The sequence below is a fragment of the Alosa alosa genome, chromosome 10 (assembly GCF_017589495.1).
Source record: "Alosa alosa isolate M-15738 ecotype Scorff River chromosome 10, AALO_Geno_1.1, whole genome shotgun sequence".
Lineage (NCBI taxonomy): Eukaryota > Metazoa > Chordata > Actinopteri > Clupeiformes > Clupeidae > Alosa > Alosa alosa.
In genome coordinates this window covers 24,453,794-24,525,161 of record NC_063198.1, presented here as the reverse complement: position 1 = coordinate 24,525,161, position 71,368 = coordinate 24,453,794, and the positions used below count along the sequence as shown (strand labels likewise).

General features: G+C 43.7%; 4 protein-coding genes across 16 annotated transcripts in view; 3 read left to right on the top strand and 1 right to left on the bottom strand.

Moving 5' to 3' along the window:
* Positions 1–72, top strand: part of LOC125302152 (major histocompatibility complex class I-related gene protein-like) — an 11,036-nt gene extending 10,964 nt beyond the window's left edge. For both annotated transcript variants that reach the window (XM_048255188.1, XM_048255187.1), the window contains exon 8: positions 1–72. This exon is cut by the window's left edge and continues 1,392 nt beyond it. The gene's annotated coding sequence lies outside the window, so the exon portion shown is untranslated.
* Positions 73–2,949: 2,877 nt separating this feature from the next.
* On the top strand, positions 2,950–8,597 carry card19 (caspase recruitment domain family, member 19). Of its 2 annotated transcripts, none has more exons than XM_048254823.1 (6): positions 2,950–3,775; positions 4,548–4,687; positions 4,920–5,076; positions 5,196–5,261; positions 6,500–6,565; positions 6,911–8,597. In XM_048254823.1, the coding sequence occupies exons 1-6, from the start codon at positions 3,718–3,720 to the stop codon at positions 7,021–7,023; spliced, it is 600 nt and encodes a 199-aa protein (XP_048110780.1). In that variant the 5' UTR covers positions 2,950–3,717; the 3' UTR covers positions 7,024–8,597. The 2 variants fall into 2 exon arrangements, with proteins under 2 accessions (XP_048110780.1, XP_048110782.1); XM_048254825.1 differs by having other exon boundaries at positions 2,958–3,724.
* A 1,822-nt stretch (positions 8,598–10,419) lies between these two features.
* ninj1 (ninjurin 1) lies at positions 10,420–22,359 on the bottom strand. Its single transcript, XM_048254822.1, has 3 exons — positions 22,022–22,359; positions 16,957–17,194; positions 10,420–10,576 (listed from the first exon to the last, which is right to left on the bottom strand). Exons 1-3 carry the CDS (start codon positions 22,070–22,072, stop codon positions 10,434–10,436), a joined length of 432 nt encoding a protein of 143 aa, XP_048110779.1. The 5' UTR covers positions 22,073–22,359; the 3' UTR covers positions 10,420–10,433.
* A 3,335-nt stretch (positions 22,360–25,694) lies between these two features.
* On the top strand, positions 25,695–65,374 carry wnk2 (WNK lysine deficient protein kinase 2). Of its 11 annotated transcripts, none has more exons than XM_048254623.1 (29): positions 25,695–27,328; positions 35,618–35,790; positions 36,040–36,260; positions 38,905–39,062; positions 40,202–40,290; positions 40,769–40,988; positions 42,064–42,334; positions 43,534–43,949; positions 45,885–46,037; positions 46,303–46,341; positions 46,836–47,003; positions 47,468–47,896; positions 48,298–48,585; positions 49,019–49,068; positions 50,484–50,646; positions 51,106–51,222; positions 52,343–52,513; positions 53,014–53,062; positions 53,508–53,696; positions 54,168–55,024; positions 55,213–55,270; positions 55,388–55,449; positions 56,525–57,138; positions 57,508–57,755; positions 58,576–58,782; positions 61,184–61,258; positions 62,051–62,089; positions 62,613–62,908; positions 63,224–65,374. In XM_048254623.1, exons 1-29 carry the CDS (start codon positions 26,663–26,665, stop codon positions 63,518–63,520), a joined length of 6,783 nt encoding a protein of 2,260 aa, XP_048110580.1. In that variant the 5' UTR covers positions 25,695–26,662; the 3' UTR covers positions 63,521–65,374. The 11 variants fall into 11 exon arrangements, 10 of the variants coding, with proteins under 10 accessions (XP_048110580.1, XP_048110579.1, XP_048110578.1 ...); XM_048254622.1 differs by having other exon boundaries at positions 62,051–62,092; XM_048254621.1 differs by having other exon boundaries at positions 61,184–61,282; positions 62,051–62,086.
* The last annotated feature ends 5,994 nt before the right edge of the window (positions 65,375–71,368 follow it).

The following is a 71,368-nucleotide window of genomic DNA, read 5'->3' as shown; positions in this document are numbered from 1 at the left end:
GTATTACCTGGGAAATACAGACATATATTCATAGCCTATATTTAAATAGTTTCATCACCAGTCATGATATATTACCTGGCAGTGTATTTCAATTTGTATGTTTATCTCATTTGTACTGTAAAGTTGCAAATAAAATATTAATATTTTAAATAGAAATGGGTGTATCTGGCTTTGTTGATTCTAAAAAAATATATAACATTATAAATATAAATTATGATACCACTTCAGAATAAAATATCACTGAATAAAGAATTCAAAGAAAAACGTCTGTCTCTGTGTCTGATAACTTGGGAGAAAAACAGTCTGCCCTCTAGTGTCCTATTCTGGTCACTGCACTGACATAAGCTCTGTTTGCAATCACAAAATAAAGTCATAGGGCCCTATCATGACATTCTAAAGTGCATCGTCACTCGTCAAAAGATTGGTGCTGAAAGCGTGAGTGTCACGCCAGATGCGTGAGAGTTGGCAACCCTGATAAACCACAGAATCTTTCTGTGAAGAGCAATGAGGAAATACTGCAGGGTGCTCTACATTCCACTAATAGCCATCTGCTTCTGCCATCTGCCAGCATGATTTACACTAGAAATAGAAATTCCCTCCAAGGCTAAAGTAACACAATAGGAAGCAAAGTGCAATACCAGGTGTTTAGGGCATGCAAACTGTAAACCCAAACATGTCAAATAACTCAAAATAATGATTTAACACAACTTCATTGTCATTAATTCACTTCAAAATCATTGAGAAAGGAAACTCATAGCGATCATGTGAAATAATCAAATATAGTTGTCAGGGGAGCACTTTATATTAACATTGCATTTATTAATTTAGCATTTATTAATTTAGCAGATATATGTATCCAAAGCGACTTACAGAACAGTTGACTGTGTGGGCTGACTGTACTAAAATGTTGATTCAATGGCCATGGATTGTGTCCTTAGTGAACTTTGACATGTACTAGGAGGGATGCATGTGAATGAAGTATGATAACCCTTATGGAGAGGTCAGTTGACCTACTTGACTATAATTTGTCTGTGCTCTCAATGTGAAACAGAATATTTAACAAAGTAGCATTGATTAGGACACCTGTAGATGTCAACAATTTAGGCTTTATTGTCCACTGTTGTGCAGTATGTCCTCCCAGCTGATGGCAGTTCAATGAACTACTATGTTGCTGTTCTTTGTTCATTTATGAGAAATTAAATATATGTGTGACCGACTTTCACTTCACTTGTGTAGACACTGTACACAACAGAAGAAAGACCCTGACTTTCAGTTCACTGCTGTGTAGACACTATACACAACAGAAGAAAGACCCTGACTTTCACTTCACTGCTGTGTAGACACTGTACACAACAGAAGAAAGACCCTGACTTTCACTTCATTTCTGTCTAGCTAGCCCTATACACAACAGAAGAAGGGCCACCACTGACTTTCATGTGGCAATTAATGGTTTGGTGATGTGAGATAGTTCTGACCTTTTTCTTTCAGGCCTCCAAAATAAGTTCAGAGATTAAAGCTCAAGAGATCGATTATATGATATGGTTGCAGAGCTGAGGTAAAGATGCACAGATCTAGAAAGAGGGCTACAGTAACTTGATTAAAGTGCATTAGTCAAAAGCACTGAAAGCAATTAAGCACTTGAGCAATAGCAATTATTACATCAGTGCACTACTACACTCCGGGGGCATGTTCATGAGCCCATGTTCATGTTCATGAGCCCCTAGCAACTCTAGTTGTTGGCTGCAGCAACACTAAGTAGAACTGATTGTTTTCCCGTACCAACAGTAGGCTACTCAGTGACTTTGAGAAACAGAGATTCTCCTTTAAGTTGATCTAAATGCCTGAGAGTGTTGTTGAGACATTGATCAGTGTTAATGTAATGGAGTACAGCATATTTCGGACAAATAAAGCAAAATGTTGTTTCCTGTTTTGGTTGATTTGGCCTCTGCACACTAGCCTGGAAAATCCAGACCCTGATAATCTAGAAAGATTAAGGGTCTGGCAAAGAGCAATGCAATGGCCCAACTTGAGGGGCGGCAACAAGCATGCATTTAAAAATCTCACTGCACGCAATTGGATAACACTACCATGTTTACTTTGAATGATTTCGGACTTAAACGCAATGGGATAACACTACCAGACATCCCAACCTGCAAAAAGTCATTTCAGGGAGGTATCACGACCAAAAAAAAAAAAAAAAAAAAAAAAACTTTAGCCTAGTCAGTCGGCCTACACGAAATAAGGAAGGCCTATAGATATATAAAAATATTTAGATTTTGGTAGTTTGGTGTTTTCATGTAGCCTTGGCAACTAGCCATCTAGGCTATTGGCCTGAATAATATGCACTTAAACTCACCTCAACATGTCTTTTGCAATCATTTCACCTGGCATGGGCAATGCTAAAGTCACTGTTACAAACAGGGCAGCGTGCAAGACTAGGCCTATCATTATTTTTTACTCTTATGAGACAAGGGTAGCCTACATTTTCGTTTTTTTTGAGGCACTGACTCTGCTATGACGCTCTTATTCATACACTGAACTGATTAATTAAGTTCGGGAGAAAAGAGATCAATTAAAGCCCGCCTACACTGAAAACTGATTGGTTGATTTAGCGAAAGAGGCCAATCAGGATGCTCTCTCTCTCTCTTGGATGCGCTCAGGCACCCCCCCCCCCCCCCCTCTCTCTCTCTCTCTCTCTCTCTGTCTCCCGTCGTGTGCGCGCTACACTCAGATGCACACGCGGTCTCGAATGCTCGCTCTTGATCGCTCACTCTAGATTCCGGGAGATTTTATCTAATTTGCGGGCGTCAGGGAGCCGCTATCAATATACGGGAGACTCCCGGAACTTCTGGGAGACTTGGGATGTCTGCACTACGACCAATGAACCTCCAACGTTGCAGCGCTGTCTTCATCAGTTTAGCTGGTTTCCAGGAATGTTGGGGATAAAGTAACGTGCATCATTGCTCTTTGCCAGAGTGTCTCGCAGAGACAATTCCATTGTGTTCTCGCGGGAACTCTGGATTTCCAGGGTATCTGCACACTGCCACAGAAACGCATTTGTTGGAACAACCTCTGATGTGTGTGTTGTGTATGTTCTGTGTGAGTGTTTTGTGGTTGTGGTGGTGCTGTGTATGAGTGTGTGGGAATGATGTTGTGTATTATAATTTAGATTTTAGCACTTTACAGAACCGAGGGAATCCTGAGACAAGGGCTCTAGGCAAGTTTGAATATGTTGAGGCATTATCTGATTATGTGCTCATTTTCATACATTTTAAGTATGGAAATCTGAAGCATTGGCAGGGCAGCCAACATCAACTGAGGGAAGTGGACAGTAGGCCTAGGCTAAATATTTTTTTAACAAACCTAACTTGGGTGGGCAGCCTCGCTAATATTTCATTAGGCTTATTTGCTTCTGTTGCTTGCTGGTGTGTTTATTTATTTATGAATGCATTTAAATCCAAACTCTTAAACTTGTCAACAGAAAACAATTCTATTTTGTCCCAATGTCCCGGAAGTTTGACTGAAGGACCTGAACGCATTTCTGGACTTGAACCATGAACCGATTCGACTGGACAGTCACTCACTTCGAAGACTCGAATCAGCAGCACGACTCTTATTTGCCATCTTGCCGTCTTTGCGTTACTTCCTGTTCGACCCTCCAGGCAGCTTACCATAATGGGAGTGTCAGAACAAAGGGCAGGGTAGAAGGAATCTGCAATGGGAGGTTTGTTTCGAATTTGGTCTCTACGAAAAACAGCGCTTATATTTACTTTGGGTCAGTGTTTATATGGCGACGATATTGGTAGGCTACATTGTGTTACATTTGTATCCTTTGTGCGTGATGTAAGCGTCAGCTAGTTACCCTTGAGCTCTCCTCCCTGCCCCTGTATACTTCAATAGTGTCAGTAGCCTAGCTCAATTTACAGTAAAGGTTAGTTAGGCTAGTAATTGAGTTAGTGGTACTTGTTTGACCAAAGTAGTTTATTGTACGTTGATCTTAAAGAGAAGCGAGAATGTCGACTCTCTTGATGTTTATCAGCCCAGCTGCATTTATGTCTTGCAAAGCAACTAAGCTTTACGTCTCTCCGTTTACGTGGACAACTTGGTCTTGTGGAAGGCAGAGCCTCACAAGGGGCGTTTAGTTTGAACAGTTGTCGAGTGAAAGTCTGCGTGTCCGGAACGACCACCTACCTACCTAGCCATGCTATAATTTAGTTGGTTGCTAGTAGAAGCAATAATATCAACACAAAGATGTGTCGCCAGATTCTGCGCTCCGAGTCTGCCCTTATTGCCCATATTATTGGATTTAAAAACTGTTGCCATCATTCTTTTGTAGTCTCCTGCTTATGTTATTGTTTATTTTTCATTTTAGAATTGTTAAATTAATTTCTTTTCAAGCCAGACAGGCAGTGTCAAAATATTTTGCTGTCTCTGGTGATGTTTTATCATAGGTAGCCTACATTACTCACCCAATTAATGATTATTCCAATGTCTGTTCCTGCTGCTATGATATAGCCTAATGTTATTGCATGGATTATTTGTGTCAGAAACCTTCCTGGAACAGCTGCAAGCTGACAGCCGGTTCTTGAAGGCTGATCGGCGTCTAGATACAGAGGTAGTAGACAGACTCATCCTTCAACTGAACAGGATCTACCCCCAGGTTCTCACCGACAATGAGGCCAAAAAGGTATCACTCATAATCCTGTGAAGGACGTTTTTTTTCTTTCAGGAAGATGTAGCACATCATCAGCAGGTGTTCTTTCGAATTAATGAATGAGCCAGTTACACTGGGGAATGATTAGGGCCCAGACATGAGCCAGGTTGAGATTTTAGATACAGTACATCTGTTATTTCTTTGAGTATAGAATTAAGAGTGTGGCTGGCTGTGGGTCATTGTAACCTTTTCCAAACTGCTGCAGTTCAGGGATCTGGACGTCCCCACCTGCATTCGGCTGGCCGAACTCCTGACACACTTGCAAGTGAAGGGTGAGGAGGCGTGCCGTGAGTTCTACCGAGCGCTACATCTTCACGTGGAGGAGGTGTACTTTGGCCTGCCTACACGCCTCCGCCGTAGAGGTTAGACACTATCATTCTTAACAGGCCTAGTAGTTTGCTTTGTCTGTGTTTGTGTCTTGTATGCTTGTATCAGCTGAGTAACTTGCTTTGATGTAACTATTTGTCTTTGTTTTGTACAGAATCTATAGACCTAGTCATTAGTCCAGCATCCACCCCTAGACAGAGATTTGTGCTAAATGACAGAGGTAAGTACGAGTCATGTTTATTTTTGTATTTATCCTTTTACTACATTGATCTTTTTAAAATCCTAACTGCCTCTCTACATCTTTCTAGCTACCATACCATACCATACCAACACTTATTCAGTTGTCTATTTAGTATTTATTTGATCACTCCTTCAGTCTAAGCTACTGTGTTCAATGCATAGACTGTGTGTGCATAACCTGTGTATGTAAACATCTTTCCCCAAGTCTGACACCTGGGTATTCCAAATATGTGGTTTTGTGATAAACCTGGGTAAAGTTAACTCAAATGAACGTTTTTGATAAAATAAACCCTGGGGTTTCTTTCTCTTGTAAGTCATAGGGCTCTTCTATTAGGAGATGCACCACTTAAAGCCCCCCCTGGTAGGATTAGCTATTTTTTGCGCTCCGCTGGAGAAGTTGTGCATTTCGCTATTTCAAATTGGTGAAAAAACTAACCATAAACCAAATGTGGATTTGTTTACAAGCTAGCGAAACAGTTAGCATAAGTTCGGCAGAACAATGTGGACGTTACAAGGGAAGAAACACAATTTAAAATGAGTTTCTTGTTTCTCACTTCTTTTACCGGGACGTCAGTCCCAATGTTGCAAGGTTGGTTATCCGTCTGGGGACGCTAAGGGGAGCGGGGAAAGTCACCATTTTTACCAGAACAGGTTATTTAACCATCCAAATGATTTCTAAATGGTTTTATTGCTGTTGAAAAATAGTTAAAATAGTTACCAAGGTCCCCTTTAAATTAGCCTGGGTGTTCCCATGCTGCCTTGCGCGCGATTTGATTCACGCTGCTAAGGCAGCCTGGAAACTACCGCCCTAATTTTTGCCTCAGATAGGGAACCAATCACAGAACAGGGGGGAAAGCAAGACGATGATGAGCTATGCACAGACGCATTTGATAGACATCCGTGGCACCCAATAAACGGATCTGGGCATTTTTTTTTCAAATACGAGAAAATGAACGTTTGGTTCCCAGACCACGTCTCATTGAGAAGTGGTGGCGCTAACCAGGCTACCTTTAAATATGAATGACCCAGGTTTATCCCTGAACTACATAAACATCCTGCAATGCCTTACTGTCTACTTCAGACATTGAAAGTGGATTAGTAAGGACGAGGCTACAGTCTAGTAGCCATCTTCCGTTGGCCTTTTAAGAGTGATGTTAACACGGCTTGAGCTGGCTTGAAGCTCATGAATCGCTGAGCATTTGTTTTGATCCTTTCCAGGTCCTTTGTTTTTCCTAAGCTGCTTCAGCGTGGCAGTAGGTGTAGCGCTTCTGTATTACTGTGGAGGTGAGTCATGGCTTTGTGTGATCAATCAATTATGAGGTTTGTTTGGAAACACCCTGTCCAGTCAGTTTTGATTACGCAGAAAGCTGATCGATAAACTCGTGACACACCATATAGTTACCATGCTTTGTAGGTGCTGGCTAGATAAAAAAGCTGATCCCATTCATGGTAGTTGAGGCTGTTCGAGACATCTTAACAGCAGATAGCTTTGACTTCTTGCTTTTTTTTCATGACTCCATATAAAAAAAGTAATATTTTATGCACAGGTTTTTCATACTGGTCTGCCCATGTATGAGCGCAAGGTCCGGTTCGTGCAAAATGAAATCTTTACATCTCTCCCTTCTGCAGAGTCCAAAGGGGCAGGTGGCACCAGCAGGGCTCTGGGCCTGGCGGCTCTCGGTCTGGGGCGCCGAGTCCGGGAGGTTTTGATATGGTACACAGAGGACCCTATTCCAAAGTAGTCCAACTTCACGTTAACCAACAAAACATCCGATTGCACACAGGACACTTCCAAAACATCTCATGGTGTCAAATTTGTACCGAAATCAGGGGATTCACAATTTTTATGTCATATTTGCAATGCATTATTTGTACACATGCAATACATAGTATACTTTTTTTATGCATGCCTTGGCATTGGCTCCTATGATGGAGGCTCTTGTAGATTAGCACATTTCTGTAAGGTGTATGCCTTTTTCAATGCATAAGGGCTGTATGCATTCTTGGGGCAATTGACCTTTGTTTGCTCGGTTTACATAACTAATTGTAACAGAGAAAATGAATCATAGATTGTCTGCCTCATTATATTTTCCACTACATATCCTTAGTGGGAAGTGTGCTCTTGGGTTTGTTTAATTAGATATCTTTGACATGAAGGGAATGTATTTATTTAGAAATCCTATGGGTTGCATACCTGTTACTTAAACTTGTCTCGGAAAATCATTGGAGCAACAGTCTAACTAGAGAATATATCTCTGCATAACATGCTGCGTATTAAGATGGACTTTAATCTACAGTCCACTAAGTAGCTTAATCCGTCTTCTGCCATTTTGGACACATCAGAGAGAAACCTGAAGATGCCTTTTTATTTTAAATGTAACTTACAACCTTCTTGTACTAGTCTCACAAAGAAATGATCAAGGTCCAGAAAAAAATCTACTTTTTCATACTGTCATAATCCAAACAAATGCATCAACAATGACTGTTCAAGTGCAAACCTAGCCATACAAAAATCTTGCAGTGGAGTTTACTTATGTCAGTATAGCGGCAGGGACATGTCTTCAGTACAAGTTGAAGGCTTCCTTAATTTTCGCAATCAAAGTAGTTGATTCTTATTTATACAGTCTGTACTTCCATAACAGTCCTCTTGACCGGCAGGTGATTGCTCTTCATGGATTACATGCTCCTTGTGGCCTTAACCTTTTTCAGCTCTGGGCTGTCAAATATATATTTTTTATGTGTTTTCTAATATTTTGTTTTCTTGCTGACATTCAGTAAAACTACACACTACGCCTGGCTGGTATTCACATAATCATTATGTTACACCCCCTGTTCTTACAGTAAACTTGTATCCGCATGTCTGGAAGCTGGAGTATTCCAAGAACAAGAAGTAGTCACAAGCCTGGCTGAATTAACTCAAGAGCATGTGGTAAAGCATCTAATAGAAGAGCACCATGGTCCAATTCTACCTGCAAAACAAACCTATAATACTGCTCTACTAGGTTTTCCCACAGCAGGCGAGCAACTCACGTTTAGTTCACAGAGCATAAAAATAGTTTAAGAAGACTGATCTTATTTTTTTTTTTTCAAATGTGTGCATTGCTTTAACGCCTGGTGTAGCCAGTTTCATTGTCTGTAGTGGAAGCTTAACTGTTTCAGCCTACACTCTGCGAATGGAATGGAAGGCTTGTGACTAATCAACGTTCTGGAATACCCGCCAGCTCTTCTCTGGGCTGTTCTTCATTGTGGGACTTTTCTTTTTCTGCCTTTTGCCAGTGTGACTTCAGAGACAATAAAACACAAATGCTTATATACATATAGTTTTGAACATGATTGCTTTTTTTACAAACTGTTTTTAACAAGGATAAATAGCCATACAAAAAGAATTTCAAACAATCACAAACATATTGGTGAGGCTGAATAATTTGGTCCATAGTAAAAAATAACTATACAGAAAATGTTATACTGTAAACTGTACAATAGAAAAAAATGACTGCATGATTTGCTTAGATTTGTAACCGGTGGTCTGTTTAAGGACTGTAACTCTGTGTTGCTTGCATGTACCTGGCATACGGTCTTAAAGGTGCAGGAGTACACACACACAGAATGGACAGCAAGGACTATGATGAGCGAAAATTTAAAGGAACCGTATGTAAGTTTGTGGCCAAAACTGGTACTGCAATCACTTTCAAATTACTGTAGAGCGGTGTATCCCCTCCCCCTCCCCTCTGACTGGCAGAACTGGCAACCCCCGGATGCCGAAACAGTACTGACTTTGTGATCAGTAGATAGGTGGAGGGTAGCGCATCAGGCCAAAACACAACATGACAACATCAACATCAGTTGATGGCTGCAACTTCACTTTTTAAATGACAAAATCCTGGCTGGACTACTGTTGTCAGTGATATAAGTATTTGAAATAAACATATTTTCTTAATGTCTTGTGGCATATCAGGGCCATTTTATGATTAATTAAAATACATTTCTTACATATGGTTCCTTTAACAAACTTTGACAAACATTTTAGAATCGCAGTCTAAACAGTAGGCACACACTATATACACCGTAGGCTACATCTTTTCCAACAAATATTAATGCACAAATGTACTTGGTAACAGCACCTTAGGCAGTAGTAGTAGTAGAGAAGTCAAAATAAAACAACGTACATAAAAAGAAGGCAGCATTAAAAACTTCATATCTCCAATAGAAAATAAATATTTTCCTTAAAATGTATGTAATCTCAGTCATGCATAGAGGGTAGGGTTGGTAAGTGACAGGAGTTACAGTGTCCATGTAATGGCTATGATGCGGTATGGGACAGGGGTATCTTAGGCTCTTCATTGCATTGATGAGTTTTTGCTGTGAGTCTTTGGTCTACAAAATGTTCAGTAAGTGTCCTTCATTCTGTCCGTTTATAGCTTTGTGTTCGTTTTTGTTTTTCCTGTGAGAGATAAATGTGATGGTTAATGTAAATTCTTAGTATATTTTGTATGTCCACCTAAAAACTGCTAATTACATCTATCAGCAAATATGTATAGTAAATTAATCTAAAAGAAATAAGCAGATAAGTGATATAAGATGAAGTGATATATTTAGGAACACATCAACCTTTTGGGGGAAAAGCTTATTAATAGTCTACTCCAGATACAGATAAGAGAATACATAGGCTCCCCTTCTCGCCTCCCGTTCTCATGTTCCTTTAAATAAATTATTTAAGATTGGAGGCTTTTAAGTAGTATACAACAGTATACATAAAACAAAAATGAATCAATGTCTAAATGCATATTTATTATCCCTCTTTACATGACATACCGAAGACAAACAAGTGTCATGTAGGCTGTTGTGTTTACCTATTCGAACCTATTGGAAGAACAGCCGTGGGAATATCCATGACCAATCCCACGATCACGAGTGCTATATTGCTTTTACACAACAATTCTACCACAAACTAAATAATCTGAAAACACCCCATTATTGTTTAAAAATGTTAATTTCGACATCGTTCTTACGCATCAAAAAATAGTTCCCTTTTCAATAGACAGCGTCTTGGTTGCTAGGTAATCAACATTCCAGACCCCTCGTTACGGGTCATGTGGTTTACATGTCTTCTTGAAAGAAATGTGGAAATCACATTCATACCTAGGGATATGCTTCATGCACTGACGTTAGGGCGCTGGACACCAAATGCCGTTATGAAGACGTTGACTACCACTATGATGAAGACCATTGCTGTGGTGATGTTCTCCAGTATGTTGAGCTTATAGTGCTTGCTCTCATCGTTAAGATTCCACTTCACTGTACGGAAAGACAAAAGGGACATTTCTTGAGGTAAGTGTTCTAGGCAAACACAAATCATGGTATGTGGTCTTGTGAACGTCAAATACAGTGGTCATTCCCACCAGTCATGCAAGCAATGCACTGTGTAGTTCTGTAAAATGGAACACCACTCCAAAATAAGCTTTTACAGCATATTTCCAACCATATCATCAAGAAAAAAGAAAACACTTGTCAGCAAGCTTTTTCAGTGCCAACAGCACTTTACTTGTTAAGTTCCCTTTTTTTAACCAAAAACTCCTTACTGTTGTTTTAACAATGTCTTTATACAGTAGTAGATGTGAATTCAAATGTGGGATTTGGGAATTGATTTGAGATACATTTGGGCAAAAAAATGTTTCATCTTGAGCATGGAGTTGGAAATCAGGCTTCCCCTAAAGTCAAGTTTGGTGACATACTGTAAATGTGTTATTGAGCACCGGACTGACACACAGTAACCCGTCTGGTAGCTAACTGTAGATGGTCATCTATGGACCCTTTCAACAATCAAAACAAAAACAATGCTTGAACGTTCTATTTGGGCCCCAATCTACTTCCTCTGCATTAAGATAACATATGGAATGTTAAAAAGGAAGTCTTGTGGGGCCAACTATGATGCTGATAATGGAACTCTCTTGAAAGGGTCTATTGGCCTCAGGCCCTCCCATTGGTGGTACACTTTCTGAATGTTCCCCTACCCCCCTGTGGTTCCCACATTTTGAGAGAGAAGAGAGGCCGGTTCTTTTCAGTCAGAAAGTGGTCCTCGCTGTCTGCCCTGAACCCTTCTGTGTGATTGTGTGTGATTGGGGCGGTGGTAGTGTAGTGATTAAGGAGCTGTGCCAACATATAGTAGGTAGTAGCCTAAAAAGTTGTGGGTTCTATTCCCAACTTCCACCGTTGTGCCCTTTCAGCAAGGCACTTAACCCCAAGTTTTACTGGGGACAATGTAATCCCTTGCAATGTAGTTCACATAGGTAAGTTTGGACGACAGTGTCTGCTAAATGAACACATGTAAATGCACATGTGAAAGACAACTCAAAACTAAAATGCCCGCTCTGCCACCTCAAAAGCTCCAATTGCCCGCTTTGCACTCCTACTTCTCATTGAAAATGAATTGAATACTAGAGGGTGTCGCTTCTCATGTGAAAGGCCCTACAGGATTCCCACACATTTTCCAGGACATTTCCAGGAAATGGTCAGTGACAATTTAGCTGGTGGTGGGACAGACAGGAATTGCGCTATGCACTAATGTGTTTCTCTTTGTGGCATGCCTCTGCTCCGACATCCCCATTGCATGCCATCCCGTTTCTTAGACAAAGGAAGGGCTTAGTCATTCCACTAAATCGGAGCCCAGGTCTCCGAGGTGAAAAAACTACAGCCGGGACTGCTGATTCTATCCACTACACAAGTCAGTGTCTTTCTCCTCAATGCTGCTGACGAGCTCATCCTCATGTTCTCTAGCGGCAGAACACAGCTCTTTTCTCTGTGCTTCTCCCATACTGAAAGGATGCAAGGATCCTCTGGGGACCATAAATCATGTCTAAGATGTAAATGATAACACAGAATACATCTTACAGTTCCAATTACAATATTATCAGAACCTTATTTCATTCACAGATTATTAACTGGTAAACATTTACAGTAGCCTATATAAGGCCACTTGACATACCGTGATGTCATCCAATCAGCATGTCTTGTGCCATCATATGATGTGAGCTTGGATGTGTTCACAGCCTTGTTACATAACCGAGAGCAGCCTATTCAAAATTGTCTCATCCATAAACGGCCATTTCGATGTTAAAGAGAAACTATGCAGTTTTGCCAATTTCTTTGCTGTTTTCTTGCTTTTTTCCTCACAGGTTTCTCTGCAGAGCTCCCCCTACAGCTTCAGAGTATATATTTTACGACACTCCTCAATCAGTCTGCCGGGTTGTCTTTCCCTGTTCCTCCGACAATGGTTTACTTGCTTTCTGCTTTTTTTCGCTGGCTCTGCCATGACGAATCTATGAGAAACTCCATCGCTACCTTGTTCTAGCCTGTGCCTATGGTGTATGTGTGTAGTGCAGTAAAGCAATTTGTTACATCACAAGGCTGCGAGACTTTCTGTCCGTCAGCCCGCCGGCCCAAAGTTGCAAGGGTGTTTTTTTCTGCTCACAGGCGCTAGGGGGAAGCGAAACGGCCACCATTCGCCCCAGAAAAACTCATAAAACCATTCCAATGACTCCGAAGCTGTGAAGTTTATATTAAGCTAAACAAACTGCATAGTTCTTCCCCTTTAACATAATGCTGAGCATAATTTACCCTTTCAAATAACATTGTTTTCTGTTTTTGTTGTTTTCTGTTTTTGGGAGCTCTGATGGATAGCCTTGTAGAGTATTCTCAGTGAAAGAAAAAACAAGTGCAAGTACAGTAAGGATTGTTTTCCAGGTTTTGTAGGATGCGTGGGAACCGTGTAATTTAAAGTCATGTCATACAGTACATGCTAGGCATGCCACATAAATCAAGGTACTGCCGTAGTGTGTAAGTTAGATGCACACATTGCATGCTCTTATCTGCTGTGCATTATAGAAGTAGTAGTGTCCTTTTACATTATCGGGTCATAGATCATTTAATTGTAATTTGAATAAATTTGTGAAAAATGGATCTAGCAACGGCTTTGGAAACAAGATTGAAATGTGAATTTTTGTATACCATACTTGGATTGATTAAATAAATGTTGGAAATAAAAAGATAACATCAAAAAGGTATTCTGACTAAAAGTATACCTTGCTTGTTGCTTGCTTGCTGTGCTATTCCTTGCTATTTTTATACATTATACAAAATTCCTTGCTATTTGTATACATTTCAAAAAATATTACCTTGCTGAGCATAAAATGTATTCTTGATATGAAAATGTTCATGCTATAAAAATGAAAATGTGTAAACTATAATCATGTTTAAAAGTATAACTCTGCTTAAAGTATAATCATGTTTGAATATAAGAAATATAATCATCCTTGTGCAAAAGAAAGTGCTTGTGTGAACATTTGTGGGTAGACCGTTTGACAAGCTAAATGTCAAACAAACCACAGAAAAACATACTCAGAAATAATGTAGGGGAAATCGTACACAGAAAAAGCAGAACTGTGGCAGACATCAGGGAAACTGTCGGGTCATAGCACGGTCAAATCACCTCACTGTCTGAAAGCTTTGTAAAGAAAAAGGACTGTATAACATACAGTCTTGTGTATCTTATATTTTTGTACTCTTTTTTTTATTCTTGAAAAATAAAGTAAGAGCTCATGTTTTTCCCTCCTTCTGTCTGACAGAAGGGGGAGCTCCCAGACTGCATTGACAAAAGGGCATTATTGTAACATGTTGGCTGAGGTGTTTTAGCCGTAGGAAATAAACATTTTATTATTCCAACTGGTAGATTAGGTGAATAATAGGCAAATGTTTCTAGGCTAGCCTGTAAGAGTTTTGACGGTTTTATAATTCTAAAACCTTTTGGTGAATAATAACACAGAACCGAAAAAACAAGCATGGGGGCTAACTTTTTAAAAATGGAGTCATTAAGTAGTTGATTTCCCAGCCCTAAACATTTTGTGCATGCCATGTGCATTTTTAGTATATTTTTTTGACCTTTTTTGTCTTTTCTCAAAAACATTAAATAACCCCTCTGCATGAAATTAGCTATAGTTATAAATAAACTTGGCTTGACTTTGTTCAGATAGCCAAGAAACAAGTGTGTGAGACAGAGAGATGGGGTGGGATCGGAAAATGACCACGGGTCAGGTTCGAACCTGGGTCCCCTAGCACGCTTGGACTCGAATGGTACTGTAGCCACTTGCACCTCAGCTTTGAAATATGAAAGCATGGCATTCGATTCAATCGGGATCGATTCGGAGATTTTGTTTTTAGGCCATATCACCCAGCCCTAATCCAGGGCTGGGAAATCAACAATCAATTGGCTTCACAAAATGTCAAATTTTGAAATCCCATAAAAAATGTACTCCAGATGTGATGGAATTTAAAGAGAAAATAGATTTTCATAAAAACAAATTGATTTTAATAATAAAAATTAATCTCAGATACTGCATTGCAATTAATCTCAGATACTGATGCAATGCAAATCCTCTGGACAGTGATGAAAATATTTTGGTGAAGCCAGGCTAATCTGTTAGCAAAGTGCGTGTCAGTCTGGAAAAGAAATGTATTGACCTTGATCTGTTTCCGAAACACTTAAAACCTGTAACAACGTGTTATTTCTTTGAAATTGAGTAAACTACTGCATTTAAAATCATCGTTTATAAGAAAGATGTGATTGCTGCTTTTCTGAAACAATTCTGTTAGTTTAATGCACTAATTTCATGCACCTTTTAACTGCACTGCTGCTTATGTCCCTGGAGGTTGGAAAACGGGTGTCAATGGGATCCTTTCCAGACTTGCAGAGCAAATTCAAATTTGATTATACTGTAGAAACTAGGTGCGTCTGGTACACCCAGGCTACTGAGTAGAGCTTGAACTTTTAATAATACAAGATATGTTGCGTAGTGTGAGTGCAGGAAAATGTCTTTGTGCAAGCAGTCTGTTGAGGCCAATGATGACAAACTGACTTTGAGTGACTATTGTTAGTTTGGTGGATCTTCCTGACTTCAAAAGAAAAGAGCAGTCAAAGTTCACTCAGGGTCTAACAATGGACCCCTCTGCCTGTGCACTGAGGTGGAACAGGACAGAAAGGGAGACCTGGGCAAAAAAGGAGGTTAGATTTATGGCCTTAAACAATGAGGACTAGTTTCCTAAGCAGTCCAGACGTGTTAAATTCTAAAAGTTGAAATGGACAACTCTATTTAATTCAATCCAAAGTTGCCTCAATCCTTTACATAGAAGGTATTTGACATGATTACAAACAAAACTCATTGATGTGATTTTGACCCAATCCCAAAGTGAGCCCTGAGGACTAAGGACTAAAGACTCACAGACTTAATTGATCTCAGGTGCTAAGTGAGTGAGTGTGTGAGGCCACATGGGCTCAGATTGGTATAAATGGAATTGGGACAGCACTTCACAAGATCACATGTTACCATGGTGACGTTTAATAACAAAGATGTTGCTGATACTTGCACCATGCACGTGTCGTGCTGTTCTTTACCTTTGTAATTTATGGATTTCCCTATGGTCTCCGCGGTAAACGTCAAAACGCTTTGAACTGTGGGTAATTCCCTTTGGTGAAGTCTGCACTGATGCCGACTCAAGGAAAGGGCTCGGTAAGTGTGTACTCAAACCCTCACGCCCTTTGAAATGCGACACTGGAACAGACCTAAGCCCTTACAAATTTCGCGAGAATGCACAGCAAAGTCTGAGTCTGTAAGTTCGGACTTTGGGATTGGGCCATTGGGTATTCTTAATTTTGTAACCCCTCCCATCACTGTAGGAGTCTTTTCCTCTAGGACATAGCTCATTCCATTAACTGTAAACAGCTGAAAAGTACACACCACTATTGTTCAGGCCAAATCTGTGCCTGTTCCCTCCCCCTCACATTTCAAATATCCACTTATTTTAATCAGAACAGATTCAAGAAGACATTTTCTGTTCTCAGACAGCACCAGTAGGCACAGCCTTATATTGCCACTTTTCCCTAGAAGTCAAAGGGGTTGGTCTGCAGTGAGATGGATGAGACTCTACTGTTTTCTATTGGCTGTACTTGTGCACACAATGACCATCATGTTTACAAAACCAGATGGTGAGCGGGGCACATTAAACAAATGCGGTGAGAGGACTTGTGTACACACAGTTTACTTCTGGGACAGAAAAACCACATTCCAAAGCTCCACAGACCTTTCTCACAGTAGCCATTTTAACTACTCGAAATAGTAAGGCAAGCACAGGTGTTACTAATCACACTAATGAAGACTCTCTGATCATTTAAAGTGCTCCGCAAATAGGCACCGACATGAGTGCCATGTCACTTCAACACACATCAACGCCAAAATATGTGCGACACTGGTGTGTGGGGTTGTATTGAAAGCAATCTAATATAGCCGCATGTCGAAAGGGGACTGTGCCGCATTCATGTCGGTGCCAATGTGCAGAGCGCTTAAGCGTAGCAAGATCAGAACCTTAATTAATGTCATTAGTAACACCCATAGACAGTAAAAGACACCTGGGCCTGCCATTATCGTACATTTCATGTCAAAAATGGCCGCTGTGAAAACACTCCATCCATGCTGATGATGGCCTAGGGCCGAAATACCCATGTTTGCTGAAGACAGCAGAAGGTCCGAAAAAGACTTAAGAGTTAACGTTTGAGAATGCGGTTTTCCACTTTGTTGAACATTAACCCAGTCCCATCCCGGAACCCACCCGCCCACTCACTGACTGACCAATGAAGATGAGTAGCACGCCCACGAAGACCTGTAGGATGAGAGAGATGCTGATGAGGGTGATGAGGGGGACGTAGAAGGTGAAGTCGGGCCCCTGCTCCAGTACGGCCTTGAGCTGGGACGCGTTGGCCATCAGCAGCGCCACGTCCAGCATGCTCTCCGCCGCACTCTTCTTATTTGCGTAGTGGTTCATGTTCAGAGGAGCAGCAGAGCGTGGCCAGCGCCCTGGACGAGGAGGCTGAAAGAGAGAGAGAGAGAGAGAGAGATACACAGAGAGAGAGGGAAAGGGAGAGAGAATTACACAGAGAGAGAAACAGAGGGGGTATTTCGCTTATTGTAGTTATATTTCTATAACAAGTTTATTATTGATTACCAAAAGTTCTCTACTGTATGAATCAGACATAGAGAGGGCTAATAGTCTGTCAGTAAAACAGCAGTTGTGTTTAACAGTTCTCTACTAGAGCACGATCGATAAATATAGATATTATCTATATTACTGTAGTTATTTGCTGATCTATCGGTATCTGCGTTTATAATGGCCAATTATTATTTTTAAATTACAAAGCTTAATTTAGCGTCTGCCAAATCCCATAACCATAACCATAACCATTAAGTAAAGGAAAGCCAAGTACTGATCGGACATCTAAATTTCCAGTATTGTCTTTCCATTGCCATGCTGCGAAATTGTGGCAGCTAGAAATAGAAACAGTGCCTATTTTCCACGCGACACGCAAGCATGTTGGAAGTGTTTCCTGCAGCAGTGCCGCATCAGAGATATTTCTGGTATGAATGCTCACATGAAACGTGACGCAGCAGTGTCACATTGTTTAATGCTACTAACGGTAAAAAAAACCCATCATAAAGCATCGATTACATACCTTGAAAGTTATCATGGCATTGGTCTTTATCAGATTAGACCTGATGCTATTATTCATAATCATTATTTCATAATTTAGCCTTTCATTAGGATACCAGATACTTAGGCCTATTTTAAACACAATGTCCCACCTTGATCAGAACTTTTCAATATTGTAAATATTCAAAATATCTATCATCGTGCTGAATGAGTACAGTAGATGATTTATTGTTTATTGTTTTTTCAAATATCGAAATCGGTATCCGTCTTTAAAATCCCATATTGGTCGGGCTCTATTCTCCACTGTTTGAATCAGACATAGACAGGACTAAGATTGTAAAACAGCAGTTGTGTTGTATGCTGGGATCTGCAATAGATCGTAATGCTTCAGAGGAATAAGCTTAGTCATTATAATAATTTACATGGGGATATTAACATTCATATTCGTAAATTTGCAATTTAGAATTTTTTTTTAATTTGTACTGAAATATACCAAATGTTATCTCAGCCAATCTTAGTCAATAGCACTAATTTACTAGGCGGAACAAAATTAATCTGGCGAGAGTCAGGTTACTAATTTACACCCCAACAACTACTGCCAATGCATCTGTATCAGTGGCAGAAGCTCGTCTTTGAAAAAGGGGAAGCTGTAAAAAAAAATTGTCAATGATTAATTATTTTACAGTATGCTATGTACAAAGACAAATAGAAACTAGCTGCAGGCTATTGCTGACAAATATATCAGAATTTGAGCTGCAGCTTGCCTCTCAATTTCACCTGCCAACGCACCGCAAAGCACTGAACTTGAAAACTCTCCCTCCGATCGAGACATAGTTTTAAGGCTGTCAATCAAAAAGAGTCCAGCCACTTTGACAGTTCCTCCTATCATCACCCAGAGGCGCAGCGTCCGGACCATCCTGCCTCATTCACTCCCAGAGACACCGGGCTTCCCTGGAAGTGATGATTTTGGGGTGTTTGTCCAATAAACGCAATGTAATCAGCCCATTCTGAAGTACCATTGAAAGTCCAGTGAAGCTGAGCCTCTATGGGTTTTTAAATGGATCGTGTCGTCTGAGCAATGTATGAGAAAAAATTGCTATAGACTACCGATGTATACTTATTGCTGAACAAGCTAGACATGAACACATTCTAGCATAACCTACACTAGTTGGATTAGTAATATAAATACAGTAGGTTAGTTATTGACAAAAATGTCTGTGATATCTTAGAGCAGGCAGAGCCCTTGTATCTGTATTATAAATATGGTCCTCAAAAGGGCCACAAAGTGATTTGATCTAGTGTGAAAAGTCCACTGAAATAGCTTGCAAGGTCCAAAGAACTGTGGTCTGTCACTTGAGCTTTGACATTATGGGTTTTGTCATCATGTTATTCCCACTGTGATTTCAGTTGTGTTATTATGTTATGGCCAAAAGGGAAGTTTGTACTCTATGAATTCCACTGGAAACTTCACTGGGTATTTTTAGAGGAATTAAGAAAGCGCTGAAGACATCTTTCGCAGGAAGTAGAAGAGCCCCATGACCTAAGAGGAAAAGGGAGGGGTGGGTGTGAAAACCTGAGCCTAACTTATTTCCTTCCTTTCTCTGAGAGAAAGGGTTATGGTGGTACCAACCCTTTTTGGTTTACTTTGAGCTTTACATTACATCTGGAAACTACCATCTCATGACATGCATTCTCAAATGTCCCCAAACAGATAACAGACATCTCATGTAACTAGTTAGCTATTCACTTCAGAGTCATGTTTCATTAATTAGACCTACTCGGGTGCATTTCACTCTACAAAGCAGCTTAAGTCTGCTAATACAAACTGAGGTATACAATTTTATGACACAACCATGCATGTGCAAAGATGTCTGTGACCTTACATAAAATGTCCATGACCTTATAAATACAGCCAACGCAATACATACCAAAAGGAGACCATCAGGTGCTTCATTAGCAGTGAGGCTAAGAGGCTAAACCCACGGTAGGACAAAAATTCTGGTGATGGTGTCACCATTTAAACATTCCTTCAGATCGCTCTCATGTGTTTTTCCTGTTTTTTTCTGTTTCCTCAGAGAGAAGTTGAATGTGCAGACCTAACAACAGGGGCCTTGTGTCAGCCTTGGTAGCAGCAAAAAAAAAAAAAAAACGTGGACAGACGGTCCCTCATAATCTCCACAAACACAGGTCCACTCCCTTAGACACTGTCTGTTATCTTGGTCTGGCTCTCCACTTTCTCTCGCTTTCAGCCCTACACTCTTCCTCTCTGTGGTAATTCAACCGCTTGACTTATGCCTCTCTCTCTCTCTCTCTCTCTCACACACACACACACACACACACACTCTCTCTCTCTCTCTCTCTCACACATACTCTCTTTTATTTAGTCTGTTGTAAAGTTGTTTCTTTTGTTTGACTTGTGTTAGTCAAGTCTATATTACACTACAGCATTTCGCTCCAACACTCCTTCCAAACCACTGCTGATTCTTAACTTAAACAACTAAAATGAAATATTCACAGACTGATAGATTACAAAGGAGTGTGAGTCAAGGGGATTTTCTTTCCGCCACTCAGACCCCCTCTATTATTAACTGAGACGCTGACCTTTTCTCAGTGAGTGAACAATCCATGTTATTTAAAAGGCCACTATGTTCAAACATTGAATGCTTTCTTTAAAATGAATAAAATGGTCTATTACTGTATGAATGCTACATATAATATGTGCATACTGCATAATATTACAACTTTCCTGGAACATTTATAAAGTAGGACACAGTTGACTTGTGAGCAGCCATCCAATGACTGGCCTCTAATAACAGTCTGACTACTTATGATTCATTTTCTACTCATGGATGTTGGTTTACAGCATGCCCCACCACATCCATGTGTTAATTTAAAAAAGTAAGAATAATTTGTATTTATTTGCCTTAACCAAGGCTCAGAGCAACCTCTAGTTGGGCAGCCGTGGCCTACTAGTTAGCACTTCGGACCTGTAACCGGAGGGTTGCCGGTTCGAAACCCGACCAGTAGGCACGGCTGAAGTGCCCTTGAGTAAGGCACCTAACCCCTCACTGCTCCCCGAGCGCCGCTGTTGATGCAGACAGCTCACTGCGCCGGGATTAGTGTGTGCTTCACCTCACTGTGTGTTCACTGTGTGCTGTGTCTAATTCACGGATTGGGATAAATGCAGAGACCAAATTTCCCTCACGGGATCAAAAGAGTATATATACTTATAGACTTAGTTTATTTACTCTTTTAATGCTTTGTCTAGTGAATAAGTTCATATGCATTTGGGCTGCTTAACCCTCCGTTGGTATTAATGTAAAGCCAAAGGGAAAGACCCAACAGATAAAAAACTAGGCAGCTTGTCTGCTCATGGGTGCACCCGATGGGTTTGGGATTTTCCTGCAGTAGTAACACGTGGTTATGACCTCATCACGATTCTGAAACAGGTGGGCTTTGAAAGTAATGAATGCCAACAATGTAACCTCAACGGATCTGAAGTGATTGACCTATTTAATTTCACCTTTAGACCTAGGTGACTATGGCATGGGCCTATGAAATGACATGCCACTGGTATACTTCGTAAACGTGTAAAAATAATACACGAACACAAAATAAAGTTAACATTAGCCTTAACAGAGCAAGCTGAATAACTGTCCGTCCTAATGCCAACGAATGAAGTGTAAACTCACTGCAGCTATTTAAGAATCTAAACATTTTCAACAGAAGGGATGCTGTTTACGCAGGAATGCGTCGCGATGGGATGAGGCAAATCATTCACAGTCACTCCCATAACCATTAAACAATCCGCCGACTTTTCAGATATGCTGTAGACTAGGTCATTCCAGGCACCTGTGCCAGTCTGGCTTAAATAACTATACTAAATTCCGATTCCGAGTGTAGGCCTGTTTCACATGTATCTTTCTTAGCCCGGGGTCCACACTGCGCCCTGGTTCAAGAACTAGAAATCCCGTTCCATAGCGCAATAAAGGGAATAAACGTATGGTAGCCTATGTACGTAGATTGGGCTGTTTTTTTATCTACTTATCTGGCTAAATAGCTATAGCTCAAACACTTGCCGGACCCTGAACCGTAGGTTACGATTCCGAAAATCGGGTTACCATGCCGCGGTCGCGCTGCTATACGAGGACATTTCGTCCAAAGTCCCTACGTCCAGATAGCGCTTACAATGCCCAGCTCTTGGCTTACCTCTCCTCCACTGTCATGGTCCGCTCCTCCATTCATTTCCATAGTTTCCATTGTCAGCTTTCGCTGTGGTGTGATTTCTTCTTTGAGGAAAGGTCCTTAGTTTTTCGCCAGATAGCCGCTTTGTTGTTGTGCGTCGTCAGAAGGAGGCGGGGGAAATTAGCCTACTAACTCGCCCGCCAATCCTTGTTAAAAAGCTTCAGTGAGTGAGGGGTGGGTTAGCAAAACGAAAGTAAGCGCAGGTTATCAAGAACTCACGGACCAAGAATGTAAAACTAATTTTGAAGTCTCCTCCTATTAAGATTATAATCTATTCTACAATATTGTTTGCGCTTGCGAGCATGAAGCATGGCCAGCAGCCAGCAACCTCCAAAGTGGTTTTAGTGAAAGGCTAATACCACACTCCACACTCACTTCTCAGTTTCGTAAGGTCATGGCGCACAGGGAAACAGAGTTGATGATGGACATGTTCTTAATGTAGACCTACTTTCACATTAATATTGGGCAACATTTTTCATCCGGATATCTTTAATTAACAGTGGGAGACTTTTCACGAGCATCCAATCAGAACACTGGGAACTAGTCATGTGATATGTGCCCGTTACTTATGTTTTCCTAGGTTCAGGTTTTCCTGATTACTAGGGCCCCAAGGGGGAAGAGGGCCCTTGTAAAGTCTCGAAAAAATATTTTATTTTTCCTGAATATTTCTATTTCCAAATTAAATGGCTTTTTGAATTGAAGACGAAATGTAAAGTTAATTTGTGAAGTGTACTTGCTGAATAACTTGGTTGATTGACTGAATTTTGTATATAAAAACTAGTGAAGACTGTCTAAGGTCATACTCACCACTTGCTAAAGCGCAAAATGGTTTATTCCACCTCCAGGACTGTAGACTATTCACTTTTTTGTTGTTGTCAAATTGATGAAGATGTTCTTTTAAGTTGCTTGTGTTTTGTCTATTTGCAAGTGTTCTGTCGATTTACATGTGTTGTCATAAATTGCAGGTTGTTTGCACCTGTCGGCCAGCATACTGACTTGCCCTGATGAGAATGGCCCTTGTAAGTCACTTTCTGTAGCAGTGGACTAGTCCAGCCTATTTACACACAAATAAGAAGGCTGTGGTTTTATGTTTACTTTCATTTGCATTTGTGAATGTGGTCACATTGTCACATAGTTGCAAGTTAGAGGACTTAGAGGAATAGTGACAAGATATACAGTCTCTTACACACACACACACGCACGCACACACACACACACACACACACACACACACACACACACACACACACACACACACATAGAAAGGCTGCGGTTCTGTGATTGCTTTCATTTTGTGCACATAGTCTATGCATGTAGTCACGTAGGTCTGACATCTAGTTTCATATTTCTATAGCTTCCTCTCAAGGGTTTTCAGCTTTGGGTGTATTTCAATTCTTCTGCCCTCAGTAGATATCATGCTGAGGTGAGTTTAACAGGTGTCACTTTTACATTATTCAAAGCTGCTAGCCTTTGCTCAGCAGTTACTCTATTAATGTTGTCTTTATCTATGTGAAGAGATCAAACTAAACCTGCTTAAAATTGTGTTATAAAAAATGTGTAATACCAGTGTAGGTTTTTATTGGCTGTATGCTAAAAACAATGAATATTATATATTTTAAGTAGGGCTGTCAAAATAACTGATTAATTTCGATTAATTAATTTGAGAAAAAATAACTGATTAAACTTTAATGTCACTATGCTGATTATTCAATGATTCATTTGAATTTAAATATTTAAAATACTTTCACAGCAAAAATTATATATGTGATTCATTTAGATGAATTAATCACAGAGTATGTAATTAATTAGATTATTTTTTTTAATCGATTGACAGCCCTAATTTTAAGTCTCAATTTATCAAATGCCCCCAGACCCCCTAGCATTTTAGGGGGCCCAGATTTTCTAACAGCGGCCACATTTTCTAACAGCGCCCCTGAAGATGATCAAGTCAATGCTTTATTGCCAGTGCGATGGAACATCGCCTGGAGTTTGGTTTAGTGCTTAGGCTCATACAGTACAGAGAGACAAAACATACAGTAAGACAACATACACAGCACAAGACATCTACGCAGAGGACAGAATAAAATGCAAATGGATAAAATACAGGAGGGTTTGGAGCCCTATAGTTAAATAAATTACTTACACAATAAAACAAAATAAAAAACATAAATAAAACAAAGCAGTGGTGGTAGTACCTTAAAACCGACTCAGAGGAGGACGTAACCAGGTACTGTGCAGATCAGATACTCTGGGATGATGGGTTTTGAGGGCTCTTGCTGTCTGGGGATATGTACTATTGGTGAATCGTGAAGTTCTGGCTGTGATGCTTTTAAACCTTTTCCCTGAAGGAAGAGGGGTGAATAGGGCATTGGCAGGATGGGAGGAGTCCCTGACTATTTTCCCTCCCATTTTAAGCAGTCGGGTGTTATATATGTCCTTGATGTCAGGGGGTCCTGCCCTAAGATTTTTGAAGCTGTTCTGACAACCCTATTTAGCGCCCTCTTGTCGTCGGCTGAGCAGTTACCAAACCAGACTGTGACAGAGAATGTGAGAACACTCTATCACAGCTCTGTATAAGTCCCTCATCCCAGCCTTAGACACCTTGAATTTCCTCAGTTGGTGAAGGAAGAACAGACGCTGGTGAGCCTTCTTCACAATGTGTTTTACAGTAAGGTCCCATTTGAGGTTGGAGGAGATGGTGGTACCCAGGAACTTGAAACACCCACTCTACGGCTTGGTCAGTGATGATCAGAGGTGAAAGCCTGTTTCTATTTTTACGGAAGTCTACTACCATTTCCTTGGATTTGGAGATGTTGAAACTTAAGTTACAGTGCACCATTCTCCCAGTAAGAATACTCTGTAGGCGGATGATGATGATGATGATGATATAATATTACTTTTTTTATTTCTTTTTTAATCTGGTCTATAAACCTATCAGACCAAATCAGACCTAGCATAGCCAAATATCAGACAGTGGGCCATTTTTTTTTATTATGGGGAAAATTAGAATGAGTGATACCTTTGCTTTGGTCCAAGCCAGATAGTTAGATGACATGACAAAAATACACTACAGTGAGCTGTAGTCTGATAAGACTATATTAATCAGTCAGCTTTACAAATTAATATAATTATTTAGATAACACAGAACAGGTGTTCTCCCAATGGTAATGATGAAAATAGGAAACGTTCAAACTCCTGAATAAGCGCAGGAATAGGTTTAAATGGTGCTATGAAGCCTGACGTCCAGTAGAGGGAGCAGTAGTTCATCCAGAAGGAAGGGTAAAACAGCACCGTCATGTATCATTCATCTGTCCTATACAGAGCATATGCCTTGAAATATTTAACACCCACGTGAACACAATCTCTATAATTATTTTATGTAGCGGACATGTCGTTGGAAATTGTTAAATATGCTATATGACTTTTGCTTAATCAAAATTTGCCAATATTGTAACTGTCCCTTTTTTAGTCTTATTTCCTCTGAAGAGTACCATCATAGGCTCTTTGATTAAATGACAACCAATCATCTCCCCGTTACCTTTCCCCTGACGCTACACTTGTGTCCTGTGCAGGGATGTCCTGCACGTTGATGCGCGTCCTTCAGCAGCCTTGGCGTCACGCAGGAGCTGGGCGGGACGCTGCGTGTGGTGTGGTCCGTGACGACCCCAGGCTCAGAGGATGAAGGTGCCACTGAAACCTGCGCCTTTATTGGATGCATATTGTTGCTAGGGGCGTGGGGCCTGGTGTTAAAAAGACAACGATAGCAGGACCGTGTGTCATCGTTAGGATTTAGCATATCAACAGAAGAAGTCTTTCTATTTCTAGCAGGGTAGCCTAGTGTCAGAATCGGCAACGGTTTATATTCACCGGGAGAAGCATTGCCGCAGTGAGTGAATAATCGTATCCACGCTTCAGGACCAAACCTCGGATATCAGCCAGATGTACTTGTCTACACAAAGGTTGTGCCTAAGTTTCTGCGATGCGGATTTAGGTGACTGTACGGTAAATAATGATGTTAGGAATTCTGAATTCTTTTGACATTACTAGGTTTATATGAATGCGAGTCGTGTTAGCAACTGAGATTATGTCTGGTCACAGCTGCGCACTTGATAGTTTTATGACGAGCTGTCTGAGGGATTAATGAGCGACGTAACCACCTCTGTCAACTACAATTGTGATAGTGGCAAAGCTAGGCCATGCACGGGAATGGAGGGAAGAGACGGCATTTCTTTGGATGTTTACAAAAATGAAATGTCAAGTATAGGCCTGTCACTTGGACTAGAGGTTGGTAAAATATACCAAAATGTCATTTTAAGATGCTGGCGCAACAGTACTGCGAGGTCATATTAGCTAGCTGTGTGGAATTGTAGGCCAATTGGAAGGAGATGAACGTCGCCCGTCGTTTTTGTCGCTGATGCTGCTTTGGAATGAAAAACACAGCAGGTTAATTGATGTGAATTTGCTGACAGGATAGCCTGCAAATGAAGCCAAACTGCGTCAGCGCAAACGGACATAGCAGGTATCCTCCATTCTTCCGGCTCAGGACGAACCATGATAAAAGCAGTCATTGAGTGTCATAGATAAGTATTTAAAAATTCACATGAGATGGATTCAGGGCCAGGGTCCGGCTCGGAGCCGCCTCTAGGATGCGCATTCTCCTCTGTTCCCAACCTAGACTCTGACATGAACTCGCGCTCTGTTTACGTGAACGGTGATGATTGCAAAGTCAACATGGACCCTGGCGCAGCGCTACGAGTACAGGGGGCAAGTGATCCCAGTGCGTATCCCTTATCGGATTACCATGGACTGGTCCGCCAGAGGTTCATACGGAGGAGTTTGTGGTTCTCCGAATCAGAGGATCAAGCCTTTGATGCGTCAGAATGTGATACCAGCAGTCCGATCGTCAGCGTTCACTTACGCACCATTGTGGATAGGACTAGAGTTGCACGCGTTGGCTTTCATGAAAGCTCGAGCACCGAAAGTCAGGTTGGACAGAGAGGCAGCGCTACAGAAAGTACCAGTGCGGAGGATGATAAAGACAAGGCTCCAGCGGAGCAGAAGACGGAAACTGCATCCCCAGAACAGCTCAGAACCACTGGGAAAGCGGGAAGCGATGAAAATGAGGAGGAAGCCGAGATGAAAGCCGTCTCTACATCACCTGGCGGAAGGTTTCTCAAGTTTGACATAGAGCTGGGACGGGGTTCCTTTAAAACTGTTTACAAGGGCCTAGACACAGAAACATGGGTTGAAGTGGCGTGGTGTGAACTTCAGGTAAGTAACTCTTTTGTAATAGCCTGCTAATCATTAAAAGAACCTATTTGTACAATCATAATGTTCAGGAGTGGAAATCACAAAGTGTCTCACAATATGAAATTAGCTTGAGACGTTGCCCACCACAATGATGTGGTATTACAGTTTAGTGCTCCTGTGAGGCTCACTACATTGCCAGAAAATTATCTACAATATATCATAGTAACTGTGTAACTGAAGAACAACATTTCTAAAAAGGCAAAAGCGAAAATGATATTCAGCATCACATTGCAACTTCACCAACCTACTATGTAAAGTTATTGTAGGCTACAATTTATAACCTTGAAGCTATCTTATTAAGAAGTTTGTAAGATGTCTGAGCTGCTTTTATCCTCAATGTGGATTTGTCCAATCTATTTAAACATGTGAATCAGGCAGGAATATTTACATTACATTTACATGTATTCATTTGGCATACAACAAGAGAGTAACATCCAAATATCATACAGCAATTTCTGTGCTTAGTTTGTTGGCTTCCAGGTTTCTACTCAGACATAATTCAACTCTGATCAGTTCAAATACATCCGGAATGTGCCACTTAGGTTTGATCAATTATTTATGTGTGTGTGTGTGTGTGTGTGTGTGTGTGTGTGTGTGTGTGTGTGTGTGTGTGTGTGTGTGTGTCTGAGGCCTCCTAATGAAACAAGCATGCACCACAGTCTCTGCAGTGACAGTTCTTCAGTTACCCTTCAGAGGAGATGAGATCACATCACATGAAAGGTCTCTGAAACCCGAGTCCACCAAATTCAAGCTTAAGGAGAGTAGAACTAAAAGATGGAGCCATTGCATCAGATTTCTTTTTGTGTGCTTGATGCTGCTGATTTCCTCGCCTGACCCAATGTGTTCCCCTGAGGGTCTGGGCCACCAGGATCAGATCAGGACAGTGGTCGAACACGAGCCAATAAGACTCAGCATCCCAAACACCACTCACAGTCGCCGACCAATCAGGACGCTGCTCTTACAGATGAGATGGGGGAGCAGTGTGGCTTCTGTCCAACCGTGTCTGAGAGCTGAGGGTATTTTTACTTCAGGATGCGGAGACGAGCAGCATGGTTTGTGTCCATCAAGCTGCGATCTGTTCACTCAAAAACACAAACATCTGCCTTATGGCTCATCTGTAGTATCCATGACAATGACATGCCAGTAAAGCAGTACTAAGCTGATATTATTTGTATTTTTGTCAGGTCTATTGAAGAAGAATTCCAGTCATTTTTCACATAGATATCCGTTTCTGGAGGTCACTGAGTACTGTCTTTAAAAAATGATATCTAGCTGAGTTGCTGCTGCCAACAGCTAGAGCAACAAGGCAGCTACAGTGCCACACTCTGGGGGCATCTTTAAAATCATGGTGAAAAATCGCCTATTTTCCTTTAAGGAAGGAATCATCAACCGGACATGAGCTTTAGTACCATGCCTCCACCAGGATATTACCGGTGACATTTGCAGAGGACAGTTGCTGAGCGAAACTTTCCAAACTAGTTGTCTGGCTCCACACAGGAAGTATGCCGGTTGTTCCTATATGCAATAGCTATTACATGCTGGTTATACCAAGGAGACCCTTATTGGTCAGGGCTCTCTCACCTCAGTTGTTTTTTATGAGGAGTTTGGTTGAGCATCAGATATGACCTTATAACTGGGAAAGAATTATAGCCTCGCCCTTTTCAGGGGTTCCAGGTTAGGGCAGGGTAAAGCAGAGGAGTGAGCCATGCATCTTAGCCGAGGCAGGGTTGTTGCTGTTGCACTCTGGCTTGGTGTTGTTCCAGCATTCCCTAGAGAAATGTGCAGGGTGTGTGGCTCATGCTTAGTGTGGCTAAAGGAGGGGGAGGGGTACCAGTGCCGCTGTCCATGCAATAGTGTTTTCACAGCATGATAAATATCTACACTTTAATTTTGATAAATGTGGCAATTACATTCCCTTGTACCCATACCCGGTTAAAGTGGTATATGACTAAGATGACTAGATGTAGTTTATCATCAGTGCAGTCTGTGTTGCCATATGTTCCAGTGCTAATTGAATGTAGTCTAGGAGAGTAGAGGAAACTAAATGATATTAGGTTACAACATACATCCCGTTGAGAACACAGGGCTTACATCTGGAAATCTCACAACCTAAGAGTCTTGCTATGTGTATGTATGAAGAAAGATATTGAGGAAGTAGCTATGTTTTTAATCAAGCATGGGCATGAAGCAGGATTTGATATGGTTAATGAATATCGGTTTCTCATTTAATAATTCAGCAGGCAGAATGTGAGGTCCTTATTTCAGGATAATTTCAACCAGTTGTGACACTTGTGCAGCTGACTGAGGTGTTTTGGATACAACACAAAGAGCTGATGGTGTATTTTCTGAGTCCAGAGACCACTCCCGTTTTTGCCGATCAGAGGTTGGGTGGCCTCAACAGCATTCAGGGCTCGTAATGAGTGGCACACCTTCCAGTATGCAGGACTGGAATAGAAAAGCACTGGAGTGACCATTCAATAAGGACACTGGTCTGCATCTGTGTCTGGTCTGTGACACTAATCTGCATCTGTGTCTGGTTTGTGACACTGGTCTGGTCTGTTACTCTGGTCTGTGTCTGGTCTGTGACACTGGTCTGGTCTGTGCCTGTGGTGAATGCCGTCCAGAATAGTCATACAAGTGATCATTGTTTTTCAAGGAATGAAAATTCATCTTCATAGTGCACACTCAAATCTTGTTCAGGGAATGAATGTTGCAAATGAAAGCAACAATACAAAGAGTTTATCAAACAGCACTTGATAAAGCTTAATGCAGGACAGTACTGTCAATCAGTTTGGGCTTTTGTGATAGACATCAAGGAAATCATAGTCTAGACTTCAGATTAAAGACAGCGTGTCCACAGAGATAATCAAGAATCACTAAGCACCTCCAATAAAAATATCCAGAACCTGGACTAAAAATAAAGTATACATACTGTAGCAGAATTCAAAACAGTAGATATAAATTCTACGTAAACATCAGTAATGTCAGTTGAAAAGGCAAGGTCACAGGATTTCTGAGGCTGTAAACTGGGGGTGATCTTTAGATTCTGGGATTAGGGTGGAGGCTGCAGTTTTTTGAGTGGGGGAGGAGTGCTGGTGTCAGAACTGATGGAGCACCTGACGCCCAGGCTGCCTGTCCCTTGTCCCCAGGGAGGTCTCTGCTGGTGTGAGATCAGGGCCCTCCCCATTTGGCCCAGAGAGGAAGTGTGCCACTGAGTGGGAGAAGGGCTCCAGATGTCGAACAGATTCCTCAGTACACCTTATTTCACTCTTTCATATTCGATTTCTATCTATCACACACAGAGACAAAGGGAAACAGTTATAGTCATTGTCTCACAGTTTTAGCATTATACATTAGATATTATGAATAGATAATGTGGGGACTGGAAACGTGATTTGTTTGAGTCACGGTGTAAAATGCTTTGTGATGGGAAAATACTGTGTCATGTAATGGGAAATGATGTACTAATGTAATAATTATTTGCTTATGTACTTTACTTTGGTAAGAAGCTGAGACAGTCATTCACAGAATCAGTTTCGGTGTGCTATTTTGTCATACTGTGAATTTATTATAATTTTTTGGGGGGGTCTTATTTGAATTTCATTTGCACAGATGCCAGATGGTTTGTTTCTGTTCTGCTTCACACTGCATCCAGAGATAGAGTGGCTCCTGAGTCTGTGTACTCCTCTTGTCGTGTAAATGCGGTTGCTAACGGCTTCCTCGCCGCGCGCTCAGCTTCCACCCCCTCCTCCCTCCTGGAGCCCTACAGTACGGATCCACAGCCTCCTCGCGCCTCTGAAATGGAGGTGATGATGAAGTCAGTCTGATGACTCGGCAATACCGGTTTCTACGTAGACAAGGCCTTGCCCTTTGGTGTGTGTGTGTGTGTGTGTGTGTGTGTGTGGAGGGGGGGGGGGGTGGAGAATGGGAACTGCACAAGGCTCAACAGCCTGCTCGTGGTTTGTAATGTAACTGTGCACACCTCAGCAGTGTATTGAGAGACATGCAACAGATAGATTTATGCAGAAATCTCTGAGAACCCAACATATATAAATTGTGTGGTAAATCAGGCTTCTAAATGAGAATGTGGCTTCTTCATGATCTGCGGCAGTTGTCTGTGATGGTGGATCTGAGCTGGGTGTGAATGATTGCACTCTACATCCTCTGTGTAGGTCTGTCTGGGCGGGGTGGGGTAGGGTGGAGGGACTGCTGACGCAGCCTCCTAAATCTGCAACGAGAAGCACGCGAGAGAGAGAGAGAGAAGGAGAGAGAAAGAAAGAGAGGGAGGGAGAGAGAAAGAGAGGGAGGGAGAGACGAGCACGTGCACATACTCACAGATGCTCCCCGGGAGAGTTGGGGTTGTTTAAGGATAAGGCTGGCTCAGTTTCTTCTTGCTACTGACTGGATGCTGCTTGTCCTCATGTTACACTGGTCTCCTTTAGAATGGAAGCGTGGATAAGGATTACAGTAAAAAAGGGAAATCCTAGTCTGACAGATTACAGACGCCGATTACAGACGCCGGGGCTCTCACCCGGCTCCATCCGTCCACCCTGTCAGTATGGACGCTGTGCTGCGCTGAGCTAATGAATGCACCAGTCTCCATGGTTGCTGCTGCAGCTCCTGGCGTCCCTCAGACTTTTTTGTGTTATTTGGCTAGAGGCCTGTTCCCTGGGCACGGTGATGCTCCTCTGAAACAGTCGCAGTGGGCTGAAAAGGGAGGGAGAATTATCTGTGCAGAGGCTGCACCTCTATCACCACTATGTGGATACTGTTTTTAGAATTGATTTAGATTAAGTGTTAGTTAGTATAATTTGTATTTTTGTAATTTGTATTTTAGTATATTTTTATATATTGTATTTAAGTTTAGTTAGTATAATTTGTATTTTAGTATATTTAGCATATTCTTTATCTTCTACTGTCCTTATTGCTTAGTTGTGTTTTTATATTATATACTTTAATTACTCTTTCTGCTGTTAAAGAATGTGTTTGTGTTGTCTGTATGCTGCTGAGACCTTGAATTTCCCCTGGGGATCAATAAAGTATCTATCTATCTATCTATCTATCTATCTATCTATCTATCTATCTATCTACCTCCACCCTGTGCCAGTGAATGATTGTCAAATTGCACTGAGACAAAGGATCAGATATCTTTAAGAAAGCCTATGAGTTTGATCTTAAGATAGGTAGATGGAAGACTTTACACATCTGTAGCGTATTTTATTTTGTGTACTCGTTGTAATTATGGGTTATCTATCTATCTATCTATCTATCTATGCTGAGTGCAGACATAGCTTACACACTCTCTCTGTGTGCCGTTTATATGGGTTTGTCAGATTTGTGTCGGTGCCAGCGGCGGAGGTTATGTGAAGCGGCGTGTCTGGCCGAGCTGAGTAATGTGGCTCCTGGTCACCGTGTGCTGGGGCAGGAGTTGGGACAGACCATTGGATTTTTTGTGTGTGTGTGTGTGTGTGGTGTGTCTCTCTCTCTCTCTCTCTCTGTGTGTGTGTGTGTGTGTGTGTGTGTGTGTGTTCTGGGGCAGGAGTCGGGACAGACCATTGGATTGTGTGTGTGTGTGTGTGGTGTGTGTCTCTCTCTCTCTCTCTGTGTGTGTGTGTGTGTGTGTGTGTGTGTGTGTGTGTGTGTGTGTGTGTGTGTTCTGGGGCAGGAGTCGGGACAGACCATTGGATTGTGTGTGATTTAGTTCAGGAGAAAGCAAGATGTGGCATGTCATCCCGTGACACATGTTCCCGCAGGACATGGGTTTCTTGTCTCAAGTCTTTTTTTAGTTTGAAACATCATGCCGTTTGCTCCAGGCCGATGACGCGGCAGCGGGGTGTGGCCTTTGCTGGGGTCAGGGTAGATGTAAAAAGCTCCCTCCGTCAGCACATTGTATTTATACAACAGCAGTATGGGCACGGGGGCTAAGGTATTGATCCGAAGAAACCCAGTCACCTCCAGGAGGAGAGTGGTGACCATCTGATCACACCTCCTGAGGGGTATCAGTAGCGCCCTCTGGTATAACTTGCTAGACCAACCAGAAGAGCAGCATGTGTCTCTGTCCATTCATTTTAGATCTCACCTTAGTGGCATTTATCCCTTTTTAGGCTAGCATTGCTTGATGATCATTGAAACAGTAGGCTACATCTTTGCCAAATATATTGTCATTGTATACTTGGTCCTTAAAATGTGAAATAACTAAATACATGGAATCAACTCATTAAAACAGTTAAATGAATGAAATCAAATCACTAAGTGATTAGATTATTTGAAATAATTTATTTTCAATTTTGTCATGCTCTGTGAAATAAGTAAATGCTGCTTATGTATTAGCCAGTACCAACTCCGCTATAACTGCTACATCAGTGAGAGTAGGATGCGTCCTCCGATGGGTTTGCTAATACAGTGATAAATCCAGAGTTTAAAACAGAGTTGTCAAAAACTAAAGGGCTAACAAGCCAACAGACTTGCAATATGACAGTAAAGTTGAATCTAATCTAACTAATCTAACAAAACAAATCAAATCTAACAGACTTGCAAGACCAACAGCAAAACCGTCTTTATAATTTGACGATGTTATAAAAAAAACCCAGCTATATCCATAAAACATATCACAAAGATTGATACTAGGTCAACATAGCGCTGCTTTAATCATAACCAAGATAAGTTGTCTTAGATTTGTTTGACAAAGTTATATCTGTGCAGGAAAAACAAAGGCAGCTGACCCAGTGTGCTTTCATCTGCCATATTTCAAGTTATAGAAATAAAAGGACTTGACAAGTTACAAATTATAAAGATTATATATGTTTTTAAAAAGTTTATTTAAAAAAAAAAACATAGCATTATGATAGAGGTTCCTCTCAGCCTTTGCCAGTGATAGTCTTCATACCTGCTGTATGTTGTTTACTCTGTAAAGCGACCTTGGGTGCTTTGAAAGGCGCTATGTAACAAATAAAATGTATTATTATTATTATTATTATTATTATTATTTATTATTATGTGCAGCTATGGGTTCTGCAAGTCTGCAGCATATTGTGTCCATAGCATCCACTGACTGTGCCTTTGACATCTGCTGTGACTTTACTTGGACATTCTGTCTGAAAACACTTATGTTGCATACACAAACCAACAGCATAGCTGTCTTGAGTCCCCTATATTACCCTTGATGAAAATATTATGAGTGACATGTAGATCCCCCTCACAGCTATGAGCAGAATGTCTGGTGTGTTGATGGTGGCTTTTACCAAAGTTTCGGTAGCTGCGGTGACAAATGTGTGCACTAATGACATAGTTTTTCACAGTGTGTTTGATTATGGCTTTTTTTTATTGTGTTGACTAATCAACTGTTTTGTTTAGTATATCAAGATGGCTTAGACCCGTAATGCATCCAGTAAAAAGGCTATGTGCTTGACTATCACAACTGATCTTTGTTCACATCCCAAATTTAGTTGGAGCACACCTGCTTCTTGTTTAGTCTATTTCTAGAATATTTGCCAGTTCCAGTAGATGGAGGTGATAAATGCTTCCATTTGCATTCCGTGTGTTAACACTGAACCAACTACTTTCTTTGACAGCTTCCTCTGTCTCGTCCAAATCACACTGAAACTAGATTAGGGGAGAAGAAAGCATTAAAGCAATTTAAAATTCTTATTAAATTTAAGGTTTCGGGACTGAATGGAATTACCCTGGAAATCCAGAGTTCTCGCGAGAGCAAATGGAATTATCTCTGCGAGACACTCTGGCAAAGAGCAATGATGCACGTTACTTTTTCCCCTTGCATTCCGGGGAACCAGCTAAACTGATGAAGACAGCGCTGCAACGTTGGAGGACAGCACACATTGGTCGTAGTGTTATCCGATTGCGTCGAAGTCCGAAATCATTCAGAGTAAACATGGTCTAGTGTTATCCAATTGCGTGCAGTGAGATTTTTAAATGCAGGCTTGTTGCCGCCCCTCGAGTTGGGCCATTACATTGCTCTTTGCCAGACCCTTAATCTTTCTAGATTATCAGGGCCTGGATTTTCCAGGCTAGAAAGGAATTGCATACATTGTGAAATGAACGAATGAACAAATTGCACTGACCCTAGACTACTTGGGGTTGGAAGTTCTCGAGGACCTCAATAATGACATTCTGGGAAACTGGGTAATATTCAGAGCAATAGATCCCCTGTTGATATGAAATCATGATCAGTCACATATCAGGAGTCTTACTGTTTGCGTGTGTGTATTCAGTGCATTTTGGCATCTCCTTTAGGATCGCAAGCTGTCCAAAGCAGAGAGACAAAGATTCAAAGAGGAAGCGGAGATGCTCAAGGGACTGCAGCACCCCAACATTGTGCGATTCTATGACTTTTGGGAGTGTCCTGTTAAAGGGAAAAAGTGCATTGTCCTTGTGACAGAGCTCATGACCTCAGGAACACTAAAGACGTGAGTGTCAACATTCTTATGAGCGTTTCTATATTTTTTGCATTTATCGGCAGTTCCAGATTATTTAATAAAAGAGCAATGGAACATTAAGAAACTCTGCAAGTTTGACTACATAAGAAACACATGATACAATAAAATGCATGAAAAGGGAAACTGCACGGTTTATGCAAGAATGGTGTCAAATTCATGTCTTTGATGTTTTGAAGGTGGCTGATGCTGTTTGAAGTGTTGTTCTGCTGTTTTCTGTAGCTATCTGAAGCGGTTCAAGGTGATGAAGCCCAAAGTGCTGAGGAGCTGGTGCAGGCAGATCCTCAAGGGCCTCCACTTCCTCCACACAAGGGGCCCTCCCATCATCCACAGGGACCTCAAGTGTGACAACATCTTCATCACCGGGCCCACTGGCTCGGTGAAGATCGGGGATCTTGGTCTGGCCACGCTCAAGAGAGCTTCGTTTGCCAAGAGTGTCATTGGTGAGGAAGACTGTTCTCTCCTGCACAGACTCACAGTAATTTTTTGCCAATACATTGCATGAAATGGTGATTTCCTTGGTGGGAGAAATCATTAATAGTAAACATGTCAAAATGAGACTCTCAGATAGTTGTTCTATGCTTGAGTTTGTGATTTATGTTTTATGTCACTTTGAAGTAAATATGCCTATTATGGACCCTTTCAACAATAAAAACAAAAACAATGCTTGAACGTTCTATTTGGTTCCCAATCTACTTCCTCTGCATTAAGATAACATATGGAATGTTAAAAAGGAAGTCTTGTGGGGCCAACTATGATGCTGATAATGGAACTCTCTTGAAAGGGTCTATAAATGGATAGTCACAATATTGTGCAGAAATAGCAGATTAAAATGGTGAAATAACAGCAGGGTTTCCCGCAGGAAATGTGTTAGTCAAGGTGATAGGTCGTAGCTCCCGGGGAGGGGGTCTGGTATCGGTTGCCATCCGAGCGGGGGGGGGGGGGGGGTTCTTGTATCGGTTGCCGTCGGTGGGGGGGTGTGGGTGTTGGCGTCTTGTTTGTGCGATACACTACAGACTATACAGATTCTGTATATTTAACAATTATTTATTAAACACTACATTATAAATAAATAACCAGCTTCTCAAAATAACAGTTAACAAAGAACAAAATAACAACACCAAACAAACTATACAACAGTATACAAATATTTCAAAATATTTGTGTAATTTGTGCAATTTTAACAAAGACTATTACAAACTATAGAACAAGTGCAAAAGAAAGTGCAAAACAACAAAATGTGCAAATGTGATCAGTCACTACTTATGGCAGAGCTGACAACTAGCATTGTTACAAGCCATCCTCCTTGGCTTTAAAAAGATCATTTCAAGGGCCCTTTGGTAATTGCACTGTTTTACTATTGGACCATTAATGCTTATCTTCATGCAGGCTGTCAGACTGTTGACCTGCAGCCTGTTCCACAAGTCTGTCCTGATCTATACACAGAGAGTGAATGAAGTTTAGATCATTTTATAGTTTTGTGTAATATGGATGGAATTTGAGCGCGGAGCGCTTTTTAATTTAGAGGCCGGAGTGGCCGCTCTGTTCCGCTCCCATACCGCTCACACCACGAGTCTGAGGCATGCCCACTAATAAAACCAAGACCGTTAAATTTCAAAGATATTGGCCATATAGCCTAAGTTCGTTGATGGGGATGGAGTTAGCTAAATAATTTAGAAAGCATACGCGTAGGCACGGATGGGCCTGGACGGGCCTAGGCTCGTCTATTGTCAGTCTTGCGCGTCCGATTAGAGGCGCAAGTCAACACTGTGCTGAGAGCAGGTGGCTGTTTACTCGGCCGCTTTTCCGGTCAAATTCGTGTCTGGTCAATTTAGCTCCCCGGTCCCAAAGAACTAAGAGCAACGGCAATATATTTCACTCAGAACATTTATTTTAAAAGACTGCAACACTGATAGTGCAACAACAAACAAGCTTGGCAACGTTAACTACAGGGATCAGTCGGGATTAATTGGCAAAAGAACGAAAATGACTAATCACGCAGTCGGCTAAATATTTTAAACTTGCCCCAAACGGATGAACCCAGCATCGGTGGGTCGCATAAATTAAAACACAAATTGAGGCAACAACTTGATAATTTGACAACCCTACCACTAAACCTTTCCATAGGCCTGCAACGTTTATGACATAAAAAGTGGAATATGAACGCATTTCATCACACCTGACAATTAAACGGAACTGATTCTTGAAAACGAGGAGCGAGATATTTGCACCGCTCAGCTCCGCTCACTAGCTCCGAAATTTCGGACGCATATCACATATGTAAAGATGATAAAATCTGATTATTTTTCGATTCATGACACGTTTCTTCTTATTTTTTTTTAATGCGTTTTTTTGACGACGTAGTTAAGGCGGCAGGCTTGTTTTGCCAAGGCGGCCGCCTTGACTGCAAAGTGCTGCGGGAAACCCTGAACAGAGAGCAGTGTACAGAGTAAAGCCACCCTGATCAAAGAATAACTGCAAGTGAAAGCAGCTATCTGGCAGTGCTGCTTGGCCGTCTCTAAAGTGAGGAAACTGCTCAGATTCTTCCAGTTCAGTTGCAGCCCGTTCTACTGGTTTTGCCCATAAACCCTCTACAACAACCATCATATGCCTCTACACAATCTTTCCTATTATTGACTATTGATTATTGTGGTTTTATTGCTTGTTAAAATAAAAGTTGGTCCTGAACACTACTTCAAATGCACAATATTGCACATTATATGTGTTGTAAGACATTTGTAATAAATCATAAAATGACCATAATATGTCATCAGAGATTAAAGAAACATGTTATTTTTAAATACTGGCTTCACTGACAACAATGGTGCAGCCAGGATATTCACAATTCAAACTTTGTGTTGAGTTTGTGTTTTGGCCTGCCGTGCCACCCTCCACCAATTCACCAATTGCACAGCTAGTAGCATTTCAACCTTTGGATTGCCAGATCAGCCTTAAAATGTTTGGATTTTGGACTGCAATGCCAACGCTAGTGGTTGTTCTTACATATAGCATCTTTAATGCAGTCTGAGTTATCTCTTCAGTATTATAATGACTTGATTTGTCTGTTCCTTTGTGCACGTATCTCAGGTACTCCTGAGTTCATGGCTCCTGAGATGTATGAGGAGCACTATGATGAGGCTGTGGATGTGTATGCCTTTGGGATGTGCATGCTAGAGATGGCCACATCCGAATACCCGTACTCTGAGTGCCAGAATGCTGCACAGATCTACCGCAAAGTGACCAGTGTGAGTATACACGACAAGCAACCCAACCAGCTCGTCACTGTTTGTGTGTTAGCTCATTTTAGGCCAGCTCATCATTGTTTGTGTGTTAGTTCAGTTTAGGCCAGCTCGTCATTGTTTGTGTGTTAGTTCAGTTTAGGCCAGCTCGTCATTGTTTGTGTGTTAGTTCAGTTTAGGCCAGCTCGTCACTGTGTGTTAGTCCAGGTTATGCCAGCTCGTCACTGTTTGTGTGTTAGTTCAGATTAGGTTTGGGGAAGGTTTGGGGAAAGATGACTGTTTGGCTATAACGTTAATGGAAACCTATGGACATCAATCAGTTATATTTCTTCATAACCGTTGTGTTAGTAAAAAGATGGAATGTCCTGTGATTAATAACTAGATGTAACAACATGTGACTGCTGGCTATCTTTTCCATTGGAATATAATGCTAGCAGATAAATGTATCTTTATGACGATGCGCCGTTAGTACATGGGGGGAGGGGCGACCTTGCTCCGTTTTGTTTGGTATTTACTTTGAACATGAACAGAAATACTCATAGTGCACCTTTAAGTTGTTTCTATGGCTTAGACCAATAGGCCTACACAAGTAGACAAGTGGCAGTAATTATTCATAAATTCCAGAATTAGTCTCAACATATATATCTGCCACAGAGAGCATCAAAGCCATTATCTGATTTCTTTTAGAGTTGATAGGTGATTTCTACCTCAGCCTCATATTATTTTTGGAAAGCCTAGCCACCAAGTAAAACCAATACAGTAATCAATTAGAGTGTACTTTAGTTCAGCAATGCTTTCAAGGGAAAGCTTTTTTTCTATAGTGACATATTGGAACATGGAGAGCATGCAGAGTTTCTGTAATCGAGAGATTGTGTCATGCTTAATATGAGTTTTAATGCATCAAACCGCATTTTCATGCATCAAACCGAAGAGGCACTTTCTTTTAAGTCTTTAATGTCATGGCTTGGTCATTTTAAACCATTAAAAACTCTGACACCATGTGCAATCTATAACCTGAGGGATTGTTTCATTCTTGGTGTGTGTGTGTTTGTGTGTATACACTTGTGTCAACATGTGCAAAATAGCCTAACAGAGATATCTCACAACATGTTGTGTCGTCCTTGTCACTGCGCTTGTCCCCGCAGGGAGTGAAACCGGCCAGCTACAGCAAGGTTGCTGTCCCAGAAATCAAGGAGATCATTGGCGAGTGTATCCGCCACCACCGAGAGGAGAGGTGAGAGGTGAACAGAGGTTAAAGGTTAAAGAGGTTAAAAAGAGCTGTCTGTGCCCCGAGGCCTTGAATCTCTTCGCCTACATGATGCTCTGTTGCTATGGCAAATTAGGCACTCGTGTGCATTCTGCCATTAAAATTAGATCAGTGTTAAAGCATTCATTACTGAGTACCTAGGGCTATTTCCTGTTTGTGTGTTTGTTTGTTTGTTGGTCTGTTTGTACACATGAAGTTTGTAGTTGATGTACTTATTAATTTCAGTCTTTGAAATCTGCTTAAGATGAACTGGGCTGTAAAAGACAAACTGGGCTGTGAGCAGTGGAATTTTCACAGTCTGACCCACTTGGCGTTGTAACCGTAACACCAGTATTTACAGTGTGGGTCTGTCGGTGTTGATGTTTTGTGTGTTGTGCAGTTGCCGTGTGCAGTGTTATTCCATCTCCTGCCCACATCATCTGCTCTTATGTCGTCGTTTTTCTAGGTACTCCATCAAAGACCTCCTCAACCACGCCTTCTTTGCAGAGGATACGGGTGTCAGAGTGGAGCTCGCGGAGGAGGATGATGGGAAAAAGTCATCGATTGCGCTGCGGCTGTGGGTTGAGGACCCCAAGAAGCTGAAGGGGAAATACAAGGACAGTGGGGCGATAGAGTTCACCTTTGACCTAGAAAAAGAAGTCCCCGAGGACGTTGCACAGGAAATGGTGAGAATGGACATTGTGAAATGTCCACCAGTTGTCATTTGATCTTTGTTTTAGTTCTTGTCCAGGAAAACTTTTACCATTATTATATGCAATTATATGCAAATGCATATGACTTCAACAGAGAAAGATCTTTAGCTCTTGAAATTGTAGTGTTTTCAGTGATAATATGTCAACATTTGTGTTTTCACAGTAAAATCTCATCCAATAGCATTCATCCTTATGTAGCTGGCATCACTAGATTGTCTCACCTGTTTTCAGGCATTAAAGACAGATTAACGTTGGCATATGGATGACTCATTAAAAGCACACACAGTCCACTGGTGTATTCTGTGGAAGTGGGTCGTTGATTGGGTGTTATGTAATGTAATGTGAATATCACCAGTGGTCTTATGACAGCAGGGAATAAAAGCTTCAGGGGTCTGTGGAGGATCAATTTTTTACCAGCCCACTGGGGCGTCTGACCTTTTATTCATAATGAGACACTTTGGTGCGGATGTATTTCAAACAAAAGAGCTTAGAAGCGTAGAGAACATAATCTCATCATCGATGACAAGCCCAGGAGATGATACAGTGTTCTGTTGTGCACATGGGCATGAGTCTGGTCCTGTGCCAGTAGTTCCTGAAAAGAGAATCACCATAGTTCCATTCATTTCTAGTTCCTGAAAGGAGAATCACCATAGTTCCATTCATTTCTAATTCTACCAGAGAGACTCAAGAGACAGAAATGTAATGAATTAATTTAATCCTGAATAGGATATACGGAACAATAAAAAGAAACATGAGATGAAGAACAATCTGAATATTTAAGCAGTCTTTGGCTTAGGTCCCCATCACCATAGCCCCATTCTAGTTCCTGAAAGGATAATCACCATTGCCCCATTCATTCCTAGTCGCATGAATTTTAGACTCAAGAAAACAGATAATCCTCCCTGCTGTTTAAAGAAGATATTGACGTACCACTGTGGCCAACGTGTGAGTCGAGATATGTCGTTAGTAACTGCAATTAGTTGAATAAAAGCATAGATGGATCAGGGTGGAGACGGAGTAGTTTGTGACCTTCCCCATCCTGTGGCAGGTGGAATCGGGCTTCTTCCTGGACAGTGACGTGAAGGTGGTGGGGAAGTCCATCCGCGACCGCGTGGCCCTGATCAAGTGGAGACGTGAGCGGATCATCTCGGTGGCAGCCACTGCTGAGGAGGAGTCCGGGGAGAAGGGAGCGGAGGGAGCAGCCAGCCTGCTGCAGGTGCCTGGGGCCAGCCCGGCACAGACCGCCCCCTCGACAGCTCCCTCAGACACGGACGAGACCGTGTCAGAGCAGGACCCGGCCTCTGCCACCACAGCTACATGTGAGGAGCCAAACCAGCAGCCACGAAACAATGCGTGTGTGTGTGTGTGTGTGTGTGTGTGAGGGAATGGATGTGTGTGTGAAAGAGAAAGTGAGTGTGTGTGTGTGCGTGTGTGTGTGTGAGTGTGAGTTAAGTAAGCTGCCAAACCAGCAGCCATGAAAGGAAGTGTGTGTGTCATGAACATCTGAATCCACTGATAATTGTGTAAATGGTTAATAAAATGACACATATTAAAATTCTTACAAATAACAAAATAAGGCCCTATATTTCTGAATCTATCCCTCAAACTGAAAATATTGCTATACATATTGTATATATATACCTAAGTACTGATGTATACAAGTCCAAACAGTAATATGAGAGTGAGACTGATCGAGAGCAGAACTCAGCATGTTCCTGTAGAAGATATTTTCATGAGCGTGTACAAAGTCTGGCTGAGAATACTGATCCCTTTTGGGCTACCAGTGCAGGTCCTGTGTAGTATTGTGACTGCAAAAACCACCTCTCCGGCAGATACAGCAGCTGCTCTCCTCCCCTGTCGCCACAGTGCACTCACCATAGAGGATTTTGACCTTTCCAATATGGCACCAATACATACCACTGTAGCGGATTTTGACCTTTCCAATATGGCACCCATACGTACCACTATAGCGGATTTTGACCTTGGCACCCATAAGTACCACCTCAGAATCACCGCAGAAGTCAAAATTAGCTGAATGTTGTCTTTTGATTATACCTTCAACATTTCACATCCAAACACTGTCACAGTTCACACTGCACTCACTTGGGTGCCCAGCCATACATACTCCAACTAAAGCCAATAGGACAAATGGATCTAACCTGGAGATATATGACAGGATAGGTCATATACTCTCACCTGCAGTTCCAACCATTTTGTCCTTTATCTTGTCTTTAATGTACAATGTCCCCTGTGTTAGTAATGTCTGTCTGTATGTACTGTTTAACATCCATAACCTTTTAATTGTACAGTGTCATTGGGTGACTTGAAAGGCCCTGATAAATAAAATGTATTATTATTATTATTATTATTATTATTATTATTATTATTATTATTATTATTATTGTCCGTATTCAGTGTGACAGTGCAGAATGCAGTGCAGAATGGTGCTTGTTTTTTTATTGTTTGTTTGTGTTTTTTGTTGGTTTGTTGATGTCCTCTTCCTTCTCTTGTTACCTAGCTGACAGTGGTGTTGGGTCTGCAGTTATCTCAGATGTGTTGAGCCACCAGCACAGTATCCCCTATCATTCTCTCCCGGAGCCCATCGCCACTACCCAGAGGGCATATGGGGCCCCCATGCAGCCAGGGACCTACCAGCAGCAGACTGCTCAACCACTACAAGGGATCCAACAGCAGCACACCACACAGCTGCACCAGGGGGCCCAACAGGAGCCCATGATGCAGCTGCACCCAGGGGCCCAACAGCAGCAGACCACACAGCTGCAACAGGGGGCCCAACAACAACAACAACAACAACAGCCTACTGCACAGCTCAATCAGGGGGTCTACCAGCAAGCCGCTGCACAACTGCACCAGGGGGCCTACCAGCAACCTTCTCTGCAGTTGCATCAGGGGACCTATCAGCAGTCTCCTCCAGTAAGGCTGTTTAGTATATTCCTCCATTTTCCTTCTCATTATTCATTCTGTCATTCTCTCCTCCTTTTATGTTTGGGCATCATTTGTGAAACTAATTTGAAAGAACCCTTCATCCAATTTTATTTTGAAATAATCCTTCTCTCCTACATAACGTGACGCAAACAGAGGCACTCAAGTGTTCCTTGTCAGATCAAGGAGTACCTGTCGTTGTATCAGTGGGCAGAGGGGCACGACCACAGTGCCAGACGTGGCAGCACCTCCATCATTGACGTGCTGAGGAGCAGCATGCAGCTGTGTCCTCCTCGGAGTCCTCGGTGCTCCTGCCGCTTCATGGGAGAGCTGTCGGCCCCTCCCCCCGGTGTGGGAGTGCTCCCCGGCCCGCCCCAGTCTGACCCTTCCCACAACGCCCCCAGTCTGCAGCCTCAGTCTAGCTCATCAGCCTCGGCCCAGCTTCCGTACCGCCCTGCCGGTCCAGCCGCCCAGACTCGCGGCGGCAGCGCAGCACCTTGTCCTCACAGGCCGGCAGAGCCTCCCGCTCACTTCTGCCCCAGCTGCCTGGCCCTGCTGCTGGCGCCCGTCGTGGACGGCACTCTCCACAGCCGCCGCCCGTCGCATTTAGGTCTCCTCTCACCCGTCCCTCAGTTGTCCCCGAACGGCACCCACTTGGTCCCCTGCGGCCCCCCCCCCCCACCACCACCACCACCAGCAGTACCGCATGGCTGCGCGCAGCTGCCCGGTCTCCCCCAGGACTCCCCTCTCCCCTCAGAGCCCACCCCTGCCCTCCTCCCCTACCTCCCCGCTGCCCCGGGCGGCTCTCCCGAGCTCCAGGAGCCTGAGCGACTGCTCGGACCTCTCCCTGCTGCACCAGCAGCTGCAGCACATCATCCAGCGCCGTACCAGCTCCCCCATGCTGCCCCGTCAAGGGCTGGCAGGGCTGCTGGGCTTGCAGATGAGCTCCGCCGACAGCCCTATCTACTCCAGGGCTACTCCAGGGCCCCAGGGCTCCTCCGACGGCCCCGTCTACACGCTGCCCGTGCCTCAGGGGCACGTCACGCCACGGCAGCCGTCACCTTTGCCCAGCCCTCCGTCGCCACCTAGAGGCCAGGGCATGTCAGGGCACCTGGTAAGGTTGTTGGTACTAGGAGGGGTACTGTTTGTAAAGCTGCCAACGTCCCCTAGATACTGCTGTATCCTCCTGTAGACACCTTAGCCTGAACCTGAGCCAGAGCAGTTCAACTCGCCTTCCTCCAAACTCCAACTTGCCTCCCTCCAAACTCACTTGTTTCTGCACCCCTGTCATTTGTACCTCAACAAGAGTCCTACTCTCCAGGATCAACTGCACCCTCTCTGCTTTGCCATCATGTCTAGACGCCATAGGGCTTTGTCCATAAATGGAGAGGCTGAAGAGTATGAAAGGAATGTCTGCCTTTTGTGATGCTGAATGATGATGACAGGCGTGTAAGCATGACTCCCACATAGATGCTGGCCTTCGAACAATATTATCCGCTGCTTCTAGTGTCAGAATGGCTGCTTGGTCTCCATTGATGTCTGCTTACTGTTGAATGAATGCTATCACATGTCTTTAAACTTCGTTAGATCTCGACTCCTCCTTTAAATCAATGTGGATCCCAAGTACAGAACATAAGTCCTGGTCTTGTTTTTTCCAGGCATAATGTAATGACTAATTAGGGTTTTACATTTTATTTTAGTTATCTTTTTCTAATGTTCTAATAGCTATTTTAAACTATTTAACCACACGTTTTGTCCAGGAGAAACAGTGTTTTATTTTTTGATTGATAAAATGACTTCCTCACACTTCCTCATCATTAATATAGCCTTGTGGATTAGCATTGGAAAATCAGCAGTGCTTCTGTGGTCTTCTGTGTGTGTGGCCTTGCGTGTCTGTGTGGCTAAGTTGTCTGATGTCTTTCCCAGCCGAGCGTCGCCTTGGCTTCCTCTGTTTCGGCCGCTCCGGTCCTGAGCATGCCGCACGGCCAGCAGACTGTCCCCAGCTTCCTGCCTCCCTCTCAACCAGCACAACTAGTGCAGCTGAGCCAGCAGCCACCGCCGCAGCAGCTACCACAGGAGGTGAGTCACCGTGGTGATGCACAGGAAGCTTAGCTCTTCCATAACACTCTCAGCCCCCTTTTGGCCCGCTAATAGTGCGTGTGCATGAGTGTGTATTTATAACTGTGTGTGTGTGTGTGTGTGTGAGAGAGAGAGAGAGAGAGAGAGAAGGATAGAGCAAGGGAAAAAATCAGCTAGAGACTGTCTTTGTGTGATAGAGAAGTTGATATGTGGTTTAATTTAGGCTGATTTCTTCCCTGTGTTTTTGATTTTTTATTTCTCTCAGTTCCATCTCTATCTCCACCCTGCCGTTTTCCAGGCCCAGGTAGACCCACCGCCTCAGACTAATCCAAACACTGAAAGCAATGTCTTAACTGGGCAGCCCCATGCCCTAGTCTTGTCTGAGGCAGCTGAAATGCATGCAGTCAGCCTAATGCTCAGTCCTTCTGTTTTGTCTGATCAAGTGGTACCAAATCCAAATCCAAAAGCCAAACCCCACATGTAGCAGCATCTATTAATCCCTGGCTGTATGGGAGACTCCGTCTGCTCAGAGGAGTCATTATTCTCAGATTATTTTTCAAGAGTCTCATGTCCACAACCATGTACAGGGTGATGTGCTGTATGTGTTACGAATGACCTCTCTCTTCCTCTCACTCTCTTCTGGTCTCCCTCCCTCTCTCTCTCTCTATCTCTCTCTTTCTATCTATCTTTCTCTCTGCCCGCCCCCTCTCTGACTCTCTCTCTGTCTCTCTCTCTCTATCTGACTCTCACTGCCCCCCTCTCTCACTCTCTCTCTGTCTCTCTCTCTCTCTTCGTTAGCCATTTTCTACTGCTCCACCTCTATCGCAGGCTGGCTCAGATGGACACCCCTTTCCTGCACTGCTGCTCCAGACGTCCACCACCATGCCGGGCACCATCCAGTCCCTGCCCCCACAGCAGCCAGCCCACGCCACGCCCCTTCTCCAGCCCCTGCAGATCACCACGCAGGTCTGTGTGGAGGCTTTACTCTAATCCCCCTCCTCTCTCTCCTCTCTCTCTGTGTCTCTCTCTCCCACATACACTCTAATATGCTAATATGTACTGTATGTCAACTGTATGTTTGTATACTTACAGTACCTATATGTTTGTATATATGTTACCGATACTTACAGTACCTATATGTTTGTATATATGTTACATATGTATGTATGTATGTATGTATGTATGTATGTATGTATGTATGCATGTTACCTATATCTATGTATGTATGTTACCGATACCGATACATATGTATGTATGTATGTACAGTATCTGTGTATGGGAATCTCAGGTCTTTTATATCCTCTCCCCCTCAGTTCATATTGATTACTCTGTCCTCTTTCTGCATAGGGTTGTCTGACTTAAATATGATTTACTCGTCTTTGGTTTTTATTATATATTCTTTTTTTTCCTTTTTCTATCTACCTCCTCAGTTCCCTTCTGCATACTCTGTGCTACCAGCAGGGGGCACACCAGCTGGATGTGAAGCAATGTCTTATTCCCCCGCTCCCCTGTCGTCTGCTTACCCCACCAGTGTTGCCCCCGTGCCCTCTCCCTACTACTCCCCTGCCCCTGCTCACCCCTGCCTCCCCCTGGCGTCCACCCAGTCTGTGCCCTCTGGCCTGGGCACCCCCCAAACCCCCAGCTCCATGCCCCAGCAAATGTTGGCGCCCCCTATTCCTCTCCTGGCCATGGCGGTGTCACCCTCCATGGCCACTACGCACCAGCAACCAGCTTACTCTCCCATTCCCCAACCTGAAGCCCCGCCCATCGTCTACCCCACCCAATCTGCTCCCGTCCCTAGCTTAAAGCCTGCCTCCCTCCCTCAGCAAGAACAAAGTTTGGCTGAGACAGCAGTGCAGGTAAATGTTGCACCAGCACTCCTACCAAACTGCAAACTGCCAACGCATAACTGCTGAGTTTTCACTTATGTATAGGTGTGGCATGACATTTGTGAAAATTCTTTAATACACTTAATTCACGGAGACGCTGCCAATACCAGTTTTTTGTTATATCTTTGAACTCTGTACACCATGGTTCTACAAGCACTAGCATTCCACGACGGTTCACAATATGTATAGTTTCATCTGATGATCATATTGGGCTTTGGCCCATTTCTGGAGTGCCACAGACAGCAGGGCGGGACACAAATGTGATTTGTCATGCTGATGCTGTATATCCCCCACGACAGTCTAATGCGGCACCTACTCTCCCCTCCCCTCCTCCCCTTCCTCTTCATCATCTTCCTCCTCCTCTTCCCCAGCTGCAGGAGTGCAGCAGCGTCTCGGCCCAGGAGGAGGCTCCTCTCCTGGCTCCCGTCCACGCTGGTGTCCCCACTTCCTTCGTCCAGTCTCTTCCGGTCAGAGCCGATCAGGAGGCCGATCCCTCTACTGCTGTATCCCAGCGCTGCCACCCAGAGAGTCCTGCGCCCACGCCACTGATTGCTGGTGCCCTGGCACCAGGTGCGCCCGAGGGTGCCAATGTTAGCTCTGGGTCTGTGCCCGCCCCAGCGTTGGTCTCCACCCAGCATCCAGCAGAGCTTCTTCAGGAGGTAATGTTAATGTCCACTCAGCAGCAGCCCTGCAGTCCCCCTGTAGCATCATACAGAAACTCTGAGACCCTAACTGTGCCGCCTCACACATAACGGAAGTGTTTTATTGTCCCATTCAGTTGGACAATGTTAAAAATCATATTTTGTACAATACGGCTTATTAGTTATTCTGTAATCAATTGCAACATTCTGTAATCATATTTCACTCTATTTCCTTTTCATACATACATAGTTTTAGCCTAACTATCTAAATGATTTATTGAAATGTCCTCTTTGTACAACCTCTAATGTGCACTCTCTTTCTGACAATATAATATATGCACATATTCTGTACTGCATGTTGCGCTTAATATGGTTAATCATTCCTGGCTTTGGTGTAGGCTCTTGTGTTGTCGTGCTGGCTTGAGTCTGAAACACTTTTTTTTTTTGTCAGGAGCCGATGCCAGATAGACAGGCGGCCTTCCTCAGCTATGCCTACGACAGGTGGGTAGCCATGCTGAAAAATGATTCATTAATGCGTCTGCCCCTCCTGGCTGGCTCGCCAGCTGTCCACGCTCACAGACATTCCTCTGGTCCAGTGTAACTTGGTAATCCTGTTAGATTGAATATTTTCTGGTGCCGAAGGGATTTACCCCCAAAATGGAGGCTATGCAAAACTATGAAAAATTACCTCTCAAGTATTGTTTTGTGAATTCTTTGTGAAAATATGAAAATGCTGTAAATTCTTATGTAGAGCAAATACAGGATTACTTTTAATCCATTATTATTTCTAATCTGTTATTAACTATCTTAATAAGAAACACAAGGCAAGGAAGTTGTCCAATTGAAATTCAGATAGATACTGGGCATATTTCCTCAGTCTTAGTCAGGATTTAGGCAAACAAAACAAAATTGTACACATGCTGACCTGCTCATGTGAAATCACCATCTCCATGGAATTAGAGATTATAGAGATTTGAACAGCAATGGACCATTAAATGGTCTGTTTCTAATGCCATGACATATATTGCCTGGCCATATATTGGGAGGTAGTTCAAACTATTGCAACACATCTAACAAGCTAACACACCTAACATGCACTTATTATGCTCTTCTTTTCTTCCTTCCTTCTACCTCCTCCTTCCTCTACCATACCTCCATCAACTACACTTTGATTAATACTTAAACTTCTGCACCTCTCATCCTCTGGTAGTGATATTTATTGTGGTAGTATTTATTGTTACTCAAGGTCTCCTTTGCATTGTAACTTGATTGTTAATTCTTATTCTGTAAGTGCCTTTGGATAAAAGCATCTGCACAATTAATACATGTACTTGTAAATGTGAACCACATATGCAGGGAATTCTTGGCAATTGAGGTCAGTTGTCAAACATGGGCATGACCGCACAATTATTAGTCCATCCGATAAGTCTGTCTGGTTGTTTAAGCTGTTCTCATTCAGAGGATAACCCAGTCTTAGAACAAAATGGCACATCAAACAGTGAAACAGTAGGGCACGCTAAATGGATACATTTAAGAGCTAAAAACGAAATAATATTTGCCCCATTCAATGTCTTCCTTTTATATTTCAAACATTTTCAAATATTTTATTTTGTTGGGATCATTGAAAATATATCAGCATCATTGAACATGAGGTCTACCCTGAATTTCCCAGAATTAAATAAACGCTGACTGAATGATAAAATACATCTTTCTTCAGTGTTGCTTAAATACAAAATTATGTCTGAGTTACCATGAGCTACAGCATCATGTTCTGCACTGACAAGCTTGAAGTTTAGTTGTGGCTTCAGTGAAACAGACCATCTGTAGTGTTATCAGTTGAAACTGACCACAATGTCTGACTGGCCAGTCATAGCTAATTCTCTTTTCTAACTTAACACAATCCTGTGGCATCACAGTGTCAACTCGGACGCGGCGTCAGGCAAAGAGATGAGCGACAGCTATGAAGGCGCCACCATTGGAGGCAAAGGAGATGGGAAACCACGGAAACATCACCGCAAGTCGGCTCGCACTCGCTCCCGCCAGGAGAAGACCAGCAAACCCAAACTGAACATGCTTAATGTGAGCCACACCTCACACACAACACACTCTCTCTCTCTCTCTCTCTCTCTCTCTCTCTCTCTCTCTCTCTCTCTCACACACACACACACACACACACACACACACACACACACACACACACACACACACACACACACACACACACACACACACAGGACAAGGTACCTTATATTGGCTTCTGGAGCCAGAGCAAGAGGTGGAGTGGGGCATCCCAGGTTATCTGGCAACTGCAGGCAAAGACTGTTATCACACACATTTTAATAAAATAAAAGGACATTACAGAGTAATAACTATATTTCTGATATGTTATTTTTACTCATTACTTTAGTACTAATAGTAGTAATAGTGGCATGCGGTATTTAAAAGGGAATGGGTGTGTTTACATGTGGTTTCTTCATACAGTAGTTCATATTCCTGATGCTAAGAACAGTGGCTTTATTGCGTTGGTCTTGCCCACAGGTTTGTGATACCGGTGACAAGATGGTGGAATGTCAGCTGGAGACTCATAACCATAAAATGGTGACCTTCAAGTTTGATCTAGACGGGGATGCTCCTGAGGAGATAGCTACATACATGGTAAAGCATCTTCCCACGCAAAATGAAGACAAGATAAATATTAAGCAATCCCAAACTGTTAAAGGAGAATTCCGGTGTGATATTGACCTAAAGTGTATTGAAACATGATACCGAGTGTGAACGTATGTCTCATAGCCCATCTCGGCTTGTCCCCTGCACTCCAAAATCTGGCGCTAGTTAGCCGATGCTACCAACAGCTTTTTCAATAGTGGTGCTTCGCATCCGGGCTAGCCATGCAAATAAATCACTGTTTACACCATTTATTTAGGCTCAATGTATCTCCACACTTCATTGGTAGACTTCCGAGGGGCCCCTGACATTTAAAGCGAGACATTGAGAACTTTGAAAAAGCACTGGTAGTTTACTTACAAGACGATTTATACAGACGGTTTCGAAGAAAGCGTTTGCAGCCATCTTGAATTTAGTCACGATAAATTCGAGCAACAGTAAGAATGAACAGGTATGATAAAGGGATCAGATTCCAAAAATAATTCAGTGGAAATGCATGGATTCCAGTTTCTTCCAGTAGCAGCAACTGCATTTCCACCGAATTATTTTTGGAATCTGATCCCTTATCATACCTGTTCATTCTTACCGCTAGTTGGATTTATCGTGACTAAATTCAAGATGGCTGCAAACGCTTAAACTGCGGAAGGTACTGTTTGTATAAATCGTCTTGTAAGTAAACTACCAGTGCTTTTTCAAAGTTCTCAATGTCTCGTTTTAAATGTCAGGGCCCTCGGAAGTCTACCAATGAAGTGTGGAGATACATTGAGCCCTCGTGAAATGGGTGTAAAACAGTTATTTATTTGCATGGCTAGCCCGCCTAAGCACCACTACCAAAAAAGCTGTTGGTAGCATCGTAGCTGACCAGATTTTGGAGTGCAGGGGACAAGCCGAGATGGGCTATGAGACATACGTTCACACTCGGTATCATGTTTCAATACACTTTAGGTCAATATCACACCGGAATTCTCCTTTAATGCTGGTCAAGCTCAAGCATGCAGTTACAAATGTGGTATTATATAGAAAATCTGAGCAGCACAGCTCCATTTATGGGACAAAATTATATCACAATTAATGTGGCGAGTGTGGTGTAATGACCGTGTTTGACCTGCAGGTGGACAATGGCTTTATCCTGCCCATTGAGAAGGAGGTGTTTATTGACCAGTTGAAGGACATTGTGGACAAGGCTGAGGACATGCTGAGTGAGGACACGGAGGGGGAGCGGGTGTCCAGCAGGGGGAGCAGTCCTCAGCAGAGCCACAGCGGCAGCCTGACCGGAGGCGAGGTGAGACAGGGAGCACACACATACACACCTATATGCACAACACACACACACTCACACTCACACACACAGCCTGCATATGCACACACACGCACACACACGCTCACACAAACACACACACACATACACACCTATACGCACATAACACACACACACACACACACACATACACTCACACATATGCCTGCATATGCACACACACGCACAAACACACATACACACACACATGTTCGCATATGTGCACACACGAACACGCACACACACACACACACGCACACATGCACAAACACAGATACGCACACACACACATACACGTGCACAATGCACATGCACCCATACACACACACACATGCATGCACCTGTTCACATTATTTCCACACCTGTCAGCATCCTCCCCCCTCTCTCATTCCCACTCCAGCTCTTTCTCTCTCTCCCCATGTCATGCTGTGGACCTGCTCCTGTGTTGTGTTTAGTTCTCTCTGTGCTGTTCTGTTTTTCATCAGGGTCTGAGTGGTTCTTCTGGAGTACCCCAGCCGGTCTATCAGCAGAATGGTCAGTGAATGGTATTCTGCGTCAGGCGTACTTCACCCTTTCTGATCATGGGTACAGGGACTGTATTTCAAAGAAGCTGCAACATTTTCTTTTAAACCACATGTATATTTTTTATTTGACATATTTATTGTTGTGTTAAAGCCAACAAATGTGGTGTTACATTCCAGAATGTATTCCAATGGAGTTTTTAGACCAAGCCACACATAACCTCCAAGGTGTTACAGTTGTTTGCATTACTACAAAGCTGACCTCTTTTACAAGTTTACAATGCCTTGTTATGATGTCCTAGTGACATGGGTCCTAAAGTGCCCCACATAGACAAAACGTGCCCCCTTTTCCTACACAACAATATATGAGAGTCTATTTTCACACAGAAAGACCACACACACAAAAATGTAGATGCCCCCCCAAATAAACTGTTCCATGTCTTGCCTGTTGCCCTCAGTTCTACACACCGGTAAGAGATGGTTCATCATCTGTCCGGTGGAGGAGGTTCCCCTGGGCAGCCGAGACGCCCCATCTGATGGCACAGCGTCCACACACTCCTCACTCACTGGCACTGTGACTGTGAAGCCTGATGGGATGAGTGGCCAGCCAGCAGGGGGCAGTGTGGCCTCATCCACATTCTCTAAAGGTACCACTGACAGCATTAAACATCATCATACAGCACACTCCCCGTTTATTGGAAGCCCATGTAGGTGGGTGAAAAGAGGTATTCATCTTGCCAAATTTATGTTGTTTTCACTATGAACTATGAGCTATTATGTTGTTTTCACTCCATCCTTGTAAGCATATCTAATCAGGGAAAATAAATATTTTTAACAAAAACACATGTGCTATAATTATCTGCAGCCTTAGACAATTTCTCCCAATATAAATGTTGAGGGGGTTGTTTACATGTTTCTATGTGTCATGTCATTTTGTAATCTATCTGCATTGTTTGTGACCTATTTGTTTGTAAAATGTTGTCCTCCCTGCTTTTACTTACTACTGCGTGTTATTCTCTGATGGTGTAAAGCACATTGAATTGCCTTTGTGTATGAAATCCACTATATAAATAAACTTGCCTTGCCTTGCCTACGATGATTATTATTTGTGTCTCTAGACTCTGATGGCTCCACCTCGGCGCCACCCTCAGCAGGCAGTGATGTGACCGGCGTGTGCAGCCCTCTCCCCCATCCTCTGACCGACCCGCTGGCTTTCTCTCTCTCCTCCACCGCCCTGCCAGCCCAGCCTCCGCCCCTGCACTGCCCCCCTGAGGACGGCCTGAGCGGTGCGGCTAGCTCAGCCCAGACGCGCATGGTGCTGGCCCACCCACCGGCCGGGACAGGGCTACGCAACTCCCTGTCTGTGGACGAGAGTCAGCTGAGTGGACGCCTGGCGTCGCTCTCCCCGATCCACGCCGCGCAGCAGGTGGCAGAGATGGCCTGCGCCAGCTCCCTGGTCGAGGAGGTGCCCTGCTGCCCCCTGGCCATGCCCCTCTCTCTGGACGTGAGCATGCCGCCGTCCCTGACCCACTCCGCCCCACCCACGGACCTGAGCTCCGGCCGAGAGGCCGTCCAGATGCAGATGGAGCGGGGGGGTGGTGGCGGTGGCGGTGGCGGCCACGCCTCGGTGGTGATGCAGCAGCCCTTCGCCAGCGTCGGCGGTGCCAAAGCCCCGTCGCTGCCCCAGAGTCCGGCGCTGCCCCAGCCCTCAGCCACAGCAGAGTCGGACGGGGAGGGCGGGCGCGGCCGTGGGGGCTTCGTGGACAGCACCATCAAAACGCTGGACGAGAAGCTGCGGAACCTGCTGTACCAGGAGTACGCGCCCATGTACCCGTCGGGCAGCGCGGCCGAGACGCCCGGCTCGGGCACCGAGTATGTGCAGTCTCCGCCGGGACCCGAGAGCGCCGTGGAGGGGTCGGGGACCAGCACGCCTGGACCTCTGGGCGACGGACGTCTCAGGGCTGGAGAACAGCTGGTAATCACACAGGATTGGGATTGGGGATTGGGCTTGACAGATAATCCCAATTGTCAGCTGGGATTGACAAACAATTCCGCCACTCTAGTCTGCCTTCTGATACTGTTGAAATATCATCTCCATGTCTGACATTTCTAATCTGATTTGTATTCTCACCCTGCACCCTCTTTGCCCTTCCCTGCTCTCAGCCTCAGATTCCCGAGCGAATGGACAGTTTGAGCATTCACAGCGACTCAGGCGTAGGAGGTGAGGAAAGCAGTAGAGCACATTTATGAGTGGCCACCAACACAGACAGTGAACGGAATGCATTATCCACCCCAAATAATCCCAAACTCCTTAACTGATAACTGTCTCTGTCTGCAGTTGCCAGAAGACCTGGGATGCCCCACTCCACCTCTTGCTCTGGCTCCAGAAGCCGATATAAGGTACATTGTCCTGTGTGTGTGTGTTTGTGTGTGTGACCGGTGAGTGTGACCTGTTTGAACTGTGCCCCAGAAGCCGATATAAGGTAGTTGTCCTGAATCATGTCATTGTCCTGTGTCATTGCTACAGTAAGTTAATATCTGGTCAGAGGAGAACAGTTCAGGTTTTATGGTGAGGCCAAGACAGACATTGTCCTGTGTCATTGCAGTAAGTTACTATCTGGTCAGAGGAGAACAGTTCAGGTGGTATTGTGAGGCCAAGACAGACATTGTCCTGTGTCATTGCTACAGTGAGTTAATAACTAATAATAATTACAGTAAGTAATACAGTAAGCAATAATTGCTACAGTGAGTTAATATCTAGCCAGAGGAGAACAGTTCAGGTGTTATGGTGAGGGTAACAGACAGGACTCTTTATTAGACTTATTACTGTGACTTGTGAGAGCGGTTTGGTTATGAGTGTGCGTGAACTAGGGCTGGGCCATATCATTTTGTCTATGGTGTGTTGTGATAATCCATCCCCAAGAATACACTAATACAAAGTTTATGTTAATAGTTAATATCAATGAGGACAGTTTCCATGGGCAGGGTGCTGAAATAGGCCTACGTGTTACAGTAGTTAATTAGTTGAGTATGTGTCTGTGACCTGTGTGTGTGTGCTGTGTGTGGTGGTGGTGTGTGTGTGTGTGTGTGTGTGTGCATGGTGGTGAGAGTGTGTGGTGGTGAGTGTGTGTGCTGTGTATGCTTTCTGTGGTGGTATGTGTGTGTGTGTGTGTGTGTGTGTGTGTGTATGGTGGTGAGTGTTTGTGGTGGTGTGTGTGTGTGTGTGTGTGTGTGTGTGTATGGTGGTGAGTGTTTGTGGTGGGTGTGTGTGTGTGTGTGTGTGTGTATGTGTGTGTGACCTGTGTGTGTGTGTGTGTGTGTGTGTGTGTGTATGGTGGTGAGTGTTTGTGGTGGTGTGTGTGTGTGTGTGTGTGTGTGTGTGTGTGTATGGTGGTGAGTGTGTGTGGTGAGTATGTGTGTGTGACCTGTGTGTGTGTGTGTGTGTGTGTGTGACCTGTGTGTGTGTGTGCTGCAGATGATGGGCGTTCCGCCGGGCGCTCTGTGCGAGAGGAAGCAGCGTAGCTGGAGCAGCGGCGGCGGGGCCGGCGTGTCCGCTGGCGTGGAGGAGTCCCCTTGCTCGCCGTCCGGCGGCGTCCTGACCGTGGGCCGCTTCTCGGTGGTGAGTGCGGAGAACGGGGCCACGCGCCGCAAGCACGGCAGCCACTCGTCCACATCCTCCCGCTACTCGGCGCCACCGGACTTTTGCCTGGAGGCGCCGCCGCCCGCCCTGATCGCCAAGCGTGGCTCACTGCCCCGCGCCATAACCGCCGTGCCCGTGGACATGGCGATGCACCCCCGCTTCATGTCGTCCGACTCGGGGGCAGAGAGCAGCCCCGCCCGTCTGGCTCCGACCACGCCCAGTCGCCACGGCCGCTCCGAGCGGAGGGGAAGTGACCTCATGAAGAGGGCAGTGGCCTTCCTGCGGCGCTCTGGTCGCAGCAGCAGCGTGCAGAGCTCTGATTCGCCCAGCCGGGCAGCCAGCGGTGTGCCTTGCAGTCCCGTCCATCAATCCTCCTACTTCAGCAGTGACAACGACTCCGAAATGGAGGACTCAGACATCAAGAAGGAGCTACAGCGACTACGGGAGAAGTAAGTGACCAATATGCATTTGTTCCCTAAACAGGGAACCCCTAATGCTAGTATGCCTGTCTAGGCTAAATGTTTGTCTATTTATCTATACTGTATAAGTTTGCATGTCTTTATAGAAGGCAAAAAGTTTGTGTACAACACAACAACACATTGCAATTATATAGCGCTTTTCAAAACACCCGAAGTGCTTCACAGTGAACCACCACCAATGTGTATGACCCACCTGGGATCAGAAGCATCTGTCAGAATCAGTCTGTGTCCTTGGGAGGGGATAATTCATCTGATTCTGCATTTTTGCAAAATTCTGATTCTGAGTGTGCATTGTTTCCAGCCCTTGTCCTGTCTCAGCGTTGTTATTTTTGTGTGCAGGCACATGAAGGAGATCTCAGAGCTGCAGGCGAACCAGCGCGGGGAGATCGAGCTGTTGTACCGGCGCCTGGGCAAGCCGCTGCCGCCCACCCTGGGCCTCAGCTCCACACTGCCCCCTGGTGGCCGGCGCCGCCGCGCCAGCAAGCACAAGCTCAAGGCTGGCAAACTCCTCAGCCCTCTGGTGCAGCAGCTGCGAGGCGTGGCCAAAACCAGTGACCCCAGCAAAGCCACAGAGGTCACCAAGAGCAGTGAGTGGGACTGTACTCAATTGATATGCATGTCACATTACTGAACTGGATGAACTGAGTAAGGGAGTAATTTAGAGCTTATAATGATCTTGTTCCATACTGATAAGGTGTTTACAACATTTATATAGTTCTGGTATTTAGAGCTTATAATGAACTTGTCCCATACTTATGCGGTGTTGACAGTATTTATATAGCTCTGGTATTTAGAGCTTATAATGAACTTGTTCCATACTGATAAGGTGTTTACAGCATTTATATAGCTCTGGTATTTAGAGCTTATAATGAATTTGTCCCGTACTGATACGGTGTTTACAGCATTTATATAGCTCTGGTATTTAGAGCTTATAATGAACTTGTCCCATACTTATACAGTGTTTACAGCATTTATATAGCTCTGGTATTTAGCGCTTATAATGAACTTGTTCCATACTGATATGGTGTTTACAGCATTTATATAGCTCTGGTATTTAGAGCTTATAATGAACTTGTTCCATACTGATACGTGTTTACAGCATTTATATAGCTCTGGTATTTAGAGCTTATAATGATCTTGTTCCATACTGATAAGGTGTTTACAGCATTTATATAGCTCTGGTATTTAGAGCTTATAATGAATGAATTTGTGTTTACAGCATTTATATAGCTCTGGTATTTAGAGCTTATAATAAACTTGTCCCATACTTATACAATGTTTACAGCATTTATATAGCTCTGGTATTTAGAGCTTGCTGTATGGGGAGAAGTAGCAGGAAGTCTTACACTTGCAGCTCTGAATGACCTCTACTTGTGCCCTTGTTTGTTGCTGTGGTTCTCTCTGAAGGTGAACATGCCCCTAGTTTGAATGGCTCTCCAGCGAGAGGTCCACTCCTGTATGATGGCAGAGGTCCGGCTGGGACCATGCCAGACTCCGGCTCAGAACCGGTCCAAACCCAGCAGCCCTGCTCACTCAAAGGCTCCCTGTCCTCCGACAACATCTACTCCAGCCTCCAGGGGGAAGCTCCGGCAATGCCCGGCGGGCCAGGTCAAGGTGCGTCTGCCCACCCCCCTGCCCTCAACACACACACACACACACACACACACACACACACACACACACACACACACACACACATGTGCCCCCTACCGCCCCACTCTCATCTGCATCTCCCAGCATGCCACTGTCCTACAGTCACACTCTGTCACAGCCCTAGGCTTAATTAGTTTATTACATGGACACATCACATGGCACTACATGTGAAGTAGATGATATGTTCTATTCTGTGAGGAGCTGTTGTAAGGTGGGCTTGTAGTAATTGGCGGGATATGCTGTATTAATCCTCTGCTACATTCAGTAACACAATGCTCTTGTGTTCCGAAACTGCATTCACAAGAATGGCGTTGAATATAGGTTGGTGGTTGTAAGAGTGGTGGTAAGCTAGTGAAGAAATATCATCAGATTTAGATTAGATGTGTGGTTAGTAAACTATCCATGATACTTGTGAGCCAACAATGGGCATCGATTCGCCATGACACTTCAGTATTCAGAAATCCGTTTTTCTATTTCTGGCTGAAGCTGTGTTGTATTAATTTTAATGTTATAGTAGACAGTACAAGGATACAAGGAAGTTTATTGTCACATGCATATAGTTACTGGAAGTAAGAAATGCAGTGAAATTATGTCTGGTGTCAGCCTATTTGTACATTAATGGGGGGGGGTAAAAAGTGCAGTAGAAGAGGGGTTTAGTAGATTAAGTGGCAAGGGCTGCATAAAAAAGGTGGGGGAGGATTGGGATTGGGTGGGGGGCACCAACAAGGAGCACCCAAGAGCAACAGGGGCAAGGAAAAACTCCCTTACCAAGGAAGAAACCTTGGGCAGATCAAACCCGCGACCTTGGCATTATCAGCACCAGTGCCTGACGCATCCTAAGCCATGTAACAGTAAACTTTTTGTTTGGTATAGAATATTCACATTTAATGTAGAATCGTCAACATTTTGAAATAAATATAAGTTGAAGCACATTCTAGTTAGCCTGCTGAGACTGCACTAAGTTATTATGTTAACAGAATGGACGGACGGTGAAAACCGGACAGAAGTAGAGTTTCACGAATAAGGTGGATACTGATTATACTCAGATACTGTATCATCTTCAGTTGCAATCAATGGAAAATTCACAAATATATTTACATACACTTAACCCTGTTCTCCCATACATTGCCCTAACCATTGAAATGGATATATTCACCAGAATGGTAGAATGCATGCTCTGTGTAACATTTGCTTATTAACAATTTTGACACCTTCATTTTCCCATTGTCTAATGTGTGCTGCAAGTGTATTCAAGTACAAATGTTTATAGTTCTTAGTTCTTAGTTACTGCCTTTAGCAGATGTAACATCAACAGTTAAGGTGTCACACATGGCTAATAATACCATATCTTTTGGGGAGACACACAGAAGAGTTGTATTTAATAGGGGTATAAAGGTACACGCATTTGTACCAAACCGTTTAGGTACAGGATGTTGGGTTCAATACAGATGTACTGAATGTACTGAATGCAGTCTCTAACAGTAGAGTTTTTTCCATGTGGACCAAGTTTCAAATTTTCAGCAATATTGTCACTGAATTTTAGGCTAGCAGTACCTACAGGCTTACTGTATAAAAAATTAACCAAACAGTAACATCAACACCAAGGTACCGAATCATGATTTTTTTGTACCGTAACACCCGTAGTATTTAACATGATGCTCTGATATGCATGGTTTAACATGGAGGGACTTAAACAATGACCCCCACACATCATCGCCGACATGAGTGCAGCGCACTCTACTTTCGACATTCAATTTTTGTTTTCGATACAACCCTGCACATCATCGCCGAACTCTTTCGCAGCTGTCATTTAGATTACGATTCAGTGTCGCTCAATAAAGTGCACCACACCTAGGCGCTGAAACTTTCTGTCACTTACCCACTCACACCAGTGCCGAAATGTTTATGGACAGGCACGGACAAAAATACAAAATCGTAATCTATAAAGTGGCTTCAAAAAGGTTTGATGGTGGTGCAGGGCTCTATCCAAAACAATGGAATCTAATGTAACAGACCAGCGAAAGCAGAGTGCACCACACTCATGTCGGCGCCTGTGTGGACCTGAGGCCTTCAAATCCATTGTTTATCAAATGTTTGTCAGTTGAAACCATCAGCACTGTTGTGCAGAGGCAGAAAGTGTCGAGACATTCATGTCGACTCAGCGCCTATACGCGGTGCGCTTGAGAATACTGTTGAATGGGGACTCTCTTGCCTTTAAGGGCTAGGCCTACTTCCTGTGACTCCCTGATTCCTGCCCGCTGTGATCTCTCTCTCCTGCCGTCGGTCAGTCAGTCACTACTCAGGCTGCAACTCTTGTGTGTTCTCTCTCCTCTCTCCTTCCTGTTTGTGTTGGTCTCTGCAGGCTGGCCCACCTATCCCCAAACACCTGAGAGGGTCACCTATAAAGGCAGTAGCAAACCCCGCGCTAGATTCCTCAGTGGGCCTGTTTCTCTGTCCATCTGTTTGTATCTATTCGTCTCCTCCATTTCTCACTTCTGTTGTGATCCTTCTATTTGATTTGATTTGATTAGTTGATCTTCGTTTCACCTCGGTTTTATTTCTCTGCCTCTTGGATCTCTCCCCTCTTCTCTGTCTCTAAGCCACTGTCTCCCCATCGCTCCTCACTGTCTTCCCTCCTTTTCTCTTTGTCCTGTGACAGGTTTTGTTTGTTTGTTTTTTGTTTCTTTGTTTGTTTGATTGTTTTCAGTTATTTCTTTGTGTTGCAGAGTCTCTCCTTTGCAAACACACACCTACAGTATGCATGAGTATTGCATGGCTCATGGTTGATGTCCAGTATGCCTGCTGCAGATGCACTGCAGTTGTTTTTTTTCTAATGTTGTCAGAGTGGGAGTGCTGTTTCTTCTGTTGCACTGTCCACCAATTGAGCTTGACCGCATGGTTGTTTAGATGCATGCGCTCCATGTGTGAAGTAGAGTCACCCCCATTAGAGCCGATGTCGCCTATTAGTTCAGAAGTGCTGTATATTTGTGGATGTTTTTGGTCTTTTGTGATACATGCCAAATTGTACACAATTTAATATAATCAGTCCATAACAGATTCGATGTAACTGCATTTAATTGCATGTGGTTATATTATGTAGAGAATTATTGCTTATTGTGCCTAATCAGTTTTGTGGTACACTTTGCTACAAGCTTGTGAAGCAACATTTGTGTTTATGTGTATTTTGTGAATTTGCACAAGCCTTCATCAAACTGTATTTATCTTTCAGGGTCAACCTTGAAGCGGCTGTGCCTCGGCAAAGAACGTGGTAGTAGTAACTATTCTGTTTGTTCCTCCTGTTCCGCTCAGTATCTGTCCACAGTTCTCATCCTTTCCTCTCTTGCTTCATATTTCATTTACTTAACGTGCCTGTCAAATACTGTCAAAATATTTGCTATTCCCCTATCGTTAACGTTTCATAACTCCTGGTTTATCATTACATTTGCACTGTAAACAATCTATCTAACAGCTATCCTTACTTAAAATGTTTAGAAAGTATAACTCAGTTTTTGTCTTGTTGATTTTGTTTTTTGAGATTACTTGCCTAAAATGAGTGTAATTTGATGTTGAGGTGGAAAAGTAAACATGATAATTTAAATCAAGTAAAGTATACTTGAATTGCTATGTTTTGCTACACTGTTAGATAGTTAAGCTAACTTCTGTGATGCTACAAATTAGACTTCCTTTCAAACACAACAAGTATGTGATTTAGTTTCATTAAATACCCTGTGTAGTATATGACATGACGCCGACTGTGAGATGCTGTCTGAAGTGCAGACATGTTTTGACAGGGTCCGGCGCGAGCTCAGCGGCCTCCTACCAGCCTCAGACGGCGGGCTCAACTCCTCCACCACACCAGCCTATAGTGGGTCTCGCCCAGACCAACAACAGCAACAACACGGGTGCTGGCGTGCAGCAGCTGCACTGGCTGGTGGAGGACTGGGCCGGGGAGCTAACGCCCATCGTGGCGACGAGCCCCTCGGACAGTCCCCAGCACCAGGCCACCCCAAGCACGAGCGCCGACTGGCAGGAGAGTCGCGCCAGAGCCCGGGCTCGGGTCAGAGCCAGGAGAGCACTGACCCTAGAGGTGTGTGTGCAGGTGGACAGGCGTCAGACAGAGGGATAGTGGTGCACGTGTATTTGTGTTGACCGCACGGCTCAGCCCTGCACTCACCCTGATAGGCCTGGTATAGTCCTGCGTCTGTGTTCCGTGAACGTGACACGTGGTGAAACAGTCCGATCAGTTAGTCTGTCAGTCAGTGTAAGGGAGTGAATATGTGCATAGAGTAACAGGCAATAGTTGAAAGGAGTCTGTGATACTCTGAGTCTGTGAAAGTGAGAGTGTGGTGAGTGTGCAGTTGGATGCTGTCTGACTGCAATGTGTGCTTACCATCTGTCCCAGGTGACCTCTACCCCACCAGAGGGTGCTGTGGCTCAGCAGCTGCCGCTCTCCTGGCCCATGATTGACAGCTGTCCGTCAGGCACCGGTCTGGACCCTGCTACGTTGCTTAGCGGAGGCAACGTCATGCCACCCGTAGCGCTTGGAGGACTGCCGACCTCACCCCTCTACCCAGCTCAGTGGGCGGAGCTGACCTCACCGACTGGCACACGGGTCTTCGTCTTCCCTGCCGCCTCACCGCCATGGACCGCCCCCACATCTCCTCAGCAGGCCCCCAATCCTAGAACCAGTACTCTCTAGACTCGAACTATATTCAAACTCAAGCAGAGTGTTTTTGGTTTGTACAGTGTAGCCAGAATATCCCAACACCATGCCTACAAGAGCTCTCTTGTATATTTCATGATTTGGAATAGGTCCTAGAACCCAAAGTGTGTTATTTAATCTATTTGAGAATGTAAATATCGGAATACATGTAGACTTGAGCTCTTCCATCATTTTCTGTACATATGCTATGGGCATTATCCAGGTGGCTGTATATAATCGTTTTTGGTCGTTCATTTGTTGGTTTGAAAGACACCATGTGTGTACATAATTTATCCTAGTTAAGACACATTTGTACCTAGCTGAGTGTATGTGTGTGTGCTTGAAGTCTACCACCCAGCCAAGTACTGTAGCTATGTATATAGGTATATATATACGTACAAACTTCTGTACATAGGACCACTTCTCCACACATATGTACACAATGCAGTATACATGATGACTGTATGTATGGGGGCCATTGCTGTGTGTACATTAAGATGCTGTGCATAGATATATGGATATATCTGGATATATCGGTGTGTATAGGACAGGTTTTAAGGATGAGGGGGTGTAGAATTTAACTGTTGCCACTCTATACATTACAATGGTTAAGAAAGGAGGAGCACAGCTATTAGAAACATCACATCACTGTGAACCCCTCCCCGTCCAGGTCACCTGTGCCAATCGCTTCTGCCTGCAAGCCTTCGTCCTCCTGCACCCGGACCCTTTGCTGTTAACGTCACTGCTTTAAACTAGAACTTGAACCGGAACTTGAACGCCAGCTGTATACTTGAGATGAAATGCTCCCCCTTGTGGGTGTGCCTTGAACTGCCTCTAATCACTCTGGAAGGATGCACACGAAGCACTTAAGTTTGTCGCAGCATGAGTGGCCTTTCTGAGCAGGTTTGCATATGTGATGAATGTGTTTGGTGTAGAGTGCACCTATTAATTTTTTTTGTTTGTTTGTTTTGTTTTTGCTGTGGAAATGCCATTGACTGGAGTGAGAACAGTAGGTCTATGCCATTTGTGGGAGGAAGATTGAACATGAATAGATGGATTAGGTTTTTAGTTTAACCTGAAGTATATCTGAAGTATGTTGTTTGGACACAGTTTCCTTGATGTACTTTTAATCTAGTCACTGTTCATATTAAGAATATGTGGAGAGGCTTAGGCAATATGTGTGATTATCAGAATTGAAAAGGAAGCTTTATACATTTTTAAGGTACCAGATATAACGGGATATGAATCACATTGATAGCAGAATTTTGCTGACAGCATTTCTGGTATAAAAAACACATGGAACCAACATGTAAAGACGGTCACGTTGAAATGCAAAAAGAAGGCAACGGGTTCCTTATTTACTGTAGGGGTTGGGTGATAATTCAGTGTGGGTTGTACAGCCAGATGAAGATTAACAGCACACAGAACTCTGCCGTGAAACACAGCCCAACCATATTTTCAACCAAGAAGAGCTCAGAAACCCTGGATTTGGCATTATGCCCCTACACCAGGAAACCAACATTGAAAAGCGGTAAGCTGTGAGTGGATTATATATATTATTTTTTTTCTGGGCCAGGTTGATGATCACCATTGACAGCATTCAAAGGTGTAGTATATATGCAATGATCTCTGTAAAGGGAGTCCCTCGCTCACTTCAGAGACGTGATGTAAGTTGAAAGGAAGGAGAATTCAGCCTCGCAGCTTTTCTGAAGTTTCTTTCCATCTGATCCACCCTCCTCTGAGCACCATAAGCAAGGAATTCACAGCTCCATCCCTGGACATCTTTATGTCACATGTGCAAATTTTAAGTGACCAACAATTACAAAATTAATAAAATTTGGCTTGAGCATATTTCAGAGTTCTCTCTTCTCAGATGACAAATGTAGTAGGCATACTACTGTAAGCCGCTTCAACATCACACACTGGTACAGAATGCTTCTGGATTTGTCAATTATTTTTCACAGCATCTCATCACCACCAGAAAATGCAATGGACACGCACAGGAATGTTTAAGTATTTAAAAGTAAATTAAGGCCTTTTTTGATAAATGTTTACAAACTGATGAAATTATGCAAGGACAGAGAAATGGCTGTTTTATAATGTTTCTTGGAATTTATGGATATTTATCAACATCTCTGAGCAGAGAATTAGAATGCAACACAGAGCATAGGCATTTTTGATATTATGTCAAAATGGTTATTTCTTCACATTCAGTTATATATCTAGGTAACATTTGAACGTTTAACAACAAAAAAAAACTACTGAACGAGTGAAGTGAGTTTCTCCAGTTTGAAGGTACAATAAGTAGGCCTAGCTCCAACTGTTAAGTGGACTTTAACAGAATGTTTTTTATCTTTTCTGTAATTAGGCCTATCCCATCAATTTCACCAATTCCATTCAAGTTGTTGTCACTAAAACCTTATCCAGCTGAGAAAACCCTTCAAATCCAAGTCTCTGGCTGCAAGAATCCATCTCAGAGGCTTAGACAAGGCTAGGCTACTACACACATCAAAGGCGGCTTGAAGATGTGGACTGTACTCCTGTAGTTTTTCGTAAAGTCCCTCCTACGAACGTCTTACTGTAAGATTTGCAGGTAGGCCTACTTCTCACTGAGGTCACCAGCAGGACAAACAGGGAAATTACAACTAATCTTCAAACGTCTTCTTCATTGACACCCCAAAACGTCTGGGTTACAGATGTGGGACTTGATCCCCAGATCAGGTAATCCAATCGAAACTCTACAATCAGGCCAAATGGCTGATGGACACGTCAGCACACGCAGAGCCCGCCCCCAAGGCGAGGCTATAAACCACACTGATGCGCATCCATCTTCCTCTTTCGCTGCTGAGCACCTCAGCAGAGACACACTGTGCTTAAGTAGTAATAGATCTGGTCCCTACTCAGAGAAACCGGTGTTACATCTGTAACCCAGATGTTCCCTGCGACCTGTTACTCGATGGGACCGCATCCATACACGCACAGAGCTGTGTCGATGCAGAGGGATCCCTTCACCTAACATGCTGTCATAACACAGTACCAAAGACATAACAGACCCCCGACCACCCGTGCTATAAGGGGGAGGGTGTAACCAGGGATCAAACAAGATATTATCCTGTATATCCTAACATGGGTGGAAATGGCCACATGCGATATACATCAAGGTGCTTATGCAACATCAGAGCTCAGGCCTCAGTGCCACTAGCACCCAAAACTGCTTGTGAGACCAAAGGTCCTGACACATCCAGCATGTAGAACCATACAAAAGTATGGACGGAGCTCCACCCAGCTGCTTTACAGATGTCACTCACAGACAGGCCTCTGTGAAGAGCCCACGACGATGACACAACCCTTGTTGAGTGTGCATGTAACCCCTTGTTGAGTCTGCATGTAACCCCTTGTTGAGTGTGCATGTTGAGTGTGCATGTAACCCCTTGTTGAGTGTGCATGTAACCCCTTGTTGAGTCTGCATGTAACCCCTTGTTGAGTGTGCATGTAACCCCTTGTTGAGTGTGCATGTTGAGTGTGCATGTAACCCCTTGTTGAGTGTGCATGTAACCCCTTGTTGAGTGTGCATGTTGAGTGTGCATGTAACCCCTTGTTGAGTGTGCATGTAACCCCTTGTTGAGTGTGCATGTAACCCCTTGTTGAGTGTGCATGTTGAGTGTGCATGTAACCCCTTGTTGAGTGTGCATGTAACCCCTTGTTGAGTGTGCATGTAACCCCTTGTTGAGTGTGCATGTAACCCCACCGGCGGCTCCATATCGAGGCTCTTGTAGGCAATTTCAATGGCCTCTACAATCCAGTGTGCAAGCCTGTCCTTAGATAGAGCTTTACCCTTTGAAGCTGCCCCGTAACACACAAACAGCTGATTACAGCGCCTGAACCCCTTTGCAATCCAAGTAATGGCACAGGGCACGCACTGGACATAACTTATTCATCCTCTATTCCTCTGCCGAAGCGAAAGGCGGCGGCGAGAAACTACACAGTTCAATTAACTGGATTTGAAAGGGAGTCGTGACGACTTTTGGGGTGAAAGTAGCATTAGGGCACAAAACTACTCTTTCACCACCAGCTGAAAAGCGCAGACAGGACGAATGTACTGAAAGAGTGTGTATCTCACCCACCCGCTTTGCAGATGCCAATGCCAGCAGCAAAGCAGCCTTAAGCGAGAGCATTTTAATATCTATGGACTGTAGAGGCTCAAAGGGAGGATCTGACAGTGCACGTAACACCACCAACAGGTCCCAGGCCGGAAAAAGAGCCTGGGCTCGCACCACTGATGGCAAAATGACACGCGGATATGGCTGCCAGATACACCTTGATAGTGGAGGCAGCCTTCCCCTGTTCAAGTAGATCTTGAAGAAAGGACAAGACTACACTGACCGAGCACTGAAAAGGGTCATGACTCCTTGAAGAACACCACTGTGCAAAAACACGCCACTTCAATGTGTACAAGGAGCGTGTAGACGGGGCCCTAGCGCTTTAGATGGTCTCCACCACAGCATCAGACAGACCCGCCACTGAGAACCTCACCCTTTCAGCTGCCAGGCTGCCAATCTCCACAACGCCAGCCGGGGGTGCCACACCAGGCCGTGCACAGGTCAGCAGGTCTCGCCGATGAGGGAGTACCCATGGAGTCCCCACTGACAGACCCCAGGGGCGGCTCGTCCCCCCGCCCAGCGAGAACCACATGGGGCAAAGAGATCTACATCGGCCTTACATCGGCCGAAGCGAGCCCAGATCTCTTCCACCACCTGAGGATGTAGACGTCAGTGACCTGAAAATGGAGGCGGGACCGTATCCCGCCCTGGTGGTTGATGTAAGCAATTGCCGTGGTGTTGTCCGTTCTGACAAGAACAGTCAGTCAGCTTGAGCGGACGGTGGGTAGTCCTCACTCACTGAATCTGCAAATTCTTCGTAGTCTGACTCATATCCGAAGTGGAAGACGTCTTCCGACTCCGGAGGGAAGCTGCGTGGGAGGATCATGGGGGCACATGGCCGGCCGTGGTGGCTCTGGTGGGTGTAACAGTAGCTAGGGAAGCGGGACGACTCAACTCCATAGCTTCCTCTTGCGAGTGGAGCTCCGGCTCAGCAGGCGGAGGACGGTGGGTCGGCGTCTGCTGGAGGTACCGTTGCGTTGTCCCAATGCGCCAAGCGTTTCCTCACTTTAGCTAGAGGCATGAGGGCACAGGGGCGGCACGAGAGGTCCTGCTCCAGAAGTGCTGTTTCAGCGCGGGCCCTTCCGAGGCAGTCGACGCTCAGACGATGCTGGTCGTCCTTGACCCTATAAGGTGGCCGCAGTCCGGGTAGGCGCGGGACATTTTCTTTGTTTTCAAGAAAAAATTATTCACAGGTACTCAGTATTAGTTTTGAGGAACACAAACACAATTGAGTTGGTAGCCTTACGAAAGTGCTTGTAGGAAAAAATATTCCACGAGAGCTTTGTATGGGATGAGCAACGCGAAGCAAGAAAGTATTGGATGCGCGTCAGTGGCGTTTATAGCCTCGCCTTGGGGGCGGGCTCTGCGTGTGCTGACGCATCCATCAGCCATCGGCATGATTATAGAGTTTTGATTGGATGACCTGATCTGGCGATCAAGTCCCACATCTGTAACCCAGACGTTTTGGGGTGTCAATGAAGAAGACGTTTGAAGATTAGTTGTAATTTCCCTGTATGTCCTGCTGGTGGCCTCAGTGAGAAGTAGGCCTACCTGCAATTGGCGATCAAGTCCCATTGAGTAATAGGTCGCAGTTTCTGCGACAGGGAACACTATTTCGCAGGCAGCACCCACAGTGGTAAAGTAGCAAAGAACAGGCATGACAGATGTAGCCTACTGAGTATAGCCTAAGCCTAATTCATACATCTTGCAACAAATATAAAAATGGTGCAACAATCTAATCTTAAAACTAGATGTACCGCAAAGCAGTACAACATATGACAGCAGCTCAGTCCTGCACATTCTCTCCGCAAAAATAAATCACGCTTTTTGTTTCCATCTTCTACTCCATCACGTACTCTTGCAACTTTTGTGTGTGTAAATGATTGTGGGCATGTGTGCGTTTGCTTTTGTATGTGTAAATGATTGTGGGCATGTGTGCGTTTGCTTTTGTGTAGCCTATATTATGTGCTTCTCTGTGTGTGAGTTTTCGCTTGTGAGTATGTGTGGGGGGATAATGCTGTGTGTGTTTGTGTGTGCGCGCGCGCGTGTGTGTGTGTCTGCTTGCCTGCATGTTTTCTGTGTGTGTGGGTGTGTTTATGTGTGTAGGCGCGCGTGCATGTGTTTGTGCGTGGCTGTGTGTGTGTGTGTGTCCGTGCATGTGAGTCTGTGTGTGCGTGCCTGTGTGTGTGCATGCGTGTGCGTGCGTGTGTGCCTGCATGTCAACTTTGTGTGTGTGTGTTATTGTGTCTTTATGAGGGCGTGTGTGTGTATGTGTGTGTGGGTGTACATGTGTGTGTGAGAGTGTGCGTACCTGTGTGTATGTGTCTCTGTGTGTCTGTGTGTGTGTGTGTGTGTGCATGTGTGTGCATGTATCTTTATGTGTGTGTGTGTGTGTGTGTGTTCATGAGTGTGTGTGTGCACAATCTGTGCATGCATAGTGTACAGTCACTAAATGTACACATATATTCATTTATTATATGGCCCCCCATGAACGGAATTCCACAAAACTTGGCATGCATTCCGAGGGTTTCATAATGATCCTAAACTTCAAATGTAATGCAGTTTGAACCTGTCCGCCTTCAAATGTCATGCAGTTTTGAACCTGTCGGCATAAGATACCTGCAATTACAATGCCTCGTTTTTGCTTTTTCTTTTGGCGCTATACATGAAATGAGTGGATACGGGATGGGTTGACATGGCCCCTGGAGGCCAACATACAAAACTAATTGGTCACCCTAGGCCCTACGGTTCTTGAGATATTCACAAAAAACGGTGTCCAGGCCAGTTGGTGTACAGTCACTAAATGTACATATAAATTCATTTATTATATGGTCCCTATGAACGGAATTCCATGAAACTTGACATGCATTCAGAGGGTGTAATAATGATCATAAACCTCCACGTTTGTGCAGTTTTGAGCATGTCAGCCAGAGATACCTCAATTTCATTTTTAATTAGGTGGCAGTATACACCAAATGAGTGGTTATGGGATGGGTTGACATGGCCCTTTAAGACCAATATACAAAAAAAATTGGTCCTCCTAGGTCTAGGTTTTTGAGATATTCACAGAAAACTGTGTCCGCCCTACTCTCCTTTCGGGGGTTCAGTCCAGCGGGGGAGCGATGGATAAAAAAAATAAAAGGTTCCGTGTCATCCTTGTGGGGCTACATGCCCATCAAGTGTTGTGCACCCAGCCTGGTCTTTCAGTGTCCCGAAATTGTTGACACAAAATTACTGAAGAAAATAAAAATTTGGAAGAAAAACTCTGACTAAACCGCTGTGTGGCGGTCATAATAATTACTATTATTGTGTGTGGTAGGCTATAGCTTACTGGGGATGCTAACATGCAGATGTCAAAGTTTTTTTTTTTTCATATTGAAGTCAATGAATGTGTAGATCCGAAGTTTAAACGGTAGCTAATGTCACCTGACATCACCAAATTAGAGGATATTTCAGAACTATTAACGTGGACAGCTCCCTAAAGAGTATCTTAAGAGCAGTGCACGTGCGTTCATGTCATGTTACAAGCATGTTCGGGAAACAGTCAGAAAAAAACAAACTATCTTAAGAAGCATCATAGAAAACTCCATGTATCTATCACATTGTTAACTGAGCCCAGGGCTATTTCAGAGTAGCTGTGTAACTGGAGGTAATGGTGGGGCAACTACAGGTTCTGGGGCCCGTG

Bases quoted from the DNA above. Each gene is read 5' to 3' on its own strand.
- card19 (XM_048254823.1), top strand. From the start codon at position 3,718: ATGGGAGGTTTGTTTCGAATTTGGTCTCTACGAAAAACAGCGCTTATA. The intron at 5,077-5,195 runs GTTAGACACTAT...TGTTTTGTACAG, and splicing joins TACACGCCTCCGCCGTAGAG to AATCTATAGACCTAGTCATT. The intron at 5,262-6,499 runs GTAAGTACGAGT...GATCCTTTCCAG, and splicing joins ATTTGTGCTAAATGACAGAG to GTCCTTTGTTTTTCCTAAGC.
- wnk2 (XM_048254619.1), top strand. From the start codon at position 26,663: ATGGATTCAGGGCCAGGGTCCGGCTCGGAGCCGCCTCTAGGATGCGCA. The intron at 35,791-36,039 runs GTGAGTGTCAAC...TGTTTTCTGTAG, and splicing joins ACCTCAGGAACACTAAAGAC to CTATCTGAAGCGGTTCAAGG. The intron at 47,897-48,297 runs GTAAATGTTGCA...CCTCTTCCCCAG, and splicing joins TGGCTGAGACAGCAGTGCAG to CTGCAGGAGTGCAGCAGCGT.
- ninj1 (XM_048254822.1), bottom strand. From the start codon at position 22,072: ATGGAAACTATGGAAATGAATGGAGGAGCGGACCATGACAGTGGAGGA. The intron at 17,195-22,021 runs GTAAGCCAAGAG...TCTCTCTTTCAG, and splicing joins ACCATGACAGTGGAGGAGAG to CCTCCTCGTCCAGGGCGCTG. The intron at 10,577-16,956 runs GTCAGTCAGTGA...CTTTCCGTACAG, and splicing joins CGTGCTACTCATCTTCATTG to TGAAGTGGAATCTTAACGAT.